This window comes from Callorhinus ursinus, unplaced genomic scaffold (genome assembly GCF_003265705.2).
Source record: "Callorhinus ursinus isolate GAN/ISIS: 27379988/994484 unplaced genomic scaffold, GSC_fseal_2.0 scaffold5, whole genome shotgun sequence".
In the NCBI taxonomy this organism is placed as follows: Eukaryota; Metazoa; Chordata; class Mammalia; order Carnivora; family Otariidae; genus Callorhinus; species Callorhinus ursinus.
Window position 1 is genome coordinate 53,673,521 of NW_027397067.1, and position 72,089 is coordinate 53,745,609.

The 72,089-nt window shown below is 38.0% G+C and overlaps 1 protein-coding gene across 2 annotated transcripts; it reads right to left on the minus strand.

Moving 5' to 3' along the window:
- Positions 1-3,853: 3,853 nt before the first annotated feature.
- TMEM74 (transmembrane protein 74) lies at positions 3,854-38,614 on the minus strand. 2 transcript variants are annotated; one of them, XM_073893106.1, is made up of 4 exons: positions 38,493-38,614; positions 13,997-14,115; positions 12,928-13,409; positions 3,854-10,772 (listed from the first exon to the last, which is right to left on the minus strand). In XM_073893106.1, exon 4 carries the CDS (start codon positions 10,379-10,381, stop codon positions 9,464-9,466), a length of 918 nt encoding a protein of 305 aa, XP_073749207.1. In that variant the 5' UTR covers positions 10,382-10,772; positions 12,928-13,409; positions 13,997-14,115; positions 38,493-38,614; the 3' UTR covers positions 3,854-9,463. The 2 variants fall into 2 exon arrangements, with proteins under 2 accessions (XP_073749207.1, XP_073749208.1); XM_073893107.1 differs by lacking the exon at positions 13,997-14,115 and having other exon boundaries at positions 38,493-38,542.
- Between the last annotated feature and the right edge of the window lie 33,475 nt (positions 38,615-72,089).

Here is a 72,089-nt window from a genome sequence, read left to right on the forward strand (position 1 = left end):
GTCCTTCTTGAGGCTTGTACACATTTTTCAGGTGTCCTTCCTACTAGTATAATTTTGGGGGCCCAAGTGTTGTTTTTTAAGGATCAAATAGTCAAGGGTTTCTTTGGCAATGAAATTCCTTCAGAAACTTAGGCTTCTGTGTTTCTTCCATCAGTTTCATGTGCCAATAACACAGTAAAAATTTTCCAGCATCCACCCTGCATTGTTTCTTTGCTTCTTGACCTCTGGCTTCTCTTTCTCAACTCAGTGATAGATCTTTTGCGATTATCCAAAATACCTATGCCCTTAATATGATCTTTGGCAGCATAAAGCTGTGCCGTTAATGAAACTTTCTGTCTCAGGGTGTCTCTCAGCTTCATCTATTACTGTTTGGGATCTAGCATCAGTCTCTCCCAATCCTCTTTAATTTTGCTTGCAACTCGAGAATTCCTCCCTGAGCTTCACTTGTTTAAGGTCTGATTTAATGCAGGTGCTGGCTTTGCCCTCTTCCTTCTCTGGTGCCCCAGGTTTCCCTGCTACGGATCCACTCTGCAGCAGGGGGCAGTGCTGACTATGCCATTTAAGTATCAAGGCAAAAGTTCAATTTTTAGCAATTGTTCTTCATGTCATCTGTATTCCAGAGTAGTTAATTTTGCTACTTTGGCAGAATATGGACAGGAAGGAAGAATATGGAAGGAAGTAAATAAAGGTATGCAACTTGCACAGATAAAATTCAAAGATAAATTCAACATAAATAAAATTAAAATTCAAAGATAAATTCAACATAAGCACACAAACTCTCTGGTCTGGATAAATGGCAGTGAAGAACAGCCTTTTGCCAGACTGCTCACTGAATAGGATCTTTTAAGTTTTAACACTAAAAATATTTAAAAATTTTTTTCAAACAAATAAAAGGATTTTGTTGGACTTTTCTATGGCAAAACTTTTCTATTCAAAAGACAGAGTTTTCTGCCACATAACCTTGGAGCTAATGATTGGAGCTATGGCTATTCAAGGTCTGGAGGATTATGGTACAGGTTATTAGCACATCATACCTTATAATTAAGCAAGACAGTTTTCAGATTGATTTTCTGTCTCATGAAGGGAAATATAATTTCTTTCTTGCTGGTAGAAATAAGAGACCTCCAAACATACAGTTTCCACATAGATGCTTGATAATGATGAAGGAGGGGAGAAGAGAAAGGAGGAGGAGGTGGACGTGAAAAAGAAGATGAAGGAGAAGATTACTTTTTATCATGATGATGGCCCGATTCAGTTGTTTGTCAACCAGTACTTAACATGAACATAGCTCCCAAGTACTTCCAAAACCCCAGGTTCTGCTCTAACAAAGCAGCCCACTTCAGATAATGGTGGATCTAATTATGCAATTCACCAGATAGGATTCCCTCCCAGGCTTCATCTTATCTATCATATTTAAATTTCATTAGAGTCCTGCACAGCAAACAGTATTGTCCCTATGAAGAAACTATGTCTCAGATGACTTGACAAGAGGAGAGGAGCCGGCATTCAAACTTCAGGTCATTTGTTTCCCTGATTAGGAAGTCCTTTATCATACCATGTGTGGTGAAGATTAAGCAGGGCACTCAGTAGAATGCCTGACATCTAGTAAGCACTCAAATATAACTCTCTTTCCATCACTGAGTTCCTTACAGAAGAGTACAGAAATCCTATGAGAACTGCTATGCACATAGGAAGAATAACTACATTTTCTTTCCAGCTCCAAGGAAAGTGTCAGCATAAACTTATCTGAACCTCAGTGGGGGCAATGAGTAGGATGGCGGTGAGTTTTGATAGGTTTAATTTGGTTTTATATTTTGAGAAATGGCTATATTATCTAAAAGCAAAATATTGGTATCAATGCCTTATAAAGTTTCTTATTTTTCAAATTCCATGACTATTACTTTAGTTTATAAAATGATGAATACAGAATGAAATAGCTAGTATAAATAGATTTTTTTTTGCAAGAAGGGTAATATTCCCTCTAATCTGGAATAAATAATGACTTTTTAGTGAAGTCCTAGGTTTTGATCTTTTCTCTACTGATTATTAGTTGTGTAACTTCGGCTAGTCAAAAATTCTTGAGCTTCAGTTTTTTAATTTTTATTTATTTTAAAGATTTTATTTATTTATTAGAGAGAGAACGAGAGAGAGAGAGCACATGAGGGGGGAAGGGACGGAGGGAGAAGCAGACTCCCCGCTGAGCAGGGAGCCCAATGCAGGACTCAATCCCGGGACTCCAGGATCATGACCTGAGCCGAAGGCAGTCAGTTAACCAACTGAGCCACCCAGACCCCCAGTTTTTTTATTTTTAAAATGCAGATGATAATACTTGTCTTGCAGGAATGTTGTGAGAATTTAATGAGTAAAGTATAAATTCCATAACATATAGTAAGGACTTAAGATAAGTGCTTCCTCTTGCTCATGAGCTGAAAGCATTGGGATTGATATTTTAATCTCTTAATTTTTATGATAAAATAATACAACAAAATCATATGGGTAATCTTAAGGTAAATTGTGATCATTTTCCTCTTTAAAAAGCACTACTGGGGGCACCTGGGTGGCTCAGCTGTTGAGCGTCTGCCTTCAGCTCAGGTCGTGATCCCAGGGTCCTGGGATTGAGCCCCTGCATCAGGCTCCCTGCTCCGCAGGAAGCCTGTTTCTCCCTCTCCCACTCCCCCTGCTTGTGTTCCCTCTCTCGCTGTCTCTCTCTGTCAAATAAATAAATAAAATCTTTAAAAAATATATAAATAAAAAGCACTACTAAATTGTGTGTTTCTGGGAGTTTTTAGTATAATTATTTTTGCCCTCAGTATAAAAATATTAAAAATAAATGCATCAAGTGGTCATCAGAGAATGTAGGAATTTTTATATTCATTGATACAATGTACTTTAACAACACAAAGACGTTAGAAATTGTGGTGGTTATTAGTCTCATCTGTCAAACTTTCTAGACCTAACTCTCCCCATTTCCGGTCACATGATGGAACTGCATTTCCTGGCTTGAATGGAACTATGGAACTAGTCCTGGCTAGCAAGTTACCAGGAGGTGCAATGCCTGTTCCAGACCTTTCAGACTCTTTTTCCTTATTGCTTGACAATAAGCAACAATTGAAAAGGTAGCTACATCAGACTGGGTCTCTAACAGCCTCCCTGCTGACCTCTAAGAGTCATGTAGCAAGAGACTATGGAATTGTAGCAGCTTTATATAGTTCATTCTAAATGATCAGAGGTGGTTAACCAAAAAAAAAGGTCTTTGAACAAAAGCTATATTATATATATATATATATATATATATATATATATATATAAATATATATCAATATATGGGGCCTCACTTCAGATTGTCCCTTTCCAGTTCTCAACCATAATAAGGATAAAATTTCACTTAATATAAATTATTATGCATCCTTCAAATGAAAATAGAGATCAAAACTAGATTAAGAGAAGTTTAAGAGCAGGAACATAAGTTAATTTGATATTTTTTTCTCATATAAAATCTTTCTAGATATTTAGATAAGTGCTTTTTAAAATATCAATAAATACCAATTCATGTATTTTTTTTCCACATCATGCAATTCACACTCTAAGTTCAATACTGAGTAAATCTAAATAGCTTTGACTTTTTCATAGAAAGTAAAATAATAAGGTATGTTTTACATTGTTCAATGATATGGTAGCAAGAAGAATGTTATATTTGAATCAGGGTATATATTACTTTTAATTTTTGTGGACAAATAATTTCAAATATAATTTTAAAAGACCAAATCAACATCACAGATTCAGATTTAAATAAACAAAAACAAACACAATGAAACATCTAATAAATAGTTTTATTTTAAAATGATATGACATACTTGCTATTAACATATAAGACATCACATGCCCTAAGAAAAAGCCCATAACCTTAATAACTGCCCTTTTTTGCATATTAAAACACATAATCAACATCAAATTATTTTTCTTATTTGGCAAGAAAAATAAAAAGCACGATGAGGACCGCAAAATAGAAACTCTCAATATACTATATAGTAATAATCCATCTTTGCTTTCTTGTATAACATTTGTTCGGAGCCTGGCTAGGAAACATGAAGATGGCAGTGGGAAAATAAGGCTGTTTATTCCCAAAACACAGGAGAATTACTAAAACTTGGAGCAAAGGAAAATACTGTCTGCTGCCCATATTTCCTTGAAATAAAATAATAATTCATGGTAAAATAATTTCTAAATAGGCCACACTCTTATGTGCCTGAAATTGCATGGTTAAAAAAATAAATCAAACATCTGTGAGATGCTGAACAGCCAAAAGAGACCTATGTAATTATGGCATCTCATTCTGAGGTTGATTCTAAATTCTTCATTCATGACCTGTGAAAGACTTCTCTTGTCCTTAAAGTCAACATTAAGGCATGCCAAATTTCCTATAAGAAAAATTATTCTAACAATAGCTTTGGATAATACAGTTCTATAATTATAAAACATTCTCCTAATACATATACAGACCTGAGTGGACATAAAGTTACACACTAACAAATGTAAACCACAGGAATACTCTTAAGTATAAGCCACAGATTTTTGAAATCAATTTTACATATTTAAAATAACATCTTACTTTTTACAGTGTCAGTGCACAAATCAGGCAAATTATTTCCCAAGGCTTCTGCCATAAAAGTTGGAAGGAGAGAATATTCTAGAATACTATGAACCATAAATTGATATAGCTGAAAATCAGCTGAAAGATAACGACATGTTAATTTTCTTATGAACCCTTTATACTGGGAAAAGCCAGTGAGAGTTCATTATAATTCTTTTCATTGTAATCATTCTTTATGCCCAATTCTGGGAAAGGTCAAACCCCATTACAGAGAAGTATAAGGATCTGTCTTATTCCTTTGTCACAGTGGAACCTAGCTGGTGGTATTAAATCTTGCTGAATAGGTGAACCACTGGTGAAGGTTGTGAATCTCTTTTGTCAGACCACATTTTTGTGGTAGCAGTAATTGCTGCAATGGAATCTGACCTTCAGATTGAAAAACCTGCTCCTAATAAATATATAGAACATTTTTTTCTTTAACTTTAGATGATTAATCCAGGTAAGGTTTTTGCATATGCCTGTCATTGCACATATTAAAGATGAAGGCTGAAATGTTCAAATGCTCTAGCCTAGAATTTCTGCCAGTCACAAAGAAGTAACAAAAAGTAGAGCCACTTGGGTTCAGACCCTAATTCCTGATATTCAGCTGGCATAGAGCTCACTCGATCACTATCCTTACATTGGGGAGCAAAGGGAAGGCACAATTAGTAGGGCAGTCTCTTTGTCTACATTTGCACCCCAAAGGACATGTGCCAGCATTGGTCCAACTGGGTCCCCGAAACAAGTAAGTATCAGAGGGATGGACTCAGATATATTAAGCAGACAGCAAAGCATATGATTCTGATATCAGGCAAGTCTCTAGTAAGTATAGAACCAAGGGGCATAGTAGTCATATGGATAAAAGCACCATGGCCACCAAGAATTCCATGGTTCCAAGCAGTCCTGTACTCCTTTAAACTATAAATCAGTTATTAAATGGGGAGAGCCTAGAGAAAAGACATTCTTCCTACAAGGGGGTCAGTAGGTGGTCTGCTTCAGGGGCTCTAAATGGCTAGAAAGGACCCTCAGCTTTGCACAGCTCTATCACAGTTTAAGGTGCTCTAAGAAGGAACTGTTTATTAAAGTCATTAGGAGGATTAAACTGTCCAAAAGCAGCATGTAGATCCCAGTAGTAATGGAGAAAGTCAGCTTTCTTTCTGGTACTCACCCCTCTGGACCACACTGCTGAACAATGAGCTGCTTTCTTTTAAGACTAGGAAAGTGACTCAGTTTAGTTTTTTGAAACCTGATAAAAAGTTAATTAGCATGGACCTCTGAAAAAAGTTGTTGTTCCAGGTCTAGCAATAAAAACCCTCATAAACAACAACCAGCACCATGTTCAAGAAGATAGATGTAAGGTCATAATCTCCATGAAGGATCCAAGACCAACAACACCACAGCCTATCATCGGTTCAATGTCTACAACATTTATCACCTGATCTTGCCTAAGTACTTCTAAATAAAGACATTTAGAGACAAAAACCTCTTTATCAGGTTGGAAACAATAGAGTCTAAAGTTCAGGGTTTTTTTGTTGCCGTGACTTTAAATTCAAGTAATCCTCATCTTGAATTCAGGCACTGATAGGATGGACTAGAGCTACACACCTGAATACTGGAGGAAAGCTGATTAAGGCAGTTAGCTGAACTGGGGCAACACAGCACTAAAGGAGACACCCAGATGATTTTCTGAATTGGTTCTTCTTGGAGTAATGGTCTGCCACCACATAAGTAGAACCTTAAAAGAGATGTGTCCTATATATGAACAGATGTGCCCTATATATGAACAGATTTAAATAAGTAAGCATTAATTATGATATTTCAATTTTAAAATTTTAAGGAAGGAAAGGAAGAAATATATTCTGACTTGTTAGGTCTTTCCTCATGCATATCTTTTCCTAATTGGGATATATAGATAGATATAATAGATAGGAAATATATGTATCCCTATCTATATGTGTGTGTGTGTATATATACATAAGAGAGAGAGATCCTTTAGATCACATCAGAACTATATGTAATTTGGTAGTGCTGTAAGATTCATTAAATGTTTCCCAATGAAAAGCTTTGGTTTTTTTTTCTCCTTTATCCAGTTTTCCAGAATTGAAAAACTTCCTAACAGTTGATTCTCAAATTTGTCTTCCTTCATGAACCGAAAATCGGGCTGCACATTAATTTAGTTTAGTCTGCAATTTAGCTAATTAATCATGTTTCACCAATAAATAAAACAAAACTCAGCTGATCCCACTTAGCTTCTAAGAACAAGCATGAATTTTTTTTTTTAACGTATTTTTTAAAAAGACACACAACTCGGGCGCTTGGTTAGGCGACTGCCTTTGGCTCAGGTCATGATCCCGGGGTCCTGAGATTGAGTCCCACATCGGACTCCCTTGCTCTGCAGGGAGCCTGCTTCTCCCTCTTCCTCTGCCTGCTACTCCCTCTGCTTGTGCTCTCTCTCTCCCCCTCTGTCAAGTGAATAAAATCTTAAAAAAAAAAAGACACACAGCTCAGACCTACTCGCCCAGTCAAGGGTATCATTAACTTATTGCCTCAACTTCATGTAAAGTGGGTCCCTAAGGAGGCTAGAATCTGACAATTCATAAACCTTCAGAAAATGAAATTTATACTGCTGTTAAGTCAGCTTCAGCACAAACCATGACAGGAGAGTCACAGTAAAACTAAAACTTTATTCAAAAAGCAAAAAGAACTAGCAACAGATAACAAAAATCATCTTTATATTCTCCCAATTATTTCCAAATTGAGCTATATCTAGCTTCCTCTGATGTCCATATAATTTCTCATTTTTACCTAATAATTCTTTCATATGCCTGCCCTCTCTATTTTTACTATCCTCTGATCCTGCCTTTTTGCATTTCATCTTAACCCTTAGTAACATAGTGTACCTAACTCATCAGATGAATCTCTGACAGCCACAAGAACTCATCCACATAAATATCCTGACTCACACACTCTGCCAGCCAAAGTCATCCACGTTTTCCACAATCCTCAAAAACTACAAAAACTTTAGACATTGGAATTAGGCTTTAGAATCTATAAAGAAATTTGTTCTCACTTCCCATCTCTGCCCTTCCACCCCAAATTCTGAGTTCCAGTCCTCTTTAAGAATGACCCCACTGATGAAAGTTAAAACAACTCTTACCATGGGAGGACGGATTTACCTCAAAGATTACTTGCAAAATGCAAGCTATTTCTGAGGCTGCATTTCCTACCCCTTTCTGAACCATAACCGTATAGAGACAGGGTGTTAGTATGGACTCTAGGTTTGTGTTTTGCAAAGCTGTGACCACTTTGCTCATCATGCCTCTCATCAAGCAAGTTTAAATGTCATGAGGCAAGATTTCACGGTTACTGAGGGCATGGATGAGGAACTCAGAATGATACTTATGGGGCGCCTGGGTGGCTCAGTTGGTTAAGCATCTGCCTTCGGCTCAGGTCATCCATCTCAAGGTCCTGGGATGGAGCCCCCCCCATAAATAAATAAAACCTTTAAAAATTTTTAAGAATTTAAAAAAAAAAGAATGATACTTAGACCACTGTTAACCAACTGAGCCACCCAAGCGCCGAGTTGTATGTCTTTTTAAAAAATACATTAAAAAAAAATTCATGCTTGTTCTTAGAAGCTAAGTGGGATCAGCTGAGTTTTGTTTTATTTATTGGTGAAACATGGTGTTTTGGTGAGGACACAGTTCCCACTGAATCACTGCGTTTACTCTCTCTCTGTCACTCTTCTAATTTTTTGGCTATGGGCTTAAGGACTGCTGCCATCCTGGGGCAATGGCTTGTTGCTTGGCCTAGAGAAGTGAAACCAACTTCTAGGCACAGTCTCTAAGAGTCTAGCTGCAATTCTATTGCAATTGTATTTCTCCAAACAACAAAACATCACCTGGGTGTGTGAGCCAGTCATGACTCAGACCTGCCTAGAGGTTTATATGTCTGGAAACATATTAAAAATGTCTTATGCTTTGCCTCTCTGGTGTGAGAACCAGGAAAGACTTCTAGAGCCTAGGTAGCCAGTCTGATGGCTAAAGCACAAATGGAAAATGAAATTTATATAAGCAACTAATTTTACTTCATCTAGAGAATGGGCATGCAACACTGGCTAATATCTGGCACTACCATTCTGGGTTAAATTCAGATTGGTCTTATAATGATTTATATTATTTTTCTTTTACTAGAAAGTTTATTCTAATGACTTAGTTACCACTTCTGAGCACAGGAATAATTTTAAATATAACAGATGTGTTTTTGCATTTTTTTAAATAATCAACATCCTCAAGCTTCAAAATATTCAAATTCAAAACCCTATAATGTTGAGTCAAATCAGATGAAGAAAAAATTTAGCAAGAGAATGGATAAGCACCTTTGAGAATTAAAGGTAAGCCTTAATATGTGATTAGTGCTTAAGTTCCTTTTCACAAAATAGGTACCTAATTGATCCTACTGTGTGTAGGACCTACTAATGTCCACAGAATAATTCCCCATACCATGTAAAAGAAATCATTTGTACACTGGTTGTTAGAAATATTTTGCTATAGAAGTGAAGTAGAAGCTGATGGCCATTATAGATGAATTAATCTCAGTTCTTTAGAAGGACAGATGTAGCTGGTTGTAGTTTCTTAATGCATCTTACATAGCTTTTCTTCTAAATAAATAAAAAATACATCTAGAACAAAAACACTCACTGGCTGTTGGTTTGGGAAATAAGCCTTTCTTGCCAAGCAAATAAACTGTACTGTTAATTTTAAGAAATGTGGGTTGTTTGTTTGTTTTCATATAAAATGCTAATGCAGACTCTCAGTAGGCTCACAACCAGAATTAACTCTGTCCATCAAGAGCATCTTCCTCTACCAAGGACAGTTCCAGGGTATTTTCATTAGCGCAGGTCTTCATCCTAAAGTTGAAAGAACCATAGAGTTTTGCGGACTCTTTGGAAGAGGCAAACCTGTTGCGACGATATAGCTCCCCTTTCCACATAGACATCATTAGCAAACAGGACAAAACGACCCCCCCAAGTGTGAGCAGGCAGAGTCCTGCAATCACACAGCGGTCCAGGTGAGCCCCCAACTTTGCACTCTCCCTCTCCAAGCGTTCCATCTCCCGGGCCGCCACGGTGTTGGGATCCACAGTCACTTCCCGTGGGACAATGTAGGAGATGATCACCAGCAAGATGCCAGTGACCAAGAACAAGATGGCACTGATGAACCCATAGTCTACTGACTTCCCTGAAGACGTGGCTTCTGAACTTAGATCATCTTCATCTTCAGATATCAAGGATATGGCAGCCTCATGAGACCACTCATTTGGATTTCCCCAGCCAAGGTCTCCCAGATGATTGCTCCCTTTTGCTGAAGGGGAGCACTGGTTCCTTTGCTCTAAGTTGACATTCTCATCCACACAGGTGAAAGAAGTTTCTAATTCCTGGCTGCAGCAGTTGCAGACTTTCCGTCCTGCCAGTATTTGGTTGTTCCCTGAGTTGAGAGGCCCTGGTGGCAAGGAGTCTGTCTGAATAACAGTGTCTTGCAGAGAGGAGGAGGGGGATGCTGGAGAAGGGCTAAGATTAGACCCTTCCATCTCAGCTGCTCTTGGCGTCGACATACCGTGTCTCTGGCAGCAGAGAGCAGCTTTGACGGCTGCTGCATCTGCCTGGTCACCAGGAAGCCCTCCTGAATGCCAGTCCACAGCATCACACAGGACTGCCTGGCTGCTCCTCTTCTCAAGGTAGTGGAGCTCCATCGGAGTTAGTCAGACATCCCCCATCGGCTTCTGAAAATTCTGCCAAAAACCACACAGGTAAGAACCCAACAGGACCTAAGGCTGCACTACCAGGAGTATCGCTCCTGGGGTCCCCATCTCCTGTTCAGCCACAGTTGTTACACTTCCAGCCCCAGTTCCCCCTAAAAGGGGTACAAGAAACGAGAGGAGACCTAGTGGCAAGAAAGTGTGAAAAGGGCAAATCCTCTGACTTAGCAGAGGGACTGACACTGAGGAACTTAGGTCAAGGCAGAAAAGGAGCACAGAGGAAGTAGCAGTGTCTCTGAAGGAAGCATTGCCGTCACCAAGCCAAATTTATCCAAGGACTCGCACATTTCTGTGACAGGATCCCTCAAATAAGAAGGCAAGTTTCCTGTAGAGAGACACAAATGAGAAAGGCAGGGACCTTTATTAGCAGAGCTGAGATTTTCTGGAAAACCTGGGGAAGCACACACCTCTCAACAATTCAGTTAAATTATGTTTACACTATCTTTAGTTCAGAACTGATTCTAATACAGATTAGCTTTAGAGCATTACCAGGGATGAACAAATATGTCACCGTCAGCTGGACTCTACTGGCACTAGAGCTCAGCATTTTGACTGAGTAGCTCGGAAATGGGTAAAAGACAGCTGGCCACCTACATCCAATAACCTTAGTCACACAGCCCTGTATGTACAAGACCCCATGCTTGTTCATTGTACTTTCATTTTCAGCCCTTGCAGCTACATGATGCCGGCTTGTTCTGGACCCAGAAGTATGTAGACAATGCGCCTTACTCTGTGATCCCTGCCAAATACCATGGGCCAGCCCACTCCACTCCCCCTCCCCCAAACACACTTGGTCTAGGTGCAGACCTGCTGCTCTTGCTCATTGTGTCTGAATGGGTCTGAGTTCCTCTCCTTCTGTCCACTTGGCTAACAAACATGCATGGGAAATTGACCATCCAGGAGAACTGACAGGGTGGCTCAGTCGTTAAGCGTCTGCCTTCGGCTCAGGTCACGATCCCAAGGTCCTGGGATCGAGCCCCGCATCGGGCTCCCTGCTCAGCGGGAAGCCTGCTTCTCCCTCTCCCTCTCCCCCTGCTTGTGTTCCCTCTCTCGCCGTGTCTCTCTCTGTCAAATAAATAAATAAAATCTTAAAAAAAAATAAAAGACACAAACTGACAGTAAAAGACAAATTATAAACCCACAGAGTCACAGTTCTGTTGAGGTAAATGGGTGAGAAGCTATTAACAGAGTTCCAAAATTACCTTTGGAACTTTGCATCCAGACATGCCCTTACCCCCATGGCAGCATGGGACCTTTCTGTGATAGAACTTTGGGTTGAACAGAACACTGTCTGCCTGCCTCTCTCTGCCTCTGCCATCCTACCAAGGAATAACAACTCACTTTTCACTATCACCAAGTACAGCAGTTTCAAGCAAGGGCCCTTTTTATTTTGCTTCCAAATTCCCAGCAATAGTTGATTTAGCCCATGGTTCAGGGGTTTATTATGCTCAAAATCCACAGCTCCAGCAGCTGGTAACCCACACAGACCCATGAGTAAGGCTTACCTAAGGTCTACCTAGCAACTCAAAATATGGGAGAGGGAATCCACACGTTTTCTGCTCTACGTTAAAGTTGTTTTGTTATTTCTCTCCTGTTACCGAAGTTTGTAGCTAAAACAGAAAAAAACAAGTGCAAAGAACATACAACTAAACCAGAACTTTCCTTTAGCAAGTGGACACAGATCCCTACAGCCGGATCCCTCCATGAAGGAAGTGGTGATACGGATTTGATCAATTCCTGAAATGAAAAATCGTCTCGCAGTTTCCTCAGACATGAGGTGCTCTGATTAACTTTTGGCACAATTAACTCATCACGTTGGACTACTCTGGATAAAATCGGCAGGGTCCCTTATGGGACTTCCAATTTATAACAAAGGGGGAAATAAATCTCCACTTAATTCTCTTCGCCTGCTTCTCTCTCTCTCTTTAAAGACAGACTCCGCTCGTTCCATCGGCGATATACTCGCTACACAGTCGATTCCCTTTGCAGCTCCATAATCCGGGGCTTCCACCCTCAGTAGAGAATGAATAATCCCATGGGACCAGCTAAAGGCTCTTTCCTTCCGTCTCCTGCCTCTCATCTCTCTGGTTAAGAGGGAGGTTAATGAAATTGCACCTCAAAGCAAGGGGACAGCACTATACCTCCTCCCTCTGCCATTGACTAAGAGCCTTAATATCTGCACTGGAACTAACTAATACGGGCGAGGCTGGTCTGGGGGAGGCGACCTCGGGATCCGTCCAGCGCGCCCTGTGCAGGGAGGGCGCGCAGCAAGCGCCGGGCAGCGGTGCCTCCTGCGAGATCAATTCATCCATTCCGGGTGAACCTCAAGGCACCCGAAGTCGGGCTGCGTTCGTCAAATACCCCGAGGCAGGGCAAGCACCTGGGGCAGGGAGTGGGGACGCGCTCCGCCGCTCCGCCAGGCTCCCGGGGTCTCTCCCTCGCCCCAGCGCCTCCTCCCGGTCCCGCTCTCCGGCACTCACCCCTGCCTTGACCACCACGTGCGGCTCGAGCACCGCACTCGTTCCTGCGCCGCTCCTCGGGAAAGTCCCCCGATTCCCAGCCGTGGCACTTGTAGCCTCAGCGCGCCGCTGGGCACCACCGGGTGGGCAGCGCCTGCTGTGCCGGTTGGGAGGGGCCGGGTGGGGCGTGGCGCTCCTTCTTGCTGAGCATCCCGGGAGATGTAGTCCAGGGGCGGTCTCCCTGCCTCCCCCACCTTGTTTTTTCTCTCCTCCACGCTTTGCCCTTCCTGAAGACGTTGCGCTATATGTCCGTACTCCTGATTGGCACGTTAGAAGAAATCGCTGGATCCTAAACTCAGGGTTGGGTCTTCCAGTCTCAGGTATGGCCACAGGATTGTGGGGGAAGGAGTGTATATTTAGTTCCAACACTGTGCCAGGCAATATGCATATTTTGTCTTATTTAATAAAACAGATCTTCGAAGTAGATTTTATTAATCTTCATCCTACAGATAAGGAAAGAGGCTCAGAGGAATTAAGTGTTTCATCCAAGGTTACAAAGACAATAAGTGGTAGCTAATAAAGTTTATTCAGAAATATGCTCCCAAAGTCATTGCCTTGCCCGCAAAATCAGGAGAAATATGACCGTTGAGGGATTGTCCTGTTTGCCTATGCATCCCCTGTGCCTAGCCAAGTGTTTAGTATCTGTTGAATTATGAATAGTAATGACGCAAAATAACAACAGTTAACATAAATAACACATTATTGCCAGGTTCTCTTCTAATCACTTTAGATACATTAACTCATTTAATGTTCACAATTAATTTTTAAATCCTATAAAAATTCTCATTTTTATAGGTGAGGAAACTGAGATACAAAGAAGCTGAGTAATTTGTTCAAAGTTGTACACCTAGTACTCAGCAGAGGTGGGTCATGAACTCCACAATGTTCTAAGCATTATGTAAATTGAGTGAATGCAAGAAAGACCAGAAAGCAAGAAAATAAAGGGTTGGGAATAAAAGGAAGGCTGTAGGTGAAGCTACTGAGTTATGACTCCCAGGATAGAACAAAGTAACTTCTTTGGGTCACTGACCTTTCTAACCATAGTGGATTGCAGCAGCCAACAGCCAAAAGGAATGTGTGGTTTGTGTATCATCTCCAAGTTTTCAGCATCGCCTTTGGGACTATTGTGGGGTTATTGATTGTTTTCATCTAAGGGAAGCAAAAGAAGGGCTATAATATTTATAACTTTTTGCTACTTGTGAGTAGCTCACATAAATTCTGTGGTTGCTGGCTTTCAAGTGATAAATAAATCTCCTATAATGACGACTTTGTTGGTTTTCCTTTATATTGATAGAATCCATAGTATCGTAGTTCCAGGGACTTCACAATCCAACCCCTTTAAGATCTTTTTTCCCACGACTCCCTTTTAGCCAGTTAGGCCCACTTGTTGATAAGCATGCCATGTGTATTGTGCTTTCTTCTCCTTTGCTTATTACTCTGTTCTCCAGTGAGAATATCCTTCCTTCCATCCCCTATTCCTTCCACCCTTTGAGGACTGTCTCATCAGTCCATACCTGCAGGGGTGCATTCTGTTTTTAGTACTTTATGTTTAAAAGGGAACACAAAGACACCATAGGGTATCTAGAAGAGAGCAACTGAGAAGTTGAAGAAACTTAAACCCACGTTGGACAGGAAGACACTGAAGGAACTCGGGATATTTAGTCAGAGGAGACTTAGTGGAAACAAAAACTAGCTTTAAATAATTTAAGGTTTATAAAAAAGAAGAGGAATTATATATCATGGTTAAAAGTGGTAAAAGCAGAACCAGTGACAATAATAGCATTTATTATTCCTGATGCATTCTCATCTTTAATTCTTACATCAATTCTATAAGGGAGCATGTATTATTGTACCCATTTTGCAATGTAGAAATTGAAGATCAAAAAAGTGGAGTCTCTATCCCAAGGTATAAGAACTAATAACTGTCAGAGCCAAGATTCTAACTTGGGCTGTCTGATTCCAGAACCTGGATCTTTTCACCACCACGCTATACTGAGCAATGCTTCACAGCAGAGCCTACATAGGAGACGATAATATTTATTGCACTGGGATAAACATAAGAGGTTTCTCACGACCCTAGTTCTGGTGCTGTGACTACTTCAGGCCCTGCAGGATAGCTAGAAGGGTCAAGGGAATAAATAAGCCAGTACGTCATAATACAATGGAGCACCTGAGGATGATGGACACAGGGACTGGGAAGCTTTGGATAGCACTATCCCACTTAATAAGGAGATGGATTTGGGGCTGATTATAAGGAATAACATTCTAAGAACTTGAAATAGGATAATCTTATGAACGTGAATTTGGTATTACTAGAGAAGATAAAGAAAGAGCCATTTATTAGTGATGTCATGGAAAGGGTTCATCCAGTTGGATTAGAGGGCCTCTACAGTTTCCCTGCTGAAGTGATTCTAAGTTACATCTCTTCCATGGATCCCTTTTCCTCAAAACCAGACCCCTAAAGATTCTGCTTCCTATGAACTCTACTAAGACCTGTCAGCCCTCGTATTTTTTATATTCATCAGCCACTGCCTTGTGACATTTCTTGTATGTCTAGATAACTACTGCATATTATTCAACTCCTCACTTCGGTGCCTAAACCTCTAGCAGCAATTGTAAGCTCCTTCAGGTCAGTATTCATATATTAAATGTCTTATTACCTTCTGCAGAAAGTGCAATATTTCTGTTGGATAGAGTGAGGGAAAATGAACTGATTCTGGAGATGATTATCTGTCTACATGATTGTCTCTCATGTCCTATTTCTATACATAGTACATTTGACTGTCTACATATTAGTGACCATTAAAAAATATCAACTCTGTGCCACACACTACAAAATTTCATTCAAAATTCTACAGAAAAAGAATAAATGTAGACTGACTGAGCTCCTGTAAAGAAAAGCTCTGCAAAAACTATCAGTTGCAGGAATAACTTCATCTCTCTCTCCCCTAAGTCCATGTCTAAAACTTTCCTCAAAATCTGACCCAAGAATCTTTTTCAAGAGCCCTTCTTGTTCAGCATCACCAATTTCTTATTACCCTTCTAATTGGCATTCTAGTGGCATAATACATTTCCTTTTATATAGCCGTTTTACATATATAGAATTATTTAATTTATATTTTATACTGTTTTCTATGTGGTACCTCTTCCCAGATAAAATTTAAGTTCCTTTAGAACCAATATATTCTTTCTATAATTTTGAAGCAACACATGAGCATGAAACAGCAAAATATATAGGCAACAGAGGTTCCTCAATATGTGCTTATAAAACAGTTGACACTATGATATTAAAGTTTAAGTAATGATTCTGATCTTGCATAGTTTTTAAAATGTCACCTTTTTTTTTGTTTGCTTATACTCTGTGAGGTATGGGAGGAGCAATCATGATTACACTAAGTTGATCAATGAAAAAATAGATTCTGAGAAGTAATTTTACCAACTGAATCAAGTGAAGAGACTTGGAACAATCAGTCTCTTATAATGATGACTGCAGAGAGGATGCCTTCCAGTTTTCTCTCTTCAGCAATAACAGTAAGAACTGATTGTAAGTAAATATCCTTCATGCATTCAGAGTTATTAGAAGAGGGTAGGCTGTAAGAAGGTAAGAAAGACATTTTTAAAATTGGCTATGTAGAGACTCAGTCATTTAATAACAATAATACAAGGAATATGATTTACTTTGTGCTCCAAAGCTGGGACTTCTGAATGATGGAAGAGAAGAGTAAAAATGACCAAAATTTAGAGTAATGATCTCATTTACCAACAAAATTCTAGGAACAAAAAAAGTAATATTAAATTTGAAAGTTTCCTTTAAATAAGAATGCTTACAGTGGCCAGGCAGGCATGTTACTTAAATTAATAAAGCACTGGATACAGACAGTTGGGGTCAGGGAAGACTGCAGCCAAATTGAGAGCAAGTGCTTCTTCCTAAAGGGAGCAGTATCCCCTAACTGCGTTACCTGATTTTTGTCTTGAGTGAATTCCGGTATCAATAAAAGTCACGTATTCCAATTTGTATTCAAAAATTCAAAATATTTTAAATTTTAAATTTAAATTTAAAACAAATTTAAACCTGCATGGGTCAAAGAAAACATAACTACAGGAAACATTTGTTTCCAGTAATAGGAAACTAGGTGATTTAGATCCATCCTCAGCAGTCTAGAAAAGCTAGACAAAATGTATAAAAGTCATGTGCTTGAAGACATGCAAATTTAACAAGACAGAGAAAAATTACTGGGCCAGAATCTAGAGAAGGAGAGAGGCTCAGAGACGCAAGTCAGGAGCTTGGAGCTTCCTTTTACTTGGAGATGTTAGATAATTACAGAGGGCAGAGTTGAGAGGCTAAGGAGCTAAGGAGAGGGGGAGTTGAGGTCCTGGGCCTACCAAAGAAAAGAATTGTAGTGAATCTGTTCCATTCCTTAAACTCTGGATTGGAATCCTGAAAGGTTGCATGCTGGCTAGCAGTATGAGCCAGAAGTTAGATAGACCCTCACAGGGAGCACACATCAGTTTGTTAAGATGTCAATCCCTAAAATTTAACCAAAGTGATTTCAAAGTGTTAGGACACCAGTTACTTGGCAGAGGCAGCATTCTCTGAAACAAAAACAAAAACAAAACAAAACAAAAAAAACTAAGCATTATCTCAGACCAATTCTACAAATAATTATGCAAATATACAGACTCAGTAAAAAATAACCATGAAAAAAGGTCACATACTGTATAATTTTATATGTATATATAAAAAACATTTTCAAAATGACAAAATTATAGAGATGGAAAACAGATTAGTGGTTGCTGTGGGTTAAGGATGGTGGGGGGTGAGGGTGTGGGTGTGACCATAACTATAAGGGGTAGCATGAAGATCTTCATGGCGATGGAATAGTTCTGTATCTTGATCATGGTTCTGGTTACATGAACCTAGGCATGTGGTAAACTGACAATTTTTTGGTTTGATATTCCATATAGTTACATAAAATGTAACCATTTGGAGGAAACTGAAGTGTACACAGATCTTTCTGTAGTATCTTTGCAACTTTCCAAAAATCTATAATTTTAAGATAAAAAGCACAAGAAACAAAAAACCGAGCACATCAGAAGATTAGATCACATGCATGAAAGCAAACAGAAACATAAAGCAATAGAAATGACCAATGGGAAGCCTCAGATATTGGAGAATTATAAATAGCGATGCTTACTGTGGTCAGTGAAATAAGACAAAATTTAGAATTTTGCCAGGGATCTGGAAGTGAAAAATAAAAAACAACATAATCAAAATGAAGAACTCAAAAGATAAGAGATTAGACACAGTGAAGAGAAATGAGTGAATCGGAGACAGATCAAAGTAAAACATCTCAAACAAAGCACAAAGAGACAAAGGATGAAAAATAAAAAAGTGAAGGTAAAAGACATAGAAGCTTAGCAGTCAGGTTTCAAGCAGAAATTCTTGTGTCCAAGGAGTAAAGTTTTCTCTCTCTCCTTCTGGAGGGAGAGGAGAAGGAAGCTTTCTCTTGCTCCTGTAGATAAGCAGACAAAATCAATTTTTCTGATTCTCCCCTGTGATACAGATTTTGAAGTTCATATACATAGGACATTTGATTTTGCTGTCATGATATTGTCCCAGGAGTAAAAATTGCAGTGTTGGGAACCACATGGTCATTACTTTCTTTTTAAGTGAAAAATGATACTCTGTCTCTAATCCAAATACCATGTGCACATTCAGGATAAAATTAATAAATATGATTTAAAAAAATAGTAAGGATGGAGAAAAGAAGCTAGCCACTAAAAAATTCTAATTGTAACTGCATTATTCCATTGATATTGAGTTAGTAATGAGGCAAAACTGTACCAGAATATTTTGGGATATTGGCAAAACAATGAAGAAAAGCAAGAATGTGGTTATGATAAATGTCAAGATAGAGACTATTTTGCAAGGGATGGAGGAAATAGTGATTTGGAGAAGGCAAAAGAAGAGGCTTGTGAGGCATAGCACTGTTCTATTATTGACCCAGATGTGCTTACATGGGTATTCTCCTTGAGCTAAATTATTGGAGGTGACTCTTTATTTCATGCATTGTTCTGTGTGTAGCAGATCATAATAAAAAGATAAACGTGCCTTTGGAGAGGATTCAGGTTTCAAGTGCCTGCAATTCTTTGCATTAAGAATTTATATCAATCTAAGGATTTGTTCTATCTTAAGAAGAGCTTGAAGATGGTTTCTTCTAGCTTAGTTTCACCTGGCATATTGTTATGCTTGGAGGGTGGGCGAGTATGCAATCCTACAGTACCCGTGGTACTGTACTACCACGATCTTTTCCGTGGGGGAGGGGGAGGGGCAGATGGAGAGGGAGAGAGAGCCTTAGGCAGACTCCATGCTCAACAGAGAGCTCGGTGCAGGGCTGGATCTCATGACCCTGAAATCATGACCTGAGCCAAAATCAAGAGTCCACCGCTTAACTGACAGAGCCACCCAGGCGCCCCCTGCAATGGTCTTTATTGTTGTTTATTCAAGAAATGTTTCAAATTCCTTTCACTCTCTCCTTGTCCTTTATCATATTCCTTTCTAGAGACAGGATCCAGTTTATTAGCCTATCACTCCACTGAAATTCTTTGCTCAAGTCGTTAATAACATTCAATAATTCAGCCACTCGCTCAAGTATTAATTGAATGTCAAAAGTTCTATGCTAAGTGCCTGATGTAGAGTAGTGAACTGAATGGATACATCCCACCTTTCAAGGAGTTTACAATCTGGTGGGGGATGTGTCAATTTAACAGACAAGTATAATGCCATTTCATCAGTGTCCTGATTGAGGAATAGATAATACAATGGGGACATACCTAACTCAGAATTGGCAGGTCAGAGTGGACCCCTGTATGATACAATATCTAGGTGAGACACCTACAAAAAGAAATTAGCCCTTTGAAAAATGAGGTAGCATGTTGAAGAGTGGGTGACAATTGAGAAGTGAATTACTGCAACTGAAGAAAATTAAATATGTATACAATATGAAGTGTGAGGGGAAGAATGTCAAGTAATGATATTGGAAGTGTCAGTAGAGGAAAAATCACCTTTGGACTGTCAAGTAAGAATAAGGTGTGTACAGGACTTAATTCTAAAAACAGCAAAATGCCAATGGTGGCTTTTAAGTAGGAGAAAAATAAGATCATATGTGAATTTTAAAAAGTTCATTTTGGGGAATAGATTGAAGAGGAGTTAGCCTAGTGTAATCAAATAGTTTATAATAATCATCCAAGCAAGAGATAATGACAGTGAAATATAAATATAAAGATATAGATAAGTTACAAGAAAAAGATATATCATGCAGTCATTGATCAGAAGGAGGCTGAAGCAGCTATAGTAAAGTGGGCTCCAGAACAATGAATGTGACCAGGGATAAGAGAAATAATGATGAAAGTTCCAATTCATCAAGAAGACACAACAACCACAAGTGTGGATGTACTCCCTACATCTCTGTGGGGCCACAGTTGCAGTTGTGCTGAATGGAATGTATGTGGAAGTGATATGTATTAATCTCTGGGAGGAGGTAGTTAAGAATCTGCTGTTTCTGTCCATTTTACTCTTCATGCTATCTGCAATCTCTGTAATGCTAAAATGACCTTGAAGCCACAATGTGACAGCAGCCTGGACTGCTGAATCACAGCTTAGAGGAGAGCCACTTGATCCATATCAGACTCAGACGTGAGCACAACACAAACTTCTATCGTGGCAGTGAGGTTTTGAGCTCATTTGGCACAAGTTAGCCTTCTCTCCTTAATTTCTGTGGGCCAGAAAGGAGCTCAGAAAGTGGACAGAAAGAGTCTGGTTATCTACCTATGTAGATAGTGGTTTAAGCAATTATTGTGTTTTGCTTTTCTTTACTATCAAGGAGAATAAAAGTTTTATTTTAGATTTTTCATATCATCCTTATTATTATTGCTAATCTTTTGAGTGATATTATTTCAGTCCTTAAACTGAGTTACCTTTCTACCTGAGTTTCCTTCCCTCATTTTCACTTTTTTTCCTATAAAATAAACATGCTTGAAAAGCATAATAACATTCTATAACTGTATTTCATACTTTTGAATATATGTCAGAGGAATAACCAAGTTGGATTCCTGTAAATATATAAACATGGATCTAGAGTATTACTTACTTCAGTGTGTTTTATATATATAATATTAGTTTTTATATATTAATTTAAACATAATAAGTATATGTTGTATGTAATATTAATATTTATATTAGCATAACTAAATATCCCTGGAAGAAAGGAGATTCTACTTTTTAAAAATTCAACAAGTGTTACTATTTTAGTGCTTCTGAGACCCTTTAACTGGCTAATGTATGATTTGACTCTAAGGGTAAGATATGTTTTCAGTTTTCCTAACTTTATAGGATCATGAGTCTTATTTTTCACAAAGCACCTTTTAGGACTATTGTTTTATAAAATAAACTTTGAGATACACTGCTTTTATAATTTTTATAGTCCTATCAAATAAGAATATTTCCTATTTTGATTCACATTTTTCAAGGCCCTTTATGGTTCAACTCTGTTATGCTACTGTTGGAGACCCTACTTTAATAAGTGTCTTAGGTGGTGGTTGTGCTTCATTATTTTTTTCTTATGTTGTTAAACTTTATGGTATATGGTTTGATTTTTTGGTATTTTATTATTATTGTTGTTAGTATCAGTATCAATTTTCTGACTCTGTTTGGTTCTTCTTCTATATATCTCCTTAGCCCAGTCTCTCATCATCTCTTGCTTGGACTACTGCAATTATCTGATGCATAGTACCTGAAAGGAACATAATAGTACTGCTAATTTGACTATTGTGAGGAAGAATTAAATAAAATGTATGCAAAGTACTTAGTGTTTGACACGTAAATGATCCCGTAAATGTTAAAATATTATTATTTTTAGCTATTAATTTGCTTTTCAGCTGTTTCCATTATGTTGTTGAGTCCATCTCTTAATTTTTAAATTTCAACAATTATGTTTTTCACTTCCTCGACATTTAATTGTTTTCTTTTTTGTAACTATTTGTGCTATTTCTTATTTTATAAATCTAATGTCCTACCTTAAATCTTCAGGGATGTTAATTATATATGTTTTCACATTTATAGCCAATATCAATTTTGATTGCTCTTTTAAGTACTTTTTAGGTATAAGGTCTTCAATTTTGTCTGTCTTTCATGGGATGTCTTTCCTTGGATATTTATGGTCATTTGTGTTGTGTTTACCTTCACAGTAGAGATTGTATGCTGGATTTGCTGCTCTGTCTCTTTTGGTAGGTTCCTTGTAGTGGCTTCATGCTTCTTCAGTCATGTCTTACCTGCTTTTCATATTTTAGAAATTTCTCCTGATTTCTGCCCCACTGACAGTCCTACACATTTTTTAGGGACGCTTAGTTGTGAGAAAGTTCTTCATGACTTGGCCTTTGCTAACTCTTCTTCCTCACCTCCCAGCATACATTCCAGCTTCATAAACTATCTGTAATTCACTGAATATTTCCAGCTGTACTCATAGCATTCCTTTTCCAAAGCTGCCTTTTCTACTTAGACTTGCTGCTTCTGAATTTCACTCCCTCAACTTGTCAATAGAGGTCAACTCCGCTAGAGCATGGTTTTCTCTGTAAAATTCTTTAACAACGCTTCCCCACCCTGGGTAGAATTGACCACTATTTTCTTTGTATCTCATTCTAACTCAGCTCTTACACACCCACCAGAGCACCAGTAATAAATATCTTTATTTGTCTATATGTGTGACAAGGAAGAACATTAGTCATAACTTAACCCCATGGTCTCCAACTTTTGCTTCCTTTCTAACGAGGGCAAATGTCAAGGAATGTCTTTCAATTTGCTGAGCTGGGTGATATATGAAAGTGCAATCTGGGAAGCTGAGAAAGATTAAATAGTGCTATATAAGGAAAGAGGTGGGAGAGGCAAATCCCAGAGTGAGAAGGAGGCTGAAATCAAACACTGAGAGGCTGGAAGACAGGGACTTTTGAGGAGGAGGGATAAAAAAAAAAATCACACACAGTGAAAGGAGATTAGGGAAGATTTTTTTGTGAGTAGGATAGGAAGAGGAAAAAGAAAAAGGTTGGGTAAAAAGTTTTCTGTGCAAGTGGATTTTCAGGTCCTCAAATTCTTGAGCCCAATATATTTCAAGAGTTAGGTGTTTTATTTGTTTTGGTTTGATTTGGGTTTTCTTTTTTTTTTTTTTTTGTAGTTTAAAAAGCTAAAACTTTGCATATATAATATATTTTGTAACCCCAGTGGGATCTGGGGCAGCACCCTATGGTCAAACACATTAATATATTTTTCAGCAAAAAGTATAAATATTCACACTAGTTTGGATAAAGAAAGAATGTAAATAGCCTTTCATAAGTACACATTTGGTTTTGCTGCCACATGAATTGACTACAAATTAGTAAAAAAAAAATAAAAACAAAAAGAAAAAAAACACCCTTTTTGTTTTGAGTTTATTGGATTTCAGAATCATGACTAAGCAATTGTTGCCCTATATAAGCCTTGCCTTCACCTCCCTACCAGATCCTCCTGTTCTTACCTGGGCTCATCCATGTGTCCATGGTCAAATGCTGGGTCACGGATTGGGCTAGGATGACCTGAGCTGCGGTTGGCTTGTCTCTGTTCTGCCTGGTCTCCCATGATTCAGCCAACGAGACCAGGCTAATTCACAGGGTGGCAGCAGGGTTCCAAGAGAATGAGTAGAAGAACACAAAGCCTCTTGGAGGCTAAGCTCAACACTGTCATGTGGTCATTTCCAACGCATTTTTTTTTTAAATCAAATCATCAGCTTAGCTCAGATACAAGGGATAGGAAACCAGACTCTACCTCTTAAAGTGAGGATCTACAGAGTCACATTGCTAGAGTTGTAGAACAATTAGGATCATTTTTTTGCAATCAAGCTGCCATAACAATAAAATGCTGAGTCTGAACCTCAAGTGGGAATGGGTGAGAATTGATGTTATCTAGATCCAGTCACATAGTCACTGGTCGCCTTACCAATTTCAATTTCCCACCATTCTATTTAAAACAGTATTTGGTTTCCCTCTGAGTAGCCATCTTTCTCTTTTGTGTAGAAGCTTTGTGGTTTGGGGAAATTGACTCTACCCTCTGCTCAAGGGTACAAATCAATAAATTTATTCACATTCCCTCAGTTTACAGTGATTGGCTAGGGAATCAGTCCTAAGCAAACACGGGACTTCCTTAGCCACAACTGGCCAGCAATAGTCCAATCAAGGTAAAGTGCAGGATTTTGATCAATGATTGAGGATAGAGGGAGTATGTAGTCCCTATTTCTGCTTGGAATCACTGATAAGTTAGCCTATGGATAAAGCTGACACACAGGAAGAGGGAAGAAGCTAAAGAATCACAAAGATATGGAATGAAAGTCAAGGTTAAACTTCTAAATTTCTTTTAGCCTTTGATCTTCTTAGTAACTTGAGTCAACAAATCGCCACCTTGAGTTGGTTTTTCTAATACCTATGAAAGCATCCAAATGTGACATATTTTCATAACTTTTTCTATCTCATTAGACTTCTTGAGGTAGGTACCAGGTTGAATTTATCTCCTGTTTGAGCATAGCGCCTATCTCATGAGTGTTCTAAAATAAGTGTGTGGTTAAGAGCCCTATATTATCTAAAGTCTGTGGAAACATAGTTCTCCAGTATGAATAAAGTGGAAGCAATATCTATAAATAAAAGACAAAAGGCAGTAAGCAGAGCCCAACTCAGAGGGCTCAGTTCATATTTATAAATGAATGTATAAATCAATTGATAAATGAAAAACTTTAACCTGAAATCTAACATTTTGTATAGTTCTATTTTGCTACAACAATATATATAAAAAAAAGTTACAAATAAATGCCTTTGGTTAGAAAAAAAGAAACCTAAATACACACACACACACACACACACACACACACACACACACACACAAGCCTCCTCTAACCAAAAGAAAGGAAATGTTCCAGAAAGGGTAATCCAGTCATATTTTTATGGATAGTGGGTTTCAGGATAAGAATAAGAAAAGGAAAAATAAACAACAGAAGAATTAAAGAACCAAGTTCAAAGTGAAATATCATGAACATGTCAGTTCCACAAATAGTAGTCTAATTTTGTAAAATATATAAGCACGCTAAGCCTAATTCTTTAAGTCCTTATTAACATTTGATTTCAGTGCTCCTAGGAAAAGGGAATTTGGTTATTTGGCAAGGAGTGTTGTGAAAATTAACTAGCATGGATGCTTGACTAAAATGAAAACCAAATAGCAGTGCAAAATGTTAGTTCTGTGAGACAGAGCCAGAGATCTTACATGGTAAGAATTCTGTCTTCCTTTGATCTTAGTGAGAATTAGAACGTAATGTATGTCTCAGCCTGCAAGATAAAACCCATCCTTTATAAAATCAAGACAAAGTAACTTTAAGCAGCAATAGAAATGAAGGGTAAATATTGGGGGAAAAACACTATAATGAACTGTGAAATGTGTAACGACAGAGTCTGTCCCTGTGCAGAATCAGTGTCACATTCACATTTGTTAAGCTATGACATCCGTCTATCAAAAATACTTTACAAATAATTAAGTGGATCATTATAGTATTATTCTATCTTCCTCTCACTGTGGGAGCAGACTAACTCATTACCAAATTCTCTTAACTCAACAGAGTCCTCATTTCTATGTTTATGCATCTATTAAAGTCTTACACATTCCTCACAGTCATATCAAATAAGAGTATTGCATAAATTTCTTCAAGACTTATGATTAGGATAATAAAAACAGATGCTATCTTCAAATAATACCAAAGAAGATGAAATTACAAATTTCAAGTACAGGACTCTTTGCTCATCTATAATTGGTGACTTTTTTAAAATTATGTTATGATCTGTACATCACATTTATTGCTTGACACATTAATGAAGTTTATAGAGCACACACACTCCAGTTAAGTACTATGCTAGATTCTGGGAATTAAAAAATAGAGATTACATATGATCAATATCTTTACTTTCAAGTTTTTCCCATGTAGTACAGGCTAGCTTGTAGAAGGAACATTTCCTTATTTTTTTCAAAAAAAAAAAAAAAAGCCAGAGAAGCCCCAGTGTTTTAGTCTACAATTGTTCCTGTGCAGTAAAAGTCTTACAGCCCATTTGCCTACTCACAGGATGCCTTAAATATCTCTGGAACTTAACCCAGTTGCTCAACTGAATCACTTCAGGTACCTGGCATTCTCTTAAGTAGAAGGGGTTGGTGATCTCTCTTAAACTAAATTCCTCTCCCTCTGTCTTCTCTCAACAACAGTGAAAATCTAAGTTCTCTTTGGGGAAAGATGGGAAGAAACTACCTTAAAATAATCAGTAACTTAAGCATTCATTTTATTCTCAAGCTAAACCAAAAGGGAAATAATTGGTACATTTTGTCATAGAAATTATAATGAAGTAAAAGACTCCAAAGTAATTCTCCTTCCATCTAACCGTGAACTAATAGTGAAAGACATTGTTACAGGCTTTTTATCCTCATAAATATTTTAAACTTCATGACCGGATGTGCTTGCTGTTTCTCTTAATTGAGCTATGAGAATCCAATCACTGGAGTGGGTTAGCACTTCTGACAATCTCGAGGGGTTTTCCTGCTATCTCTGCTGCCCCTAAAGAAACTGACTTTCAGTGGTTTGACCATTTGGAGGAGGGGTATGTTGATTTCAAATTAATGCATATTTTCAGACATTTGTGTAAATGTGGATAATATTTTTTTAATCTTACTTTCAGGAGATAAAATGATTTATATTTGGAAATGCACGATCCATCCAGAAATGTGTGGGTGTCATAGCCGTGTATCTCAGACCATAAATCTGTTCTCTCTCACTCTTAAAAAATAAATTGAATATGAATTTTTACTGCTTTCTCTTGAGTAACTTAGATGTTGAGGAGCTTTAGTCTTACTTCAATGCTCTCATAATCCTCTGCACCTATCCCTGAAATCATATTTACTACACTATTTGTCAGTTCAGTTCCTAACTTCCCCACCAAAATGCAAGCCTCCTGTACAGCAGAGAATATAGCTTATTCATTTCAGTATCCTCCGTGCCTAGCAGAGTGTAAAACAAAAAAGTCAAAGCATATTAAGGAAAGAAGGAACAAAATATAGAGGAGGGGAATATGAAGATCATATTTTAGTTACATGGTAGGAGATGGTTAGAAATGTTTTAGTTAATGTGGTAGGAGATGGTTAAAAATTCTCTATTGTAACATCTACTTGGGAAAATCATGATATTTGTTAAAGCTTAACGTGGTAGATTTGTCCAGGAGAAAAAAAAAACACTCAGGAATAGAAAATAATTTCAAACATGTAACAGGGTGGGACTAATTTTAGTAAACTTTTTAAAAGCACAGGGTCTCAAAAAGGCTATTTATTATCATGTCTCTAAAATACTACAAAAATGACAATATGAGCTGGAGTTGTAACAATTTGACCTTAACATTTATACTTCTTGTGGCTGGTTAAGACAAACAGTCACAAATTTTTTGACTCAACCAAAAAGTGGGATCTATGACCCCTCTCCTTGAATCTGAATGGAGTTCTGTCATGTTACTATCCAATAGAATGCAGGAAAAATGACACTGAGTGACTCTCAAAGCTAGGTCAAAAATGGCTCTGCACCTACCATCTTGTTTACTGTAACACTTGGAGCTCTAAGCCTCCAGGTAAGAGATCTGACTACTCTGCAAACAATAAGCAGGAAGCCTATGGAAGTGCTCAGTGGGCATCCCAGCTGACTTAGCAAACCATTTTCATCATCTGCCTTCCCTGTGAGTGAGCCATCTGGGACATTCAGTCCCATTGAGCATTTATATACCTGTAGCCCAGCCATTATTTGACTGCATCTGCATAGAAGACCCCAAGAAATGTCCAGCTGAGCCCTTCCTGAATTTCTGACCACAAGATTGTGAGCAAAATAAAATAGTTGTTTTTATCTACTAACTTTTTATTTTTTATTTATTTTTTTAAAAGATTTTATTTATTTATTTGAGAGAGAGAATGAGATAGAGAGAGAGAGAGAGCATGAGAGGGGGGAGGGTCCGAGGGAGAAGCAGACTCACTGCTGAGCAGGGAGCCCGATCCCGGGACTCCAAGATCATAACCTGAGCCGAAGGCAGTCGCTTAACCAACTGAGCCACCCAGGCGCCCTATCTGCTAACTTTTTAGAGTAATTTGTTACATAACACTATTAGCCAGAACACTCTAATTATGGAACCTCTAATCAAGACCTACATAAAGCAGTTGGCAGGTCAGGTAAGACTATGTTTAATAACATTTTTCAGACATGAGCAAAATTAAAACGATTTTGCTTTAAAATTTTTGAAGGAACTGAATCTAAATAGTTTATATTAGTGAAGGAGAATAGCTAAGTAAATAAGAATATTGGTCACATATACATCATTTAATGAGTTAGAAATAGTTGAGTATTTGTCACAGTTTATTGATTAGAAAGCAAAGTTAGATAAACTTTTGGTTAGTCCATTGAAGAGCACACCTCATCTTTAAACATTTGTAAGGTTCATCATCGCAGTTACAGTTGAGATATATATGATGGACAACTAAGAAGAAAAACAGGGAAAACTGTCAGAAAAAAAACAGGTAATATTTTAGACAAAAGTCAGGGAAAAATGCTATTTCATCCATTAAGCAGAGATTATATAAGTAACATAAAACAAGGACTCCTGACAATGGTCCTTATGTCATAATTCTGGGACAGATATTCTAAAAGAGATCTCATATGGCCCAAAAGGAAGAAAAAAAAGAATTAATCCTCAAAAGGAGAATCCAATGAATTTTTTTAAAGCCCCAGAAAGTCTTTTAAACAGTTTTAAGAATGGCTGAGGCTTTTTCTTTTTATAAACGGCAGTTTAATGTAGAGTTTGTGGTAATCAACAGGTGTTGAAAAAACCTCCCCTTGGCAATCTTGGATCTTAAACGTCTTTTGAAGTTTGAGTAGCTCACAATATGGCAGTCTAGAAATGAATGTAGTGCGGATCTTTCCTTCTGGGGGGACATTAATTCTGGGAATGAAAGTTCAGGACATTTAGTTTATGTGAATTGGCAGAAAGCTAATGTTCTCTGGGGAAATTTTAGTATATTGGCAATAATTATAATTGTCATAGCTCAGGTTTTATTCATAGCATGTGAGAAGAAATGACATTGCAAAGATATTTAAAGCACTCTCAGGCTTTTGCCTTGCTTCAGTCTTTCTTACTATCTATTCTCACTATCTCTCTCTTCCTCTTAACTCTTTTCAGTTTCCTTCCCTGATTCTTTGAAAATAAAATTTTATTTTTATCAAAATATTTTATGCAAAGAAATATTGACAAAATTTAAATGCAAATAGTGTTGAAAGACATAAATACGACATTCACTTTTCCCCTTGTCCCGCTCCCTAGAGACAACTGCTTTCAACACAGTGAGCTTATTATCAAGATATTTATCACCATAATTTAAAAAATAAACATATACTGGGGCACCTGGGTGGGTCAGTCAGTTAAGCATCTGACTCTTGATTTCAGCTCAGGTCATGATCTCAGGGTTGTGAGATTAAGCCCCACGTCAGCCTCCACACTCAGTTTGGGATTCTGTCTCTTCCTCTGCCCCACCCCCCTTAAAATAAATAAAAAATAGCATATACAGCATTTTCTTCTTTATCAACAAAATGTTCTATTATGGTATATGAGCATTTAACTCACAATTCCTCTTCTCCCCCCCTAACCCCTCACATCATGTCAGTATATTTCAGTCTTTAGTTAAAAGAATATGCAGTGCTTTTTGCCATTATGACTACATAAATATTGTTCATGCTGAACCAGGTAGAATACTATAATATTTCTGATTTCTTAGACAATTTATTTTCCCCGTAGTTACTGAAGTCCTCATTTTGTTTGTTTTTCATTTAGTTTTCTTTGAACACCTGAGTTCTCTATAACTTTCCAATAGCTCTTTAAAATGCCTCTCAGTACAATTTACTTGGCCATCAAACATGTCAGATGAGCTTTAGTTCCAGGTATTTTTCCTGGAAACAGCTTTCAGGCTCTGATCTGAACAGGTTGCTCTCAAGGCCAGATAAACATGTTTTATTTCCTCCTGGAATGGTTGTTTACTTTCATCTTGGGAACTGCTTTTGCTTCTGCACTTTGTTTCTTCCCCTTCTCCCCCACTTCTCTGGTGTATAATTTTAGTTTAAATCCAGCTGTAAGTAAAACAAACAAACCCCCCCGAAAAACCAACTCCCCAAAAAGTTGCTTAAATATGGAAGTTTATTTGCTTTTATGTAAAAAGAATCTAGTGGTAGACAGTCTGGCCTGGTGATGTAGCTTTCCAAGTTATCAGATACTCAGGCTCCTTATTTTGCTCCTTGGCCATACTTCCTGTGTTGCCTCCTGGTCAGAGACAGTTGCTTAGTCTTAGCCATCATGTTTTCATTCCAACTACTATCAAGAAGGAAGGGTGATAAAAAGGTACATCTTCTCCCTTAAAAGCACTTTTCTTACATTTTCTGGGCCGAAACATAGTTCCTTGGCTATATCAACTTCAAGGGAGTTTGGGAAATAAATTCTTTTATCTGAGCTGCAATATTTCCATCTAATATTTGGAATTGTATTATTGAGTACAACGTGTATAATGGATGTTGGGAGGTAACTACTACAATCTGCCATAATCGGCCTCATTGGATGGGAGGGGGAGGAATCAGGAGTGGGCAGAGGGAGAAGTCACAGGGTGAGGTAGGCTGGGTGACATCCTCAGCACTGGAAGCTCAAGAGCTAGAGATGTCCCTTTGGGGTCATAATACCTGAATCTTTATATCCCTGCCTCTATCAATTATTAGATGAGGGTGCCTCTGAGAAGCATATGATTTTGGGTGAAGCAGCTCTTTTTAACTAAGGCAATCTCTGAAGAGACTAATAGCTCTGTTTGACAGCCCTACCTATCTACTTTTTTTTTACCTACCAGGGTAAAAAGTACTCCTCTGAAGAGAAATCTAGAGAGCTCAGTCCCATTGTTACCATCAACCACAAGAGACTAGTTTCTACAAAATATTTTTCAAAGTCTCCTTAGCTAAGGGCAGTATGGATAGGAATGCTTGAGTGCAAGTTGAAAACAGGATCATTGAGTGAATACAAATTACTACTACTGAGGTCTATCTCAGAGTATCACGAAGCTCTTTGATTATGGTAGAAAATGTAAAAGATCTTAGTCACTGTTTTGCAAATAAGTATATTTGAGAATCCATGCTTCCAATACCATTACTTAGAACCTATTTCCTGTTCTGAAAACTGGACGTTCCTCCCTGGGAATGAGGAGACAAATCTAATTCTAATTTTAGTGTCTCCCCTAACAATGTCCCATCCTAGGCAAATCCTTTCTTAATATGTTGCTCATGTGGTGCCCCTTTGACTCCTTTATACACCTGCATGTACACAGCCATGTACACAGTTTATATGAAGTGTCTTTGCCATGTGCTCTCATGAAACCTGCCCATATACACAAGCCCTTCACATAATCTGAAGATATTTCCAGGGGTCATCCTAATGTCATCATCACAGTAGCCTGGACATGTGGCCCTGGTTGCTACAGAAGAGATAAATAAATAAGCATAAGGATGAAGGACCCTTTTCTTTCAAAGTTCAAGCCTGCTCTGATGGATAGAGATGGTTTCACTAATGTTTTATGGCTGGAAAGGAAATTAAGGCCCTGAAAGGAAACTCATGAGGTAAGGAAAAGCCTGGACTGGTAACCCAAGTTCAAAATCTAGACATAGGTGTTGATAGCAAGGGCTGTTTTCAGTTCCACATTCTAGTGGTTGAACTGTCATTTTGGAACCCAGATCACAGGTACCACTGTGACCTGTTCAGAACTGGGCCAATTAAGGAATTACTGAAGCATGGGACTCTATGGGACCAGTGTTCAACTCCATCATTGTGGTAAAGACAGAAGCAATATAGGCAGAAACCTGGGTTCCACTGGCAAGCCAATCGGATTTTTCTGTTTTCTATGCCTAAGCAGAACAGACTCTTTTGTACGGATTAAGGCACAAGAGTTCTTAAATAATTTAGGAATGGAAATGGCCTCAAGAAGATTCTTAGCTTCCTGCTTATTTGACTATATGGAGACTGGATTAATTCATTTAAAAATAAAATAAAAGTGACTGTTTTAGACTGAATGTTTGTGGCCACCCCCCACAACATGTATATGTTGTAGCTTTAACTCCTGGTGTGACTGTATTAGGAGCATTTTAAAGGTAATTAAGGTTAAATGAGGTCATAAGTGTTGGGCCCTGATCTGATAGGGTTAGTGTTCTTAAAAGACACCAAAGGGTCTCTATTCCCACCCCAGTCTCTCTCTCTCTCTCTCTGTCTATCTCTCTGTATGTGTGTCTCTCTCTCCACCATGTGAGAACATAACAAGAATGTGGCTGTCTGCAAGTCAGGAAGGAGCTGTCAGGAAGGGAACTCTCATCAGGAAGCAGATTGGCCAGAATCTTGATCTTGGACTTCTAGCCTTCGTGATCGTGAAACAATAAATTTCTGTTACTTAAGCCACCCACTCAGTGATATTTGTTACAGCAGCCTGAGCCAACTAATACAGTGACCACTTTTGTACTCCAAGCTAATGAAATAGGTCATAATAGTCACATCAAAATAATGAAGAACTTTTTTCCTGGTTAGAGGTATAGGGTCAAGTTGAGAGGGAGCAAATGTATACAATATCACAAGCATAAAAATGGAAAGTTACTTCTAATGCTCTCAAACACTCACATGGAAGCCACACAGAAGTAAGAATTTAAAGAAAAATTCTGAGTCCTGGTGACCTTGTTACTCAGAGTCACTTGTATTCAGTTGGCCATCTGTTACCCCAGGCTAACTAATATGGCTTTTTTTTATTTTAAAGATTTTATTTATTTATTTGACAGAGAGAGTGGGAGAGCACAAGCAGGGGGAGCAGTAGAAGGAGAGGGAGAAGCAGGCTCCCTTCCAAGCAGCCGTGCTTGGAAGGGAGCCCAATGCAGGGCTTGATCCCAGGATCCTGGGATCATGACCCAAGCCAAAGGCAGATGCTTAACCAACTGAGCCACCCCAGCACCCCTTAATATGGCATTTTAAAAGACCAAGCAAAGAAGGGATTTTCTCTGTGGTCTGAATATTGCCAATACAAAGTCCTGGAGTGATTTTTAAGAATCTTCATCTCTCTGTGATGATGTTCATACATGATAACTTTTGTAAATGTCTTTTTTTCTTTATTCTTAAAGGAATAGAAAGTGGAATAAAAAAATCTATTAAAATCATTGATCTTTGGGCGCCTGGGTGGCTCAGTTGGTTAAGCGACTGCCTTCGGCTCAGGTCATGATCCTGGAGTCCCGGGATCGAGTCCCGCATCGGGCTCCCTGCTCAGCGGGGAGTCTGCTTCTCCCTCTGACCCTACCCCCTCTCATGTGCTCTCTCTCTCTCTCATTCTCGCTCTCTCAAATAAATAAATAAAATCTTTAAAAAAAATTAAAAAAAAATAAAATCAATGATCTTTAATTCAATTCTGGGATGATTAAGTAACTAAAGCACATTACCTATGACCATTTAATGTGATATAATACTTCTGCTGTGGGAAGTCATAAATAAAATTCTGTTACATTTCAATGTTTCTTTTTTTCTTTATAAACTAAGATGGACTCTGTCTTTATTTATTAGTTAAAAAGGACACTGATGGTGATGAGGTGGCTACATAAAGTGACATGGGAATAACCTTTCCAGGATCAATACAGTGATTCTGATGTCTGAGCAATATTACTAATTCTCTCTTACCTGAGTGACAGACTGAAAGCATAGAAACATCATGAAAAAATTTACTGAGCTTAAGACCCAAGCAATTTATTATTAATTTCCAGTTAGCATTGAAAGAAGGCAACTGTGACTCAAGCCTGAGTTCTTGGTCATCTGGAAATTTAAGCACTGGAATGTATCTTTTGAGGGAGATTTTGAAAATCAGGCTTTTTTAAGAAAAAGAAAAGCACCAAAGAAAAATTCATTTCTATGGATAAGTTGTAACCTGCTCAGTTCTCTCTCCCATGTCAGTCATGGATTTTTAAGTCAACCAGGTATGGGCTTGATCCCGGGTTCCACTATATGACTTTGAATATTCTTCTTTTTCTTTTTCTGTAAAGTATGATAGGATGATAGTGAGGATTATAGGAGAACATACATAGGATACATTTAGTATAGGACCTGGCACACAGCAGCCACTCAATATATCATAGCTACTGCTATTTTGAAGATCCTGCTGATGCTGCTAATGGTGATAAGTATGCTAAGGCAAGAGTAGAAAGAGCTTCCTTCCTATGTTTGTTATATTCACTCAACACTGATTCTGTAGATATTCATGAAGCATCTACCATGAGTCCGACTCTGGGTTAGACATATGGTATAAAGAAAAAAACAAAATAGATATGACTCCTGTGTTTATTTGCTTATATGCTGGTCATGAGGCAGATATTAAACTGAGAATCATAAATGTAAATTTGGAATTCAAATAAAGATAAACATTCTAAAGAAAAACTCACTATGGGCTATGGGAGAATACAAAAGGGGATGGGAGACGGAGGGGTGAAGAAGGGCCTCTTTGGGGAAGGATTGCTAAGACCTGGAGAAGTAGAATGTGATAATAGGCAAATAGTTTAATGAAGAGCACTCCAAGTAGAGGGATAGTCTGTGCAAAGGCCCTTGGGTGGGGAAAAAATACACGTACCTGAAGAACTGCAAGAAGACTAAGGGGGCTGAAAGTCAGTTGAATGGGAATGAAGGGAAGTGGTAGGACATGGAGAGGGAGAAGTAGACAGGGGCCAGACTGGAGTTGTCAGAGACGAGAGTTTTTCCTAAGTGCAATGAAAAGTCATTTTGAATACAAGAGTGACATAATCCAGTCTACATGTTTTAAAAAACCCTTTGACATCTCTGTAGCTAATGGAGTAGAAAGATGCAGGTGCAGAACAGGATGATGACTAGTTAAAAGCTGTGGTCTTATTCCAGGGAGGGTATAGTAGCAGCTTAAGGAAGTGTCATGGCAGTAGAGAAGGAGATGGATGAATATTTTATATGTGTATTGCCTGACATATTATCTTGTTATCATAATTATTGAGTAGATGGTATGCATATATATATATACATCTTCAGCTGCACCCCATCTTTACAATAATTATGATGACAGTAATAAAATAAGCAAAAAAAGCACTTGACAAAATACAGCATCCTCTCCTGATTAAAACTCTTCAGAGTATAGGGATAGAGGGAATATTCCTCAAGTTCATAAAATCCATCTATGAAAAACCCACAGCGAATATCATCCTCAATGGGGAAAAGCTGAGAGCCTTTCCCTTAAGATCAGGAACATGGCAAGGATGCCCACTCTCACCACTATTGTTCAACATAGTACTAGAAGTCCTAGCAACAACAATCAGACAACAAAAAGAAATAAAAGGTATTCAAATTGGCAAAGAAGAAGTCAAACTCTCTCTCTTCGCAGATGACATGATACTTTATGTGGAAAATCCAAAAGACTCCACCACCAAATTACTAGAACTCATACAATAATTCAGTAAAATGTGGCAGGATACAAAATCAATGCACAGAAATCGGTTGCTTTCTTATACACTAACAATGCAACTGCAGAAAGAGAAATTAGAGAAATGATTCCATTTACAATAGCACCAAAAACCATATGATACCTGGGAATAAACATAACCAAGAGGTAAAGGATCTATACTATAGGAACACTCATGAAAGAAACTGAAGAAGACACAAAAAGATGGAAAAGCATTCCATGCTCATGGATCGGAAGAATAAATATTGTTAAAATGTTAAAATGTCTATGCTACCCAGAGCAATCTATACCTTCAGTGCCATCCCAATCAAAACTCCAATGACATTTTTCAAAGTACTGGAACAAACAATCCTAAAATTTGTATGGAATCAGAAAAGACCCCGAATCACCAAGGAAATGTTGAAAAAGAAAAACAAAGCTGGGGGCAATCATGTTGCCTGATTTCAAGCTATATTACAAAGCAGTGATCACCAAGACAGCATGGTACTGGCACAAAAACAGACATATAGACCAATGGAACAGAATAGAGAGCCCAGATATGGACCCTCAACTCTATAGTCAAAGAATCTTTGACAAAGCAGGAAAAAATATGCAATGGAAAAAAGACAGTCTCTTCAATAAATGGTGCTGGGAAAATTGGACAGCTATATACAGAAGAATGAAACTCGACCATTCTGTAACACCATACACAAAGATAAACTCAAAATGGATGAAAGACCTCCATGTGAGACAGGAATCCATCAAAATCCTAGAGAACATAGGCAGTAACCTCTTTGACATCGGCCACAGCAACTTCTTTCAAGATTCATCTCCAAAGGCTAGTGAAACAAAACCAAAAATGAACATTTGGGACTTCATCAAGATAAAAAGCTTCTGCACAGCAAAGGAAACAGTCAACAAAACAAAGAGGCAACCCACAGAATGGGAGAAGATATATGCAAATATCAAACTCAACACCCAAAAAAATAAATAATCAAGTCCAAAAATGGCAGACATTTCTCCAAAGAAGACATACAAATGGTTTAACAAACACATGAAAAAATGTTCATCATCATTAGCCATCAGGGAAATTCAAAACAAAACCACATTTGATACCACCTTACACCAGTTAGAATGGCAAAAATGGACAAGGCAAGAAACAACAAATGTTGGAGAGGTTGTGGAGAAAGGGGAACCCTCTTACACTGTTGGTGGGAATGCAAGTTGCTACAGCCACTTTGGAAAACAGTGTGGAGGTGCCTCAAAAAATTAAAAATAGAGCTACCCTATGACCCAGCAATTGTACTACTGGGTATTTACCCCAAAGACACAGATGTAGTGAAAAGAAGGGCCACATGCACCCCAATGTTCATAACAGCAATGTCTGCAATAGCCAAACTGTGGAAAGAGCCGAGATGCCCTTCAACAGACGAATGGATAAAGAAGATGTGGTCCATATATACAATGGAATATTACTCAGCCATCAGAAAGGATGAATACCCAACTTTTACATCCACATGGATGGGACTGGAGGAGATTATGCTAAGTGAAATAAGTCAAGCAGAGAAAGTCAATTATATGGTTTCACTTATTTGTGGAACATAAGGAATAGCAGGGAGGACATTAGGAGAAGGAAGGGAAAATTGAAGCGGGGGCGGAAATCAGAGGGAGAGATGAACCGTGAGAGACTATGGACTCTGAGAAGCAAACAGGGCTTTAGACGGGAGGGGGTGGGGGGATGGGTTAGCCTGGTGATGGGTATTAGGGAGGGCACGTACTGCATGGAGCCCTGGGTGTTATAAAAAAACAAGCGTGGATCACTACATCAAAAACTAATGATGTATTGTATGGTGACTAACATAACATAATAAAATAAAATTTAAAAAATAATAATATGCCAGGCAATTTAAAAGTAGGGTTGCTGGGATCTTATCTTCTATCTGTCTTGATTCTAAAACTCATATCCTTAAGCGTTCCCCTATGGTGCACTTGCCACCTGATCTGGAGAATATGTGTAGATTCTATCCTTCTGCACTGGTATCAGAGATTTTCTTCAGCTTCTGAAGCCTCAGGTTCTGGAGTGACCTCAGGGACAGGGGCTCTGCCAGGAGCATCTGTCTGAGGCAGTTGCGGTCAGTTCTAAATCTGCTGCAATACCAGTATCATGGGTGGCTCTAGGCGCTCTCCTCCAGAGTGCTCTAGTGTTTCAGAAAAGTGGCCTTTATAGAAAGTGAGAGGAATTATTGAAGCTTTCCCCTTGTACATTGGGAAGAATGGAATGGTAATTGCTTTATATTGTGTGGTGCTGCAGATAATCAAGCAGAAGAATTGGAATAAGCGTTTTGAAAGGAATGTGGAAGATCACCAAGCCAGAAGTGTTTTAATAAGAGGAGCAGGGTACAAAACCTGAGCAGTAGCAGGTGGAAAATAAAGTATTCAGAGTAGATCACTAAGACGATATGCTTTGGTGGGGGAAGGGAAGAGGAGAATAGACTGATAAAATCTAAAGATCTTGACATAGTTGCAGAGAGGAAACGTGGAAGAGCATGTCAGGTGTTAGAGGAAAATGCAGCAATAATTAATACCATTATTGAAAGGTTACTGTATGCAATTAAATACATCACCTCATTTAATTCATTCCCACAGCTGCTCTTATTTAGCAAGGCTTAAAGATATCAAGAAAATTGCCTTGTATTACACAGCTAATACACGGCAGAGTCAGTATATTACAACTGTCTGCCTCCCGTTTTGAACTCAAATACTATATTCTTCTGACATGAAGGGGAGGACAGGGGCATGGATTTTGAATGAATCCTCTCTATAATTCTTGTCTCTAATCACAAAGGGAAAGGGAGCCCATAAAGAGAGTACAAAAGAAGAGAAGAAAATACATTACCTGTCTAGGCTTTAGAATGACCTCTCTTTAGAAGACAACCATTCTGAGAGATTAAAGTGAAGGCTGCAAAGCTTGACAAACAGCACAGGCAAATCCTAAAATGCTGTATCTCTAGTGACAGAATGAGGTTTCTTGGGAGTTACTGCAGATACCAGACAAACAGCGAACATTTTGAATCATGCATGGGAAATAATAAGAGGAAATTTCTGTTCTGACTGTCCCCTTCTTTAGTTTGACATATTGTGTGTGTGGTAGCGGGGGGTGCGGGGGGCGGATCTGCACTAGAATTTAGAAATGTTAAAATGTATGTGATGTCACCAGGCAGAATTTAACTGATTGCCATTTGGTCAAGGGAGCCTATTTCTAGTGAGAGAATATATTATCCAAGACAGAAGGGACTTCTAGATCAAAGGCCGATGCTGGTAGGGAGGAAGACAGTATGCTCCTGAGATCTGTGACTTAAAATAGTCACATAGCTAATTGCTGGTTACAATGATGGCTGCCATTTATCAAGCACTTCTTAAGCTAGGCATTGTTCTAAGAGCTTCCCATGCTTTAATATCATAGCATTGAATTCTCATAAAACCCTGTATATTAGATGCTATAATTATAATAATTCTCATTTTACAGATAAAACAAATATAAAGAAATGTTAACAAATTTGTCTAAGTCACACCCTTAGTACAGGTATCACAGGTGGGATCTGAGCCTAGGAGATGTGACTCTACAGCCCATATGGTTAACCACTGTATGGTACAGTCTCTCTTTATTTTAAGTTCCATGTTTGCTTTTCTATTTTTCTGAATTCTATTTGGGTTTTGGGTATATACATCTCATCACTTCCTTTAACATTCTAGAATTCCAAAAGTGACTATGCAGATTAGATCTTGAGACACTCTTCACTCTGCCTATATTAAAAATAATGAAAAATCATTCGTAAGCAGCACTGGAAATTAACTGACTGCAGAAAAAGTTCTTTACTATGAGGCACTCTACAAAAAGTCTTGTTCTCTTATATATGTAAAAAGAGAACCCTAGCTAGAAACTTGGGGATGGAAGTACTTATTACAGAACTTAATACACAAGAGCATAGTAAATATTGTTTGAAGAGAGGAGCTCTGAATTGACATACTTAAATAGTCTAATTCTATAGAAGTTTTTAACTTTTTTTTTCTTTTCAGGCCTAATTATCCCTCTCTGAATGGGTGTACTGGGGATTGGCTTAGTTGGAAGTGTGCGAGTGGATCAAGACTTAGAAGAGAGTGTCTTCCCTCCAGGCTGTCGCCAATGATGACATGAGATGAGACACTGTCAAAGGTTAAGAGCTAAGCCAGTGAAGGACGACCAAGTGGGCCACCAGACTAGAGACCAAAAACTAATATGGAAAGCTAGAGTCCAGTGTCACCATGATTAGCAAGAGGCAACAGTCAAGATTAAGAAAGAGTATCTGGACCAGGTGGTATTGTCATCAATGCTTTTATGAGGAGGATGCAATGATGGTTCAGGTTGAATGTCTCTGGCTTGATTTTGAAAATATGTGCAAGTAGAAGGAGAACATGGAGTGAAATGACAATACACTCTCCCTTAGTCAACTATAGACAGTTTTTCCTTCAAATATTCACTTCTCTCACTATAGATTTTCCTGCTTTCTTGTCTCCAATCATAGTCACTCTCAATAAAGTGATCTAAATCTTCCTCCTCTATATTTCAAACGGAAGAAATGAAATTTCTGTCTTTCTGCTCTTAGAGGCATCTAGCACCCTGCAGAGCCAAGGGGGAGACATGAGCTTTTCTAATTTCAGCCAGAAACATATTAGATCAAATGGGAGTCAAAAGAGAGTTGTTGCTCTATTGGTTAAGAGCAAAGGTTCTGGCACCAGACAACCCAGGCTCCAACCAAGGCTCTACTACTTATCCACCATGTACTCTACTGCTCTGCTTGCATGGCCATGAGCAAGGTTGCCATGTTGTTTCCTTCCAACTTCATAAAATTGCTTGGGCAATTGAGTTAGAGAATGTAAATGAGGCTTAAGCATAGTAGGCACCCAATAGATGATGGCTATTATTTTTATTGATATTACTATTAAATAAATAAATAAAATCTTAAAAAAATGGGGCAATAGGGATAAAAACGATGAGTTTATGAAGAGTAGTTTGGGAAATATTAAAATTATTTTAGTATAAAAATAGAACCAAGGCATTTGTTAATCTAAATTTAAAAAATTCCAAATAGATGATTCAACCAAATTTCCCATTCATTCATTCATTAGTTCCTTCAGCAGATATTTATTTAGTGCTTACTATGTCCTAGGTGTTTGCAATTTATATCATCTTCATCTCCAACACGATCATAGAATTGGACTGAACAACAACAGCAAAAGGCTAATGAAGTAACATAGAATTTTACAATGGCCTCGGGTTATACTCCATTAGTGTGATTTCTTTATTTAACAAGCTTATTTCTCCTCACTTTGTACCCCAGTCCCTCTCTTTTTGCCCCATCGAACCTCTGCCTAAAGCTGGAAAGAGGTTGGAGGGCAGGAGTGGAGAGGCCAAGGAATTTCTGCTCCCATCTTGCTTACCCTCTTCATGTCCCTTTCTTCTCTCAGCCGGCTCCAGTAGTACTATTTCTTCTCCTTGCTCCTTCAGACTTAGAGATGGTAATGCCTTTCATTTTTCAGCAGTACCTGAGTGCCTCTGCACCCTTCCTGGCTTCCTTATCTCTGCCCACCCCTTTGTAGACTGTCCTTTCATTATATTTTCTTCAAAATCCCATCTCTATGAGCCTTTTCTTTCCTGCCTGGACTTCAACTAATAGATAAATAACTGCACCTGTCTTACTGAAGTAAGAATTTATTTGTCACTAACAATAAACAAAAATGAATCCCTAAAACAGTTTAATATTTCAAAATAGACATCTTTACCACCAAACATCATGAAGTGAAACTATCCATCATTATAATTCACTTTTACATACACATATCTAGGGATGTATGTAAAAGGCATTGGCCATCAGTGGACTTCTAGACAACAATTCGCCTGCTAGCTTTTATTGTCCTGAGATTTTTAATTAATATACACATCGTTTTGTACAGGTGAGCCCTACATGCCCAGATATGTCTGGGCAGGTACATCAAGACATTTCCATCAGAGATTGAGTTACTCCTCCTCTTTCCTTGCAATGCGCTTGATTGTAGAGAATAGTGACAAGAAACCAGAAAGGAAACACCATGTTTTACAATTTAGCAGGAGAATCAAAAGAAATAGGCAATCTGCTGCTCCTTTGCCATGTGGGTAACAACAATGCAATTGGAAGAATAAGTACTAATTAGCTAAATGAAAAGCTCAAACTGTGACTGTTGAAGAATTTAATTTTAGGGCAAACTGAGGTGCTTTCCCAATCCTAGAGATGTAGAAACAGACAGAAACTCAGAATCACTTACCTGTAAAATCTGGTCAATAAAATCCTTTGTCTCAGAAGGAACATCAATTTAAGTTATTTAGTGGAAATGTTAAGACAGTTCTAGTTGAGAAGTAAATAATTTGATTATTCATATCTTACTCTGAAAATCAAGGTAAAAATAATGTTACGAATAATTCTTTAGTTATATTCATGAAGAGTAGGTAATCAAAGTATATGTTAGAATTGGGTTTGCTAAGTAAAATATTTATTGGAAACTCTATAAAACCTACTGTATAAATACATTGCTATGGATTGAACAATAAGAGCTTATTTCTGCCTGGGTCAAATGGCTATATTAAAAATCAGGTGAAGAGTTTCTACACTATATTTATTGAAACATTTCAAATAGTTCTTCCCTTTCTGCCAGATTAGTGAACATATCTAGAGGAAAAACAATTATGTTTGCCTTAGGATCATCATTTACTAATCTAATAATTTGTAGCACATTCCTCTTCTGGAATTAGATAGGTAAATCTCACACTTGGTTCCTAGAATAATTCTTTTAAGACATTCACATTATCCTCGGTCCCCTGATTTCACTTTCATTCCTTGTTGTTACTCAGAGACTACTGAGAATAAATAAACTAATTTGCAGTTTTTCTTGATATCCTAGGTTATAATTTGCCTATGTCAGGAGATGAACTCATTTTGAGATTATATACTATTGCAAACAACTCACTTATCTTGACATTTAATTCTCTTTTCACCAACATTAGATCCAGCTTTTTGTGATCTGAGGCTCTTTCTTACAGGCACAGGGCTTCAAAAATACAATCAAGACAAAGAAAACAAAAAGAAATAAGAGTTGAATAATTGAACATTCCCTTTATCCTGGTGATTTGTATTTCCTCTGACTGTCTGCCTTGGGCTTCAATTAACTCTTATAAATACAAAAGACCTGACTTTTAGGGAATGGGATCTCAGGCTTTTTTCTTACTCTGCCTTTAAACAAAGTAATTTTGATAGAAACAAGATGGGGCCAACCACATTTATCTTGGTAATTCCCAAATATAAGCTTTTGAGATAGTTCATTCTTGTAACAAAAATATATTCCACTTGATATCAAGCTTCTTTTTCTTTTTAAAGATTTTATTTATTTATTTATTTTAGAGATTGGGCAGGGGGAGAGGCCAAGGGGGAGGGGGAGGGAGAGGAAGAGAGAGCGAGCATTCCCAGCGGATTCCACTTTGAGTGCAGAGCCCAATGCCAGGCTGGATCCCTTGACCCTGAGATCATGAGCTGAGCTGAAACCAAGAGTCGGTCGCTTAACTGACTGAGCTACCCAGGTGCCCCTTGATATCAAGCTTCTGACAAGCTGGCCTGGTATATTTTAACACAGAGAACTACTGATGCTAATGTGTGCACAGATTTTCTGAACCAAATACAGTCTCTTAGTTCACATCATGATATTAGGAGATCAGCAAGATAGAACTGGCAATAATTCTGGAAAGGAGCTTTACTGAAAATCTCATTTGGAAAAACTGCTTCCTACTGGCTATTATAATGGAGTAACTATATTAATGAAAGATGGAAATTCTTGGTTACACTTTATATGATTATAATCTTCAATTACTAAATAGGCTTCTGGTTAAGCCCAAGGGAAATTTGACTTACATTTCTGATTAGGGGAGAAGTAGACTTAATTATGTGATGATCAACACTTTTTTCCCCTCCTTCCTTAAAGAAGACATTTTGGATTCGGGTGAGAATCATCATTTCCCCCTTAACTTTACTCTGACCTTCAACAGTGCACCTGATCTGATAAAGCATGTAACTGGAATAGTGAAAGCAAAATGAGGCTCTTTAGAATTTCATGGGTGACCTTGGGAAGTTAATAAAATGCCCAGTATTCTGCTCATAATTCTTCTAAGAGAGATTTTTTCCTTCTAAATACATATCAATATATACAGCCTACAGAATAGCACAACATAGGCAACTAAGGGCTCAACGTAAGAAAAAGAACAGAAAAAAATACTGATGAATTTGTGAAATTAGACCTAAGAAATAATCTCAGATACAATTAAAATTAATATCTTGTTTAATAAATGACTTCACTAGAAGTCAAAAAGAAAACTGGCTTTAATATAAATGTCAATATATAATTAAGATTAGGCTACCCATGTGTGACTTCTGTGAAAATACTGTAAAATCACAAATCCTTTTTTTAAAAGATTTTATTTATTTATTTGAGAGAGAGAGAATGAGAGATAGAGAGCATGAGAGGGAAGAGGGTCAGAGGGAGAAGCAGACTCCCTGCTGAGCAGGGAGCCCAAAGCGGGACTCGATCCCGGGACTCCAGGATCATGACCTGAGCCGAAGGCAGTCGCTTAACCAACTGAGCCACCCAGGCGCCCACAAATCCTTTTTGATGACCACATAAGATATTTACCCTATTTATTTGTCAATTCCTAGTTGGTAATGTTTTATATATTAGGCATTGGGTAACAATTTATTTTTCAAGATAGCATCAGTTATCTAAAAGTTTAAAAGACTCACAAGTAGATTTATTACATTAGGAATAGTTTGAAATTTATCCTTAGTGGTAAATTCAAAGCCTTACTATTTTATCTTAATGCACTGAGTATAGTTCTATCCAGATTGGCATAAAGTCTACTCCATCTTCAAAACATCTACTCCTTTATATACTCAAATGACAGACCTATTAATCTACTCACCTTCACTGTAAAATTTAGTACCAACTCCCAATATAATCTATGTTTGATTCTAGCAAAAACAAAATGAGTTGGTTTTATATTGCCCCATTAAAAAAAAAAATCTAGGACATGAGGCCTGATGGGGTTAATTAATATTCTCAATGTCTTAATAAATTTTAAGACTTTCTTTTCATTGTAATGTTTCACAGAGACTAGGTTCTTAGACTGTAAGCTTCATACAGCCAGAGCTGCATGTCTGGTTCAATGTTATATACACAATACCTAACTCTGTGCCTATAATATAGTAGGCATTTGTTGACTGCTCATGTTAAAGTCATAGCCACCATGGAATGATCTCTGTTTCATTTTCGCCAAGGAAAGGGTATCGGATAACAAAAATTTTTTTTCACACTATTCAATAACTTTTTCCATCTCTTTGATTTCATAAAATAATAGAATTTTATACCTTGGGGAAACTTCAGGATTATATGCTCAGTTCCCTCATAACTGAATGTCTCTGTTTCCCAAGCAAAATAATTTTACTGTAAGTCCCAAGTTAGTCTTGCTTTTCAAAAAGTTAGTATTATTACCAGAAAGGGTTGTTGAAAATCACTTTTTGATGTATTAGATATCAATTCTAAACAGTTTGGAATAGGGCTGTGTCCTAATTTCCATTCTTATTTCCTAAAATTTTTTGGTATAGCTAATGGTTTTAGAGTTACATATCCTCCAGCTAGCAGGAGTAAAACCAAGGAAACTACCTGCATTGATGCCAATGACATAAACTAGACATTTTTGACTAGGTATTGTCCCAAACTAGTTTACATTAATTTACTAGCCACCAAGCAAGCACTTTCAATTGGTCAGTTTCCTGCAAACACAGTCAACCTTTCAAATACACAATTTCTCATTTTCTACTGCCTGCCTAGAACCTAAACTATTTGTTTAAGGCTTTCACTAAATAGTTTTATTTTACTATTTACATGGAAACTTGTATTATAGGTCATAAATACAAAGGAGTCATAAAACCAAATGTTTTGGAAACCAAACATTGTTATTAGATTTTAGTTATATTCTTACCCTGGGCACTCTGGTTAGGAATCCAGAGTCAAGTGCTAACTAGCTGAGTGGTGTAAGACAAGTTTCTTAACTGATCCTTTCATCAGTTATCTCAGTGATAAAATGTAGTTAACAATAATTCCTATCTCAAAGAATTTTAGTGAAAATTAAGTGAGATAACAATGTCAATTCTCCATAAACTGATCCATAGATTTTATTTTTTCCTAATCAAAATCTCTTCAGATTTTTTATTTTGAAAAAAACTGACAGTCTGACTTTAAAGTTTATATGGAAATACAAGGCAGTTTATTTGAAAACTAGCCAATGCAATTTTGAAGAAGCAGAACAAATTTGGAAGCTTTTCACTGACTATTCTAAAGTTATGTTAATCAAAGTATTGGTATAGTGGGGCAAGGATAGAGACACTGATCAGTGGGATAAAATAGAGTATCAAAACCAGATCCACATATATTCAGTCACCTGAAATACAATAAGGATGACAGTGCAGTGCAGTGGGAAAAGGATGACCATCTTATTAAATAGAGCTGCATCAACTGGATATCTATGTGGAAAAATTATGTATCTTGACCCCTACCTCACACTATACAAAACAGTCAATTCTGAGTGAGTTGAAGATGTAAATGCGAAAGCGAAAACAAAACTTATAGAAGACCATCTCCATGGCCCTGGCAAAGGTAAAGATTTCCTGGGCAGAAAACAAAAATCCACTAACTGCATTTTAATTTAGTGGAATTGTATTAAAATTAAGAATTCTGGGGGCGCCTGGGTGGCTCAGTCATTAGGCGTCTGCCTTCGGCTCAGGTCATGGTCCCAGGGTCCTGGGATGGAGCCCCGCATCGGGCTCGCTGCTCCACGGGAAGCCTGCTTCTCCCTCTCCCACTCCCCCTGCTTATGTTCCCTCTCTCACTGTGTCTCTCTCTGTCAAAAAAATAAATAAAATCTCTTAAAAAAAATTAAGAATTCTGTTCATCAGAACATTGATAATAGGGCCTAAAAGCAACCAATGGACAGGAAATATATTTATAATATATTTATATGACAAAAAATATCCATAATATATTTTTAAAACTCCTACAAATCAATATTCTTTTGCAAATTAGACAACCCGGTAGAAAACTGTACAAAAAGACTTAAACCCTCCTCAAAGGAGAATATCCAAATGTCCAATAAACATGAAAAGATGCTGAACTTCATGAACCATCAGGGAAATGAAAATTAAAAAACTCAACAGTAGAAGATGACATATCTGTAATATAAATGCATGACAAAAGACGAGTATCTGGAATATGTAACGTGTTCCTGAAAATCAAATCAATAAGACAAACTTCCCTATAGAAAAATAGGCAAAAGACTTGAACAGGCCTTTCACAAAGGAGGAAATTCAAAGAGCCAATAAATATGCAAAGGTGTTCAACTTCTTTAATCATCAGGGAAATAAATTAAGAGCCACAATAAGATATCACAACATTATGACCAGGTTGCATAAAGTCTGACTTTAGCAACTGTGGGTGAGAATTTGGAACAGCATCTACTCTTGTGAATGGTGGAAGTTTAAATTAGTGCAACCACTTCTGAAACCATTTAGGCGTTATCTATTAAAGGTGAAGATACATGACTGTATAACTATCCAGTACCCCTAGGGTGTGTACCATAAACCCATTTGCATGTACAAAAAAACATATGAATTCTCAGGCGCCTGCGTGGCTCAGTTGGTTAAGTGACTGCCTTCGGCTCAGGTCATGATCCTGGAGTCCCGGGATCAAATCCCACATCGGGCTCACCTCTGACCCTCTTCCCTCTCATGCTCTCTATCTCTCATTCTCTCTCTCTCAAATAAATAAATAAAAATCTTTAAAAAAAAACATATGAATTCTCATAATAACATTGTTTTAGATGGCTAACAACAGGCACAACCCAAATGTCCTTTAATGGATAAATGGGTATATAATTTTTAGTATATTCATAGAAAGGAGTACCTTAAAGTGATGAAAATGAAAGGACTATGCTACATACAACATGTAAGAATCTCAGAATCATGAAAAAATAGATCAGCATAATTTTCTTCAAAAACAAAAAAGAAAATTAACATGTCCACAGATATGTAGTGGATGCATTAAGAAAAAATAAGGAAATTGTTACATAACTATTATCACAAAAGTCAGGATGGTGATTATCCATAAAAGGTAGAAATTTGGATAAGAAGGGACAGACAGGGTCTTCTGGGACCTGGAGGTAATGTTCTCTTTCTTTACTCGGATATTGCTGAATAATGTTCATTTTGTAGTTATTTATTTAAACTGTATACTTTTTCTACATATATGTTATGCTCTATTTCACAATTTTTAAAAGTTGAAATAAGAAAAAATAAATAGGGAAAGAATATCCATTTTGCTGGTATGGATCACAGCAAAGACACGGGCAGTCCAGTTCTTCAGCATGACTACATGCCTAGAAGCACAGTCTAGAGTGTGTTGTATCTTTCTTCAGCTCTTCTGTAATGACTAAAATGAAAAAGCTGAAGAATACCAACTATTAAGGAGGCTGTGGAGTAACTGTGGTGCTCATAAACAGTAAAAATGTAAATTGATAGAACCACTTTGAAAAACTCTTCTACTAAAGCTGATTATATACATACCCACGATTCAACAATTCCACTCCTAAGCATTCACAATAGAAATGTATTTATTGAAGCACCTGGGTGGCTCAGTCTATTGAGCAACCAACTGTTGATTTAGGCTCAGGTCATTCTCAGAGTTGTGTAAGGTTCCATGCTCAGTGGGGATTCTGCTTGAGATTCTCTCCCCCTCTCCCTCTGCCCCTCTCCCCTCACTCCTGAGCGCTCTCTCTGTCTCTCTCTCAAATAAAATAAATATTAAAAAAGAAATGTATTTATCAAAAGACATGTACTAGAATATTCATAGCAGCACTATTCCTAATAGCTCCAAATTGAAAAATATACAAATGGACAGTAATGGAATGAATGATAATGGAATGAATAAATAAATGGTGATATTGTTATAAAATGGAATATTATTCAGCAATGAAAATGAATGATCTATAATTACACACAATAATATGGATGAGTCTTGCTCAATATAATGTTGAGCAAAAAGCACATATAGATATGTCTCTATAAGTCCATTAACAGGCAAAATTAATCTGTGCTTTTAGAAATCAGGATACAATTATCCTTGAGCAGGTAGAAATTGGAAGGAGTCACAGAGGGGTTCTTACAATATTGTTTCTTGCTATGGGTACTGATTAAAAGCTGGCTTCAATTTTTTTAAATTATCACTAAAAATATGATTTATGTGCCTTTCTGTATGATACATTAAACTTCTCTGAAAAGTTTTAAAAATGGATTACATATGTGAGGTTGTTAGAAGTACACATGGTATGTATTAAGCTCTAAAATTCATTATCCATTATTAATTGTGTTGTTATTGATGTTCTTGCCTACAAAAAGCAATAAGCCTAAGTTCTGATCCTCATGTATTAAAAAAGAAAATTAGTAAATGTTAGAAAGACAAGACTATTAGCACCAAACTGAGGCTATCTCACTAACATAATCAGAATAATTGAAAAACGCATAGCTTTGTTCTTAAATGAGCCAATGTGTTTTCATGCTGAGTCTATGGGCTACCTGTGACACACATCCCTCAGTGTGAGAAACACTTCAATTGATCAAATAATGTAGCTACTTTGAAGAGACTGTTAACATCTTACTTACCCTGATAGACTCATCACAATGAGGCTCCCCCGCAACCAGCAATGTTCTTTTTTTTCTCTAAGATTCATTTATGTCCACTTGATCTTAAAACTGGCAGAATAATGTTGACTTCTGGAGTCTTCAATTCAATGTTTACCTGAGTACTTGAGGAGTTCTAAAGTTTAATTCTAGCTCACCCTACAGCTTAATTTCATGCAGAAAGAGAATGACTCTTTATCTGGAGAATATAAGGCATTTTCCCACATTTTCAGAGAAGATTGTTGTTCTATCTACATGCTTGGTAGTTAGTCAATAACTACTAAAAGGAACCCCTTTAAATCAATAATAGAAAATATCAGAATCAATATCTTATCAAAGAATATGATAAAGACATAGAATAATATCAGTTTCCATTGCTCCATAACATTTATGACGATATGGCTCCTCACTTACAGATCAGAGAATCAGCTAGATTGAAAAAAGAGCTAGCTAAAAAATGCAACATTAAAATAAGCAAAAATTGTACTAGTTTAGGACCCCATCTTCAGCAAATGAGTGACTTTCCATTTGTTTATCAACGTTTCTCAAACACTGATAGTTGTATAGTTGACCTCATTGAGTCTGGTTTCAATACTAAACAATCTTTTTAAATAGATTTTTAAGCTAAAAGTGGCATATTTTTATGGACTCAGAGACAAAGGTTATCAAACAAATCATTGTGTATCAATTCTAAGGTGGATGAAGTAGAAATGTCTGGTCAATGAGTATTGACTTAATGGCTTTTAATTATAGAGATTAATGTAATATCTTTCCTCTTCTTGGTTTCTAAACCCTGTTTGGTAAATCATTTCTCCTGTGCTCTTAGAGAGATCAGATGTTTGATTTGCTTTGACCAGTGTGTGTGGGAGTATCTGTTTTGTACTGTCCTTGCTAGAACAACATCTCCATTCCACTTTGGCAGCTCCTATAATTTTAAAGTCTATTACAAACTATAATCCCTATTTACTCTAACCCCATAGATGTTTGATAGATGTAAAGTTGGAGAAAGAATAATCTCCACCACCTTAGAAATTTCAGACAACCACTGAGAGAATCCCAAGTCTTCTTGTCCTTGAGATGAGAGGTACATTCTTCTGGACTTCTTAATTGTATCTTTATTATCTACCATTAAATCAAGTCCTACCAAAAAAAAGGCTTGCCCAATAAATAAAAATGATTTGGCCTTGGTCTCTCCCCACTAAGGAACAGGTGCAGTACTGTGCTGTCCTAGTGTGGATTGTAACAGGCAGAGGGTTCATGTCTTGATGAGAAGGAAAACTCAGGTCATGCCTTAGGGGGTGTCCTACCAGGTTGAAACTTATATAGGACATCTCTTGTACCCTGCCTTATATCCTGTTGGCTCACTTTTTTTTAGGCACTGCTGCAGCAATAAATTTTCATATGTATAACTTGACAGCATAATAAATCTGTTGTTTTGGCTTGGGGATTCTTGGATGCAGCAGCATGGATGGATGTGAGCACTTACTGACACTCTATGAGGCACATTTTGACTGATGGTAGATGGAATCTGGTCCTTTCTCTCAGTGAAGGAGTCAGTCTGAGACATATTCTCTCTGACTACCTCAGAAGGTCTTAGCTGGATCAAGCTTCAGTTGTCCACTTACAGAAATCAATGTGGCATTTACCAAGGGATTGGCGCTCCTTCTTTTTCTGTTTCACTCTCTAGTTTGTCATTCACTTCCCTAATAGACTATCTGCATGAAAACGCTTGTCTCAGTTTCTGCTTTCAAGGGAATCTCAGGCTAACAGAAAGTCATAACTAGAAAAAATGAAAAGTTGGAGAAAAGATAGGGTATGAATAAGATAAACAAGGGATAGATATTTACCCTATCTGAAAATGTATCCAAAATAGGATTTGAGGCAGTTATGTTAATTGAATAGATGTAATAAACCACAACACATTAACACAATCAAAATGGCAAAAGTGCATTGTAAATGAGAAGATATTACCTCAAGTCTGGATAAAATTGCAACAATTGAATGGGATATTTGTATCTAGGTCCCCTAGCAATCAGGGCAAAAATGGAAACAGGCAGCTCTTAGTGTTTAGCAGTTGGGAGTAAACCAATTAGTCAGTAGACATAAATTCATTCCACATGCCGGACTCAGAAGTTGTTCATCTATAGGGACTCTACCCTATAGATGGAATATTGAAAATATAATGAAGGGTATTCTTAATAGCAGAGTTTATAATAAAAATTATAGAATAATTCCATGAAGCTGCTTCATGTGCTCTATGTAGTAGAACCAGAATATAATACCAAGAATGGTAAATTGTGAGCAAAACTGCCTCCTGATGAACTTTGAGCAAGATAGTGCACTCTCAGATAACTAAATAAACACTTGAAACATTTTTTAATCATGCAAATATAACATACTTATTGCAAATATTATCACTTACCCCTATACCTACGTCAGACATTCTTAATGATTATGTCATTCTTTCCTCTTGATCTTGGATGCAGCCTTTCAATTTCTTTTTCTTCCTTTTTTTTAAGTTTCTAACTGGTTGCTTTATTTTTTTAATTTAAATTCAATTAATTAACATATAGTGTATTATTAGTTTCAGAGGTAGAGGTCAGTGATTCATCAGTCTTATATAATACCCAGTGCTCATTACATCATGTGCCCTCCTTAATATCCATCACCATCCCTCCAACCCCCTCCCCTCCAGCAACCCTCAGTTTGTTTCCTATAGTTAAGAGTCTCCTATAGTTTGTCTCCCTCTCTAATTTCATCTTGTTTTATTTTTCCCTCTCTACCCCTATGATCCTCTGTTTTATTTGTTAAATTCCACATATCAGTGAGATTATATGGTAATTGTCTTTCTCTGACTGACTTACTTCACTTAGCATAGTACCCTCTAGTTCCATCCACGTCGTTGCAAATGGCAAGATTTCAGTTTTTGATGACTGAATAATATTCCAGTGTGTGTGTATATATATATATATATATATACCACATCTTCTTTATCCATTCATCTGTCGATGGACATCTGGGCTCTTTCCATAGTTTGGCTATTGTGGACATTACTACTATAAACATTGGGGTGCAGGTGCCCCTTTGGATCACTACATTTGTATCTTGGGGGTAAATACATAGTAGTGCAATTGCTGGGTCATAGGGTAACTCTCTTTTCAACTTTTTGTAGAACCTCCATACTGTTTTCCAGAGTGGCTGCACCAGCTTGCATCCCCACCAACAAGTGTAGAAGGGGTCCCCTTTCTCTGCATCTTTGCCAACATCTCGTTTCCTGACTTGTTAATTTTAGCCATTCTGATTGGTGTGAGATGGTATCTCATTGTGGTTTTGATTTGTATTTCCCTGATGCCGAGTGATGTTGAACATTTTTTCATGTGTCTTTTGGCCATTTGTATGTCTTCTTTGGAGAAATGTCTGTTCATGTCTTCTGCCCATTTCTTGACTGGATCCTTTGTTCTTTGGGTGTTGAGTTTGGTAAGTTCTTTATAGATTTTGGATACTAGGCCTTTATCTGACATGTCATTTGTGAATATCTTCTCCCATTCTTTCGGTTGTCTTTGGTTTTTGTTGACTGTTTCCTTTGCTGTGCAAAAGCTTCTTATCTTGATGAAGTCCCAATAGTTCATTTTTGCCCTTGCTTCCCTTGCCTTTGGCGATGTGTCTAGGAAGAAGAAGCAGTTGCTGTGACTGAGGTCAAAGAGGTTGCTGCCTGTGATCTCCTCAAGGGTTTTGATGGATTCCTATCTCACATTTAGGTCTTTCATCCATTTTGAGTCTATTTTTGTGTGTGGTATAAGGAAATGGTCCAGTTTCATTCTTCTGCATGCGGCTGTCCGATTTTCCCAACATCATTTGTTGAAGAGACTGTCTTTTTTCCATTGGACATTCTTTCCTGCTTTGTCGAAGATTAGTTGACCAGAGTTGAGGGTCCATTTCTGGGCTCTCTGTTCTGTTCCATTGATCTATGTGTCTGTTTTTGTGCCAATACCATACTATCTTGATGATTACAGCTTTGTAATAGAGCTTGAAGTCCAGAATTGTGATACCACCAGCTTTGATTTTCCTTTTCAACATTCCTTTGGCTATTTGGGGTCTTTTCTGGTTTCATACAAATTTTAGGATTATTTGTTCCATTTCTTTGAAAAAAGTTGATGGTGTTTTGATAAGGATTGCATTGAATGTATAGATTGCTCTAGGTAGCATAGACATTTTCACAATATTTGTTCTTCCAATCCTTGATCATGGAATGTCTTTCCGTTTCTTTGTGTCTTCCTCAATTTCTTTCATGAATATTCTATAGTTTTCTGAGTACAGATCCTTTGCCTCTTTGGCTAGGTTTATTACTTTATTCTTATGATTTTTGGTGCTATTGTAAATGGGATCGACTCCTTAATTTCTCTTTCTTCTGTCCTATAGTTAGTGTATAGAAATGCAACTGATTTCTGTGCATTGATTTTATATCCTGTCACTTTGCTGAACTCCTGTATGAGTTCTAGCAATTTTGGGGTGGAGCAGCCTCTCAGTTTCTTAATACGATACTCCAAACACTAAAAAAAATTAGAAACTACAGATCAGTTTAATATTATTAGTTATCATTTGTGCATGTACATCTTGGATGAGAAAAACATACCTGCCAACACATCACCTGGATGAGAAAACGTTCCTGCCAAAAAATGATTTTTGATCGAGAATAATAACTATTAAGCTCTTCTCACTCATAGTAAATGAACCACAGATTTCACAGCTTCTTGAGGGCTACTTATGGGACACATGATAGAATTTGTCCACTATGTCCAATACTGAGAACAAAGAATGTGTGAAAATGGAGTGAGATTTCCAACATGACTAAGACACCTAAGAATCACAAAGAGGTAAGGTTTATCTCATGGTACAAAAAGTGTTGACATATGAAAATGTGAAATAATTTACAATTAAAGGAAGATTCTTTACCCTAAGGAATCATTTTGCCAGAAAGATAAGACCCACAACAATAGATATAAACGTCCACCAAGCATTATAATAACTATCATTTCTTTAATAAAAAGAAGGCAGGCATGACACAGTGTAACTTCCATTCTGGAGAACATTTCCAAAATTCTCCCCATCTCCCCCACTCTCAACCTTTTCCACCACCTCAACTGCAGGTTGGTGGAAATACTAACTGTTAAAACAACAACAACAACAAAAACTCCATCTGCAATTGTAACAAAAGTAACAACAGGATGAAACCCTTCCTAGATCAACTGCTTAAAAATGGGTTATAATTCTTTTATTTTTAAATTCTATGTACCCTCACCTATGTGTGTGATGGCATTTAATAAATGGAATGACAAGTTGTTCTAAAAGAAAAAAATATGAAAAGCTACTTTAAACGCAAAAGGACTATCCGAGGTTGGGCATTCTTGACAGAATATACCTAGAGCAAAAGTAGAATAAAGAAAGTTGAAATAAAATTATCCGAGAATTTCAAGGACTGTTATGTATTTATGAATTAAGCCTTCCAGTTCCTGGGGTGCCTGGCTGGCTGGCTTAGGCAGAAGAGCATGCAACTACTGATCTGGTGATTGTGAGTTCAAGCCCTATGTTGGGCATAGAGCCTACTAAAAAAGAAAAAAAAATAGGAGGGAGAGGCTGAACTTGCATTGCAAGTCAAACAGACTAATTGGTGCTTATTATAATTCCTTTTATAGTACACTGATGTCATTTCTTCACTTGTTTGTCTCTCCTCTGAGGCTGCAATTTCCTTAAGGATCTTGCTCCTTATTCATCTATTTTTTTTACACCTCATAAGTCTCATAGATACATGGTAGATATGCTGTTAATATTTATTTAGCAAATGAATGCATGAATGAATAAATATGAATGATGCTATGCACTGTGCTTCTGGTTTACTTGCACTTTGTGGTTTCTCTCTGAAAGTCTGTGCTTTTCAGAATATTCTCACTTCAAAGTAACCTGGTGGCAAAAGTAGAATTATAAACCCAGAGTTCTTCCTCACTGCTCTCCATACCATTTTAGTGATTTCCAAACACTCTTGAAAACCAAGTTCACATTTAGTCTGCGTCATGTCTAATGGCACAGAGGGGTAGAATTCTAGCTCAAACAACTATACTGGTGATTTTGCTTACCTCTACACCTTCGAGTGAAAACACAAAACATACAGATAGAAGCACACAAGTGTGCATACTTATACATGAGAATAAGGCCAGTACTTATCTTTTTAATTTCTTGACAGATTATTCACTTTTAGAGAAAAATAATAGATATTATTTAATAAGCATGTTCTATGCCGAACACTGTGTAAAGTGTTTATATGCATTGCTTGATCCTCACAATATTCTTGTGAAATAAGTTCCAAAGTTATTCCCATTACATAGTTGAGGAAATTGTTTAGAAAGGTTAAGAAGTTACATATTACTGTTACACTGAAAGGCTTGGTTTCGAACTCAATTATATCTGATGCCATATACCATAACCTAGTCTTGCTCATTTTTATGTATCATCCAGCAGGTGTCAAAGGGTCTGGTCCAGAGTAGCAAAGAAGGAATGAATCAAACTAAAATGACCAAAACTGAAAATATTTCACTTCAAACAGAGCTACAAGCCCCGAAGTCTTTGCCTTTGCTTTCTCCTAACTCCTAGATTTCTGTGATTTTCTAACATCATAGAAAATAATATTCATGTGTATTTTATTTTTAATTATTATTTTTATTAAATCTCAGCTATCGAATACATTTTTTAAAGAGTAATTAATATGCGGTATTATATAAGTTTAAGGTGTGCACTATAATGTTTCAACCATTGTATACATTACTCAGTGCCCATCACTATAAGGGTACTCTTAATCCCCTTCACCTAGTTCACCCTCTCCTTACCCACTTCCCCTCTGGTAGCCACCATTTGTTATCTGTATTTAAAAGTCTGTTTTTTTGTTTGTCCCTTTTTTTCATTGATTTGGTCATTTGTTTTCTTAAATTCCACATAGGAGTGAAATCATTATGGTATTTGTCTTTCTCTGACTTACTTCACTTAGCATTATACCCTCTAGGTCCATCCATGTTGTTGCAAATGACAAGATTTCATTCTTATTCATCTGCGTTTTAAAAGTTCCCATATGGGGAATCCTGAGTGGCTCAATTGGTTAAGCGTCCAGCTCCTGATTTCAGCTCAGGCCATGATCTCAGAGTCATGGGATTGAGCCCCTGGAGCCCCTCATCAGGCTCTGGGCTTAGCGTGGAGCCTGCTTAAGATTCTCTCTCTCCATCTCCTTCTGCCCCTCCCCACTCTGCTAGCATGTGCTCGCTCTCATTCTCTCTCTCTCTCTCTCTCTCTCTCTCCAAAAAAAAAAAAAAAAAAGTCCCCAGTTGGCATTTAACTGAAGTGTGGATACATTGGTGGTCTTCTTCCCACATATGCACCCTTTTGATAGCAGTCTTCTTTTAGTAGGTAATTCAGTTTAGGTTCATTTGAAACAGAGGCATCTTTTTTGATTCTTTACAAATTTAAAAGATCAGTGAAGTGTGAGAGCTAAATGGATATAAAAATACTAGAACATATGCAGAGGGTGTAGAAAAGAGTCAGACGATACAGCGTTTCTCAGCATGAGGGCTGCTGTCACATTACTACTTGGGACATCTGTGCCTGCACCAAGCTGTCTCAGAGAAAGGCTTCGAGCCAAACCATCATGCAGACCTCATCCTCCGCGCATAGTGGTGGCAGTGCTGCTCTTCAGAAGCGCCCGCCCGCGAATACAATTCGCTCACTGGGGCTGCAAGGAGCAGAATTATGCACTGTCTGCATCTAATAACACCTTTGCAGTCACTCCACAGCAGGGGCTCCACATGGCTCTTTTAATCTTCTCGCCTTCTGTAGGAAATAAGAACTATGACTTGTCCCCTCACAAATTAAATTGTATTACCAGGTAGCAACGGGGCAGTGCCCACTGAATCAAATTGATGACAAAAGCAGGCAGGAGAATTCCAATGTCCTCAGCTGTGTTTGAGGGAGAGAGATTTTATTTCAAAAGCAGTAACTGAGCAAGGCGTGAGCCCCAGTGTCGTGTAAGCGCCGTGGTGTCACTCGCTAAATCTGAAGCCAGGAGAGGCACAGACCAGGTATATCTTACTCACAGCCAACTGAACGTATGGCAACTCCATCAGCAAGCGAGCCGTGCCCTCTTTTGCCCCCTTGCAAATCTATACAGTTTCTATCCTGCATCTTTGGATTTGCACCTATGTTTTGAGAAACACCTGCTTTACAATAGGGTGTTGCATCCACCTATTTAAAGATTCCTCACTCTAGCCAGTGGGGTTGGTTTTCAGAGTACTAAATTCAAACTCCTCGGGCAGGTACATAAATGACCTATAAATGATGCATGTTGTGAAAAACATGTTCAAATTGTAGAAATCCTGCTGCTTGTTTCTGACAAGAAGATATAATAAAACGTTGAATAATACCTTCGGGATTCATAAATCATGAATGCAGTCTTGTGTTGACACCATGGTATGTATGTTGCTCACAGTCTGTCCACGGCCCATGACTATTGCCTGTATTGCCGGTGTCATCACTACCCTCATCATTTACAACAGACATTAAGATAGCTCTTTCCAAAGTACATTCCTTAGAAGACTAATACTGCATAATAGGGTTCTATGGAAACACCCTACTGGGAAATGTTTCTGTGAATCCGTAGGAACAAAATATGCTGTTGCATTTTTCAAAGTTATTTGATAGAAATCTCTCCCTTTCAAAATATCTTGAAGGCTAAATATCCCAATAGAATTGCCATTTGAGGGAAGAATAAAAACAAGTAACAGCATAGATTATCACCATCCAAATGTTCATGATGAGTATGGGGGAGAAATAAGCACCACCTTTCCCCTCAGATTAAGACCCTGTACCTTGATCTCCATTGTAGATTCATTATCTCACATATGAGGCATATAGCAAAAATAGCAAAGACTGCCTAGGTTGTCCAGTCTTCCATTTCCAGTGTTGGGCACATAGGAGGTGCTCAGTAGGTAAATGCTTGTTGAATCAATGAATGAATGGATGGATGAAAGAATGAATGAGTCTGCATATGCCTCTTTCTGAATGTGGGTACCTATGATAATGCACTATATTTCAAAAGTAGGTAGGCTGGAGGCACCTGGGTGGCTGACTTCGGCTCAGGTCATGATATCGTGGTCCTGGGATGGAGCCACATGTTGGGCTCCCTGCTTAATGGGGAGTCTGCTTGTCTCTCTCCCTCTGCCCTTCCCCCCCCACCCTCTCTGTGTTCTCTCTCAAATAAATAAATAAATTTAAAAAAAAAAGTAAGTAGGCTGTATTAGAACAGATGTTTCTAAGCCACCACAGTGGTCCTGCTCTCCTCTCTATAACTTGTAAATAATGAAATCACATGCGTGTTTCAAAATGTCAGCCTCTGTTGCTGGCTATGTTGTTGCCTTGGCAACACAGACTATGACATTATAAGCTATGGTCTCTGCCATGGCAGCTATTGGAGAATTACCCTGCAGAATTCCACAAAGAGTGGAGTGAATCCCACAATCAGATGTTGTTATGGATCGCTATCCACCCCCGGGTCTGAACCTTGATGTGCATGTACCTGTGAAAATGAGGTTTACTTTACATTGCTTTCTTTTATTATTCAGGACCTAATATTCCAGTTGCTAAATAATTATTTTATCTTCCTCCTTCATTTGCTTCAATTATGCTCACAGTACAGAAAGTTAGAAAATACCCTCAAGAGCACTGATGCTCAGACTTCGGGTTTTTACAGCCTAGAAGAACTCAATAGACATTAGAGGAATAAATATATCCTTTTCCCCTTTTATTATTGCTAAAAAAAATTAAAAAATAATCACCCATTTTCCTAGTTTTATAAATAATGGACATTTTGGGAACACCTGGGTGGCTCAGTCGGTTAAGCATCTGCCTTAGGCTCAGGTCATGATCCCAGGGTCCTGGGGGTCGGGATCCCTGCTCAGTGGCTTCTCTCTCCCTCTGCTCCCCCCCCGACTTGTGCTCTCTCTCACACATTAAAAAAAAATGGACATTTTTGTCCCCTCAAAGCAGTAAGGACAATTTTAAAATAAGGGACATTTTTTAATGTAAAGAAGCCTATAATATATGAGTCACATTGCCTTTATTCATTTTATTAGACTGTTGAACCTTTTATCATGGACATACACTGATTGTTCCATAAACACATATTTGAAAACCTCTTCTCAAGGGGACAGTAGGAAAACAAAGGTGAGTATAAAATTTGTGAAGCTTTATTCTAGATGAGGCCAATGGTCTATACAGCCTAAAATTCTATCCTGTCAGTGGCTCCAAGGAACATGGAACAAGGCTTAGCTTGCCACGCCAATCTCCAGAGTGCATGTGTTGAACCTCACAGAGCATTAACCTTCTCCAGCCTCCTCCGGCTGCCGCCTACCTCTGCACTCTCCCTCCCAGCATACAGCCTCACTTCCTGTGTCTCGAGAAAATTGAAGTAAGTTTCTTGATTTCATATATACAATTTATCTAGATCCCTATGCATCTTTTTTTAGGAGTTTAGGCCTTCTATTATTTCCACTTGTTTGAAATTTTCAAACTCTCCTGCTTCACTGACATCTTTGCTCCAGTGTTCACCTTCTCCTTACTCACTTCTCCCTAGTAAAGTATTCAATCGGATCTATCTTGATCCATATTAATTGTGCATATAATTACAGTAGTCCCCCAAAAAGCAATCAACTCCCTTGCATTTCTCACTGTAGTTCTCATGTATTTTTAAGAAGGCCTGAGACTCTTCTCAGTCCCTCTCTCAAAGTGTGAGCAGATCAGGCATGATCTAGTTGGCCCAGCCAGGTCTGTGCCCTTACTGTCCTAGCTCCTCCACTCACTATGGATGAGGTAAGTCAGGTCAGACTAGTGCTTGTGGTCTTGGTTGTGTGTGGTCAGAGACCCACTATTTCCAGTCGATCTCCAGACATTTCCAGTGAGGCCTGAATAAAGCTGGGATCTCCATCTTGCTGCCTGTTCTTTATGTGTATATACAGCATTGGCCAGAATCTTGGAGAGTCAGTAGAATTTGGACCCAGCCTCACTCCAAACTCCTGATAGTTTATACGCCTCAACCCCATCTCCTTTTATGTCCACCCCCTGCAATCTGGTTTCTCCACCCACAGAACACTCAACCACTCTGGCAAAATCTCACCAGTGTCTTTCTAATTGTCAAATTCAAAAACGTGTGTCAATCTTGTAATGTTTTTACATATCTTGAAAATCTTGAATTTTTAAAAAGTAAAATACAAACTTTTTTACATCTTAAAATTTTGAATTATTTTAGCTCTTTATTCTTCCCTGTCCTGATACTTCTGACCACTTTTTCTTTGAAATTTCCAAGTCTTCTTCCATAAAAAAACACTAAGTTTTCTTTTACTTCTCTAACTACTTCTTCCCAGATTCCTTCACTAAATCCCTTAAATGTTAACATTCTTTTAGGTTCTGATCTTGACCTTCTTCTAATTCTGTTACTCTTCTGCCATTACTTCTACCACTAGGTTGACTTTCAAGCCTGCATAGCCAGTAGAGGTCTGTTCCTGGACTACCAGTTCTATATATCTTTCTGCCTCTTCCAACTCTCCACCTAGATAAATGATAACATCCAAACTCTGCTTATTCAAAATTAAATCAGTCATTCCATCATGACAGCATGAGGAGTTCCACTGATCTGCTCCCCAGTGAAATTGGTAAAAATTATTTTTAAAAGACAGCCATTTAAAGCCTCTGTACTCCTAGGTATATACTCAAGAGAAATGAAAACATATATCCACACAGAAACTTGTGCACAAATGTTTACAGTCATTCATAGTATTATTCATAATAACCAAAAGTTGGGAAAAGCCTCAATGTCCACTAATGGATAAATGGATAAACAAAATTTTGTATAACCACACAATGGACTCTTATTCAGCCATAAAAAGTAGTGCAATACTGATATATGGATGAATTTTAAAAACACTATGCTAAGTGAAAGAAGCTACTCACAAAATACCACACATTATATGATTCCATTCATTCCATTCGTATGAAAGTCTAGAATCTATAGAGATAGAAAGTAAATTAGTTGTTCCTTAGGGCCATAGACTAGGTATATAGGGGGGTGATAGCTAAAGGGCACAGGGCTTATTTTTTCTTTTTGACAAAAATATTCTTAAAATTGACTCCTGTCGTGGTTGCATCTATCTTTGAATATACTAAATACCACTGAATTGCACACTTTAAATGGATGAATTGTATGGTATGTGAATTATATCTCAATAAATCTGTTTTAAAAAATCAATCATTTCCACTCAGGTCTTTTCCTTCTTGTCTTTCTGCGAGGCATTCTCTTAATCACTCAAGGCAGTAATTATCCTGGAAGTTATTCTAGACTTCTCTCTTTACCTTTAACCCAGTTCTTTGCTGATTCCCACCTAGTCTGCTTCCTAAAATCATTCTGACCTGTTCTATTCTCTCCATCCCACTTATCATGCTCTCAGTTCATGATCTCACAAGTATGATTTCTCTTGATATGCATCCCTGTCCAAAGAGTTGAGTATGAAGGGAATGGTATTAGAACTGGTGGTGAGGGTTGGGGGGGATTAATTGAGAGATGCATTTGCTTGTACTCCAGTAATTTTTTTCTTTTGCTGTTTTACTTGAAATGTTTAAGACAGTGATAATATTGGCAGGGTTCCATTCACATGTCTATACCTCTTCTCTGCTTTTGATTTCTTTCTTCCTTTCTTTCTCCCTTCCTCTCTTTTCTTCTTTCTCTCTGTTTTTATGCTGTTCTTTTTTTTATACTGATGCATTTTAAGCCAAATGGAGGAGTGAGTATTTTGTCCCTCTCATTCCTCACTCCTAGGCAAAAAAAAAAAAAAAAAAAAAAAATCCCTGTTTATTTTACTTCTTGAAGTGCAAAACCAGAAAAACATATTTCTCTGCACGCCTGGGTGGCTCAGATGGTTGAGCGTCTGCCTTCGGCTCAGGTCATGATCCCAGGGCCCTGGGATCAAGTTCCACATCGGGTTCCCTGATCAGTACAGAGCCTGCTTCTCCCTCTCCCTCTGCCATTCCCTCTGCTTTTGCTCTTATGTCTATCTCTCTGTCAAATAAATAAAATAAAATCTTTAAAAAAACATATTTCTCTACACACATAAATGTATAATTGTTTTGAGTGACTATATATTAGTTTAAACAACTTGTGGAAATTAAAAATCATAACAGGGGGACTGTTGGGAATAAATAATTTGGGAGATTTGACTTATAACTAATTTTTGATAAAGAGGATTATTGTGAGGGTGAAGAATTTTACTACTATAGGGTAGTGTAGTCTATGGAAGAAGAATTGTTTTGGATGATGTCAGAAGGTGGAGGAGGGACAGTGAAATATCCCCCAGACTGAGAAAGCACTTTGGAACCATAACTTGAAGCAAACTACTCCATACCCATTACACAGTTACCCATACTCCATACCATTACACAGTTATATTCAGGGTAACTTACTAACAACCACCAGGTGCTACACATCTATTCTCTACAAAGTCCAGACCTTAATTCACAGCTCTTATAGAGCAAGGAGATGTGCAGAGGTCATTGTGGTAAGGTCAAAGGGTTTAACATTTAACAAATCTCATGGTACCATCTGTGCACCAGAGTGGAGGGAGAGGAAGAAACTACGTTATCTCTACTAGTCATCGAAACAACTTTAGGGGGTACTGGAACAAACCTTCCTGCATGGTCAGGGCATACATTAATCTCCAAAGGGCCTGGAACATGTAACCCTGAGGGAGGTCATTGCACAGACATGAACAAGATGGAGGACCAAAAATGGAGTCACTATTGTCAACACTCCTACAGATGATCAGACTTAATGACAATGATTAATACATTAACTGTTTAAAAATAGCTATTTTATAATAAAAATCATTGTTATCTACTTGTTTGGGAGGTGAAATGTACAATGGTCAGTAGGTTGGAAGACATAATTTGGCAAAACACATGGTAACTCCATAAAGTTCAAACTCCAATTGTTTTAGGAACAATACTAAATTGGATTCACAACATCTGAGGAACAGGGGACCTCAGATTTGTAAATGTAGGAACTAGATTTTTTTTTTCCTTTCCCAAGGATGATTTGCCGCAGGAAAGCTCTTTCTAAATGGATAGGAATGTTTGTGTCTGTATATATGTGCACTGTCACTGTGGGTAAGCCATGTGGGTAGCCAGTATAAAAATCAAAGTTTTACCTTGTCAATATAGACAAAAAACAAAGGGATTTAGCTGATATTAAAAAGTATCTCCGAGCTAATATCGAGTACTCCTTCCCACTATTGCAGCCCCTGACCTGCATTCTTGACACATTATTTGCTCTTCATGAAACAAAGAAAACCAGTTTGTTTACTTAAATAACTATAGTTAGGGGCGCCTGGGTGGTTCAGTCGGTTAAGCCTCTGACTCCTGGTTTTGGCTCAGGTCATGATCTCAGGGTCATGGAATCAAGCCCCACCTGGGGCTCCACACTGACGCGGGGGTGGGGGGGTGGGCGTGGAGGTCTGCTTGAGGTTCTCTCCCTCTCCCTCTGCCCCTCCCCCTCCTCATGCTCGCATGCTCTCTCTCTCTCTAAAATAAATAAATAAAATATTTTAAATGAATAAATAACTATACTTATATGTTTGCAAAGAAAGTTTATATTTAAAGCTATATTTTTAAATTAATAGCCATCTCCATTTTTAAAAAAAGACATTTTGTTAAGGGCTTACCCAAGCATCTAATATCTGTGTGTGATTTTTAATCATCTGTTCATCTTTACCCATAAGAGAACATTCTCAGTCTAAGGAAGCTTGGCACCAATTATCAGAAAACATCAATCAGTTATTTCCTGGATGAACAATTCATACAATGAAGAGCAATTGGCCAATCATTGCATGCTTGAGATGGGTGATTATTCCAAGAAAAAATATTCTGTAGTCCCTACCCCCTCAAAAAATTGTCTAGACTAATATTACAGGAGACAAGAAAGCTAGACAAAAGAAATCAATGTTTTGCCAAGATGTGGCTGAATGTAACAAAAGGCAACAAATGAGCAAGATTGAGAGCATAAAATATATTCAATCCAGTTAGAATTGATTTATCTTCAAAATAGAATAGCTAAAAGATAGATGTACCACCCTTGTTATTCCTCCAGCACTTAGGCAAGCCTATATAACTCAGGATGTTCAATTCACCAATACAAATGGAAAAAATTTGCTATTTTGTAATGAAAGATTTGTGGCTATGATCAGTACTATTAGAAAGGAAAAAGTATAAACTGGTTTACCGTGTGTGTGTGTGTGTGTGTGTGTGTGTGTGTGTGTGTGTGTGTTTACATCAGGCTATTGGCCCCAGATCTCTATGTGGGATCCCTGGCTCTGGCATGTGTCTTGAGGTCTCCTGTTGCCCTTTCACTCTAACATCTAGACCAGAGTTTCCCAAACTTAGTGTCCCATGGAACACTATTTAGCAAGAAAAACATAAATAATAATGTTCTGTGCTCAAATAAGATTGGGAAACTATTAAATAAAGGTAGGGAGTCTTCCTTAAGATTTTCCAAAAGCAGTAAGATACTATTGTAAGTATTTACAACTAATATATTATGCTGTCTTTCATTTTAGACACATTCAATTCTGGAATTCTCATTAATATCTATGTAAAGCATTCCTTGGAACACAGTTGGGAACTTTTGACATAAACTCTGGGCTTTTAGGGCCTTTTACCCAAATCTTACTCCCTATCTTAGCCCTTGAGATTGTGCCACTCAGGAGGCAAGAGGCATAGCATAACCAAACTCAGTTGCCCACCTGAAGGCTTTTCAGACCCACCAGTAAGAGGCAGTCCCTGACCTATGTTACTATATGAAACATGGTAGACAACCCTTCATTAATGGAGTCAAGAGACCATGATTTCCAACCAAAAAAATGGGGGGATCCTCCTATTGAATCACTACCCCACAAGTGTTGTGATCCTTGACCTTGACACATAGCACAAGCACCCCCTCAATCCTCTGTTCCTCTGCCAGAAGAGTCTGGTGGGATAGGAAGATTTTCATGTCTTCTGTTGGTCCTTAGACCATTACTACAAACGTACTCATTCATAGATACCGGATTGCCGCTATCTGTATGGTACTATTCTAACCACAGAACAGTGTAAACTTTGCAAGAGAGCTTCTAATGATACTTACTTAATTAATATCTCCTTTTTAAAAGATGCCCTTAAACTAAGGCATGGGGAGGAGTTCTGTGAAAAAATCAGTATGGTCTAGCTAAAATACAGAAGAATGTCCCACTGACATCAGGAATCATCTAATGCCTCACAAAGAGTGCCTGCTGGCTTGCAATGTTCCAACTTCCTCTAGATTGGCAGAAAAAATAATTATTGTGACTCTGCTGTGCCAGATGTGCATGGGAGCAAGGATCCTGGTCACACAGGACTTCATTTTCAATAAAATCCCCTGAGGAGATAAAAGAGGGCAGCAACTGAACACTAAATTTTATTCTTTATTCAGTTTGGCGGGTCACAAGAAATGCTTCTTTCTGTATTATTTTTTCTCATAAAATAGTAAGACTGATAATGTCAAGCAGATTGGAAGAGTAGAAAGTACACTCATCATAGAATCAAAAAGACCAGGGATTGGATACTAGGTCTGTCACTTCCTAGCTAATTATTACCTTGAATAAGTTTATCACTCTTTCTCAGCTCCAGTTTGCTTGTCTATAACATGAGGATAAAAATATCTAATTCAAATAATCAATATGTAAATATCATCATGTAATGTTTCTAGCTCACAATAGATGTTCCATAAATTAGGTATCTCTAGGCTAAAATGAAAACAAAACAAATAAGCAAATACCAAAAGCAAAATAGCACTAACAAGAACCATCAATCTTGTGTCTAGGATGGTTGTTAATCCACAGTAAAATTCTTTTGTCTAATTTGATCATAGGTCATATCTGACAAAGTGTAGCATCTTTATGGTTTGAAATGCGCTATGTCTCTGAGAGTCAGATCTAACACTGACAAGAGGAGGACTAATGGCTCCAGTTGGTGGACAGGAGCCTCATTCAGTCTACCTATAGGGAGTTTTTTGTAAGACAAAAAAATTAACATCTGAGAACTAAGGTTTGAGTTTATTTTAGGGTTTATTTTAAAGCCAGTCTTGAAAACAAAGCCCTGTACTATTTGGCAAATAAACTGATGGATGATATTGTAAAATATGATTAAAATCAAACATGCAGTAGCTAGTTTAAATGCTAGTATTAATTGTTCTTTGAACACTTCCACTTACAATTTTAGATGTCCTAGACTTGTTCTAGCCTAGACTGCACTTTGGGGTGGCCCAGAAGTTATTAACCTGGTATACCCAACCCTCAACTTCTCTGAAACATAGTAGTGGAGACCTGCATATCAAAGATGAAAAACAACCAAGCTGCTCTAAGGCAGAAATATTTCCCTGGGGGTACTTTAAGAGAATCAGAATGTGGGTTGGGGGGTAACCCATATCAAATAAGTATTTGTTAGGAAACATATTAGCCAGGAAGTATAACATCAGTAAGTGCCAGGGTACTCTGGTATACAAGTCGGGGTTTGAGTAGAAAAATAGAACCACTGTAAGTGTCACCGGAATCAGGAAATTAATAGAGGAACTAAGGTTTACACACATGTGGAAGGCGCTAGAAAAGTGAAGGGCTGGCAGGCTGGAGGATTGGGAAACAGTCCATGATTGCTTCAGCCTGAGGTATTGGAGTGGGTGGAAAAGTTGGAGTCTGAGAAACCACTGATTCTGGCCACCAGGACCCAGAAGAGGGCAGCCACAAAGACATCTATAAAAAGTCACCATGCCTTGTTGCCATGCTTTCTGAGAATATGGTTTCCTCCTCACCTTTGCCTTCCAGGTCTCACAGTTCCTCTCATGAGCAGCCTCTGAAGCCAGAACCATGCAGGCAGGGGATCTGGGGAAATGTAGTTCCCAGCCTTGCAAGGGAGTGGTGGTGGCCCTGAGTTGGTAAGAGACACCCTGGTTACATTTTGTGCTGAGATGTCCTGGCTCTCCCTAGGGACTGCTGCACAGAATGTTTGGAAAGATGTCTGTCCCTCAGTATCACTTTTAGCATTCTTCATATAAGAAATTCTTATGAGAGGGCGCCTGGGTGGCTCAGTTGGTTAAACAACTGCCTTCGGCTCAGGTCATGATCCTGGAGTCCCGGGATCAAGTCCCGCATCGGGCTCCCTGCTCAGCAGGGAGTCTGCTTCTCCCTCTGACCTTCTTCCCTCTCATGCTCTCTCTCTACCATTCTCTCTCTTGCTCAATAAATAAATAAAAATCTTCAAAAATAAAAAAAACAAAACAAGAAATTCTTATGAGAACTATGATAAAAAAAAGAAGCAGCAAAATGATTTAGTCAAAGCACTAAATCAAGAAAAAAGAGAAGTCAAGCATGTATTGAGTACCTTTTGTGTGACAGGCATTAGGTGATGTACAGCTTTTATTTCATCTACTCTCACAACATAGATTGTTGCTTTATTTTTTCACTTTGCAGATAAAGCAACTTCATTTTAAAGGTGAAATAAATGTCTCCTGAATCATTTAACTGGTAGATGATGAAGTAGATGGAAAAACCTAGGTTGGGTCTAAACAGTGCTATTTCTACCACACCATAACACAGCCTATGGAGGGGATAAAAATTTTGACGTTGCTTTTAGCAAAACATAACTATTTTTATATTAATTAATAAAAGCCTACACTGGCGTTTATTTAACCCTCGGTGTGTATTCTGTGGCCTACCTGCATCAGAATAACTAGGAGAATTTGCATTTAAACTAGTTCTCTAAGTGATTCTTCTTTACTCCATGGGTTAAGAATCACTGATTTAGATATTTCCTCAGTTATCAGGGTGAGTACTGAATCAGGAGAAAGAGCCAGTTTTACTGCAACTAGGATATATTAACTAGCAGGACATATTAAAATACAGAATTATGCAAAGTTTCTGTAAAATACAGAATTAGAGGCAGTTCAAATTCCTACCCTTTTTGTCAATATTGTTGCCTTACATAATAGTCTTCCTGGAATTAAATAACATGTTATATGATTATTTCCAAATAGAAAGGAATCTGGAACAAAAAAGCACAAATGTTTACTTCTTTCCGGGAAAAATCAGTACAGTTATCTAAGGGCATAACATTTTCAAATATATATTAAAGTTGTCCACGATTATTTTCATGGCCAGCTAATTGTCACATGTTTACTAAACAGCCACATCCTGCAGTCAAGTAGCAAGGCTCTTGAATCCATTTTGTTTTCCTACACAAGAACCTAGTACATTCAGCCCTCCGGTGACCCAGCAGACATTACCGTACTTCATAGTACTTACACTCACTCAGGAGCTTTTAGTAACCCTGTGTCTCCAGTTCCATTTCTCAGTAGAATATAATGACCTTAATTGGAGAGATATCTCTTTTTGATGGAGAGATCTTTTCTGGATTGGAGCTTATGTTCTAAATGCATGCAAGTACACAAGGTTATATTAGGAGAATAACCATCAAATTTCAAATGCATCACCTAGAGGATTCAACCAAAGAGGAATTCCTCCTCATGCTGTTTTCTGTGCAGCAAAGCAATTGTGCTACTGATTTTCTTATTTGGTAACTGATACATATATGTATGTGTGTATATATATATACATATATATATATATTTTTTTTTAAGATTCCACCTATTTATTTGACAGCGAGAGAGGGAACAGAAGCAGGGGGAGTGAGAGAGGAAGAAGCAGGCTTCCCGCTGAGCAGGGAGCCCGACGTGGGGCTCGATCCCGGTACTCCAGGATCATGACCTGGGCTGAAGGCAGACGCTTAACGACTGAGCCACCCATAAAAACCAGTCCTTAGGCCCAGGATGTCTACACAAAATGAAACATAAAATATTCAGACAGAATAACCTAAGAAGAACATTAGTTAAGCTTAACCTGACTAAGCAGTATAATTGAGAAACATAATGAAAATTATTTCAAGGCTTCATGAAGAATATATAGACTAAAAGAAATTCTTATAGTTACAGATATTTCAAGTAGGAAAAAAAATGGTTCATCAAAGTTCCATGCCTGGCTCATCTGCTCCCATTTGCCTCACTCATTCCTGTAGGATGGGTTTGTTTCTACCACCTAGGAACCATGAAAAACCAGAACTGTGTTCCAGAACTACCTTACTATTAAAGTCTCCTTGGTGGTGATTTACTTTATGCTCACTGTGACCCTGTTTCTTCAGTTCCTACAGGATCTGTCTTTTTGTCTGTTGCTTTTTTGTCTTTTGGTTTTCTGTACCCATCTCATCGGCCTTTTGATATTCCTGATCTCTCTTGTCACTTTTTTTCTTTTTTGGGCGGGTGTTGCAGCAGAGGCAGAGGGAGAGAGAGCATCCCAAGCCAACTTCACATTGAGCAGAGCCCAAAGCGGGGCTTGATCTCACAACCCTGAGATCACTATCTGAGCCAAAATCAAGAGTCAGACACTTAACCCACTGAGCCACCCAGGTACCCCTTTCTTGTCACTCTTATACATGCTTCAGACTCAAGACACCTGACAATCTGTTCTACCTGGGGTTTTTGTGCTTTCTCTAGCCCACTCGATTCCCTTACCTATTGTGGTCATGTGGAAGTTTATACCTGATGCTAATAGACATTAATTAGACTATTAGACAATTCATTGACTGAAGAATCAACTATTGAGAAAGATTAGTTAGCCAGTCTTACCCCAAACCTCTATTTCCTCATGTTTAATGTAGGGCTTTTCCTATCTTTCTCCTAAGGTAGCTTTAAGAATTAAATGAGATTACTCAGGAAAAGCACCCGGGGCCTATACATGTGCAGCACCTCTCCCTTCCTAAGAACTTAAGCACTGACGCTAATATATTTTTTTCATTTTATTACTTCTATATTGCTTTGACATTTAGGTAAATTTAAGAAATTTTTCTGTTTCATGGAGTATTTCATCTGCTCTTCTTAAAATAAATACAACATTAAAGAAATTTTTTAAATCTCCAGGGAAAGAATTTTATGCTCTCTTCCCTTGAAAGACTCACTGCCTAGCACCAGGCTGGGCATGATAGTAGGTGTACAATAAATAATTACTGAAGTGAATTAAAGTGAATGGGGAGCTGGAAGGGTTTTGATGGCAGTTGCCAGGCTGCCTGTTATGTGTTATTCCTGACAGAATGTCTTCCATGAATTAATGATTCAGAACGCCAGGTGGTCAGCCACAAGCTTCCTAAAAAGGCAAAGGAGCAGGAGGAGAGGAGGATTTTCGCATGAAAGCTTTAAGTCTCACCACAGTGAATTCAACACTCTCCTTTCTCGCTTCCAAAACCAGGCAGCTGGTGTCACAGCTTCACTCCCACTGTTCGGAGCCGGGGCAGTGAAGTCTGGGTTGCGAGGCACGATGTGACTGGACTCCATCTCACTCCCACACCGCTTCCAGGTTCTGATGATGCCAAAGATTCAGTCGCACTTAGATTAACCTTGATAAGTGAAATACTTGGACGTCTCCAGTTCTTAAAAAATCAAAGTGAATGAAAAACTATTGAAGATTTTAAAACTCCCTAAGAAGCAAACTTGGCAAGAATACAGCAACTTGGAGGAAAAAATTGTACTGGTGTCAAGACTCTTCTCTATTTTATAGTCATACCCTTTTAGAATCCTGAGGTTCCTATAAGGGCAAAGAGACCAGTTTGGCTTAAGAACTTTGGAATACTTTGAGTTCATGCCTGCCCAGGTAATAAGAACAAAGTCCTAGTTCTCTCAAGCCTAGCTCCAAAGGATACATATTTTGACCAAGGTTTATTTAAACATGCCCATGTACACACACACACATTAAATATTTCATTGAAATATTGAATAATATTCTTCTATGTAAGCATCCCCCCTGTCATTATCATAGTGACCCATGGCCCAAGAAAATGAGCTTAAAGAGACTGCCAGTGCAACATTTATCCCCTATTTAAATAATTTGACTTTGCAGATCTCATCTTAGCTTTTGGAGAGCTCTTGGTGTCTTAGGATGTATAGCATCTGTCCATGAACAGAAACATATTTTCAGATTGATTGCACTCTGCCTGACACCCCAGCTTACATTTTCTATGTCTAGCGGAAGTAAGTCAGACACAGATATGATCACACATATCCTACACATTCACTTGATATAGGGAGAAGGTAAGATGCTATCATGTCAAGAAATCAGACAACATAATGCAGATTATCACTAGTTGGTCCTGTTTAATTAAGAAATTATAGGAGAGAAGGGGGGCGGAGCAAGATGGCGGAGGAATAGGAGACATGGATTTCGTCTGGTCTCAGGAATTCAGCTGAATAGGGATCAAAGCATTCTGAACACCTACGAACTCAACAGGAGATCGAAGAAGAGAGTAGCAACAACTCTCTGAACAGAGCAGCGACCACTTACTGGAAGGTAGGACGTGCGGAGAAGTGAATCCGAGGCGATATTCGGGAGGATAGACGGCGGGGGAGGGGGCCTCCGTCGGCCGCTTCTGGCAAGTGCTAGAGCCGCGGAGCACAAAATCGGAACTTTTAG

Bases quoted from the DNA above. Each gene is read 5' to 3' on its own strand.
- TMEM74 (XM_073893106.1), bottom strand. From the start codon at position 10,381: ATGGAGCTCCACTACCTTGAGAAGAGGAGCAGCCAGGCAGTCCTGTGT.